The 72089-nt window shown below is 42.1% G+C and overlaps 1 protein-coding gene across 1 annotated transcript; it reads right to left on the reverse strand.

Moving 5' to 3' along the window:
* Positions 1 to 16418: 16418 nt before the first annotated feature.
* Positions 16419 to 58566, reverse strand: Tes (testin LIM domain protein). Its single transcript, XM_051151901.1, has 7 exons — positions 58399 to 58566; positions 35910 to 35995; positions 25852 to 26104; positions 24698 to 25027; positions 22345 to 22560; positions 21720 to 21878; positions 16419 to 17068 (listed from the first exon to the last, which is right to left on the reverse strand). Exons 1-7 carry the CDS (start codon positions 58423 to 58425, stop codon positions 16880 to 16882), a joined length of 1260 nt encoding a protein of 419 aa, XP_051007858.1. The 5' UTR covers positions 58426 to 58566; the 3' UTR covers positions 16419 to 16879.
* Positions 58567 to 72089: the final 13523 nt, after the last annotated feature.

The raw sequence follows: 72089 nt of genomic DNA on the forward strand, positions 1-72089 counted from the left end.
TAGTCCCCAGCCTCTGGGAGGAAGATGGCTCTGTTATATACCCTAGGTAGGTGGGGTTAGTTTTTCTCAGCATAATGCACATACCTCAAGATGTTTTCATTGCTCCATTTTATAGATGGGAAATCAAGGCAAAAAAGGAATGGGACCTTATCCAATATCATTATAAAAGAAATCTTGAAATTTGCAGGCAAATGGATGGAACTAGAAATGATCATCCTGAGTGGGGTAATGCAGACCCAGAAAGACGCGCATGGTGTATACTCACTTATAAGTGGATATTAGCCCAACATGGATGTCCTTTGAGAGACTCCACCCAGTGGGGGATAGGGACAGATATTGGGACATGCTGCTGGACTCTGGGTGAAGAGCTGTGAATTGTATGCAAGAGTTGGGGGATGGAAAGATGGGGGTGATAGGGGGATTGTCAGGAGGTTCACAAGGAGACTATCAAGGCTGCCAGATATGGACCAAGGGAATCCTGCACAAACTGATGCACCAACCAAGGAAATTGCAAGCAGAGGACCAAGACCCCTTGATCAGATGTAGCCAATGGACAGCTCATTCTCCACATGGGGAGGAACTGCCTCTGACAAGAACTCTGGAGCCCTCCATTTGATCACTGCCCCTTAGGGGAGAGGTCCTGTCAGAACAAAGAGGAGGGGGATGCAGGCTATCCAGATGAAACCTGATAAGCTGTGGTCAGACAGAGTGGGAGGAGGACCCCACAGGTCAGAGGTTATGGGCAGGGGAATAGAATAGAAAAGGGAGGGAGGGTGGGAACAGGAAGATAAGAGGGGGGGATTACAATCAGGAGGTAATGTGAAATAATAATAATAATAATAATAATAATAATAATAATAATAATAATAATAAATTTTTAGAAAGAAAAACCTACAGAACAAGAAAAAGAAGCAGTTGTAATCAAACCCAGGAGCACAGCCAGCCAATCATCTTGATATAATTTGATCAGCATCTAAATTCAGCAAAGGCAGCAGAATAATTGCTCTGCTTTAGGCCAATAATTGCTGCAAGAAGTGGAAATAAATTGTGCATGAGATGTTTACATGTTAGTGTGAGTCACAGATTGGTGGTAAGGTTTCCCTGGCATTTTGCAACAAATGAGTCATGCAAGAATATCCACCATTTGGCCTTGGAAAATATGGAAACTGCCTATGTACACAAGATTGAGATAATATTTATTTCTACAAAACACTTTGAGTCTGTTCATTTTTATACCCAGAGGTTTGGAAAGCCGGACATTTGCTTAGCCTAGCTAGTGTAATCTGTTTTGGTGTTAGTGTTCTCCCTTTTCTAATGAAATTAGTTTTAGGTAAAAGGGCAATCCGTATTAAATCAAGTGTTTGCCCTGCCGTGTTGTTTATCTTATTCAAACTTGTATCCAAATTGGCTTCAGGAACACGAGTTCTTGTAGTTCATGAAGGTTAGGAAGGTTGAAAAGATGAGGTTGATTATCTCACCGAATTTTAAATCCCAGCCTAATATGTTATCATTTTTCATGTGATGTTTGGGACTAGTCCAACTTCCCTTCATTGGCATTTATGTCTAGAACACTGAATGGTAGTTACTGAGCCTTACTAGCCATTGCATTGAGAATAAGTTATTTAATATATCGGAATATTTTATATAGATAAATATGTGTCATGTGTCCATTTCCTTTTCAGGAGAGGCTGGCTCATTTTAGAAAAGTATAGCAATGCCATGTGTCCCATGAAGCCTGCTAAGGTTGAGAGCTGGCTGTGCAAAGGAGTTTGAATGTCACCTAATTAAAACCATTAGCAAGTACAGAGAATCTCTGACTCCAATGCCCCTTCTTTCACGAACTCTGGGTCATGCTTTTCCAGCATGCCTCCTTCAGTATGACACAGTATTCTGAAAAAACACATCTTAGACAGAGCTAATTTTCCTCCCTCAGACTTGTGCCTCCAGGCCTGTGCATTTTGATTCTGAATGAACCATGCATCTGAAAGTGGCAAAGTCATCACGTTTTGTACCTGTTGGCTTTGATTCTTAAGATGAATCTTAGAGGTGGAGAAATGGCTCCTCAGTTAAGAACACTTACTCTCTTGCGGAGGATGGGTACCCAGAACCCTTATCAGGTAACTCACAACCACGAGTAACTCCAAGTCTAGGAGGTCTGATGCCTTCTGGCCTCCGTTCATGCATGTGACAGAAAATAAACAAATATATATATATTAAAAATAAGTCCTTACAATGTGACAATGGGGTTGCTCAGGGGGGTTAAGGTTCTTCTAAAAATAAATTTTAAATATGTAGAAAAATTACAAAAGAAACAAACAATTAGATGATTAAAAATTTCCATACAACTTTCACCAAAAATTGTCACTTTTTTTGAGCCACGTTCTCATGCGTAGCCCTGGCTGGCCTGCAACTCTCCATGTAGACCAGGCTGACCCTGAGCACAGAGATCAGCATACCTTTGTATGACGATGCATTATTATGACAATATCTCATATTCTAAGAGACTGGAACTTGTGCTTTTTTCACAGCCAGAGTTAGTAATACCCATTGGGGTCACTTAAGACTTAAGACTTCCTACTGTGTGCTCAGCCTGTCTGCTTAGCCTGATTTTAAGAGAACAATGTACGAACCAGGCTCCTTTGCCTTGGATTTCCCATGCAATCAACTTTTTAAAACCTAAATTAATGCATAGGTGTAGTCTTGAGCGCCTTCTGTACCCCGACCCAGAAAAATACATGCATATCATTTGCTTAACGCAGCAAATATAGAGGTTGAAATCGGTCTTCTAAAATTAATATCCACTATAAACATTAAACACAAATTTAGATAGTGGTTGATAAATAATGGTGTTTGTAGTACTGCTTGTTGTCTGGGTCAGTTGGGATCAGTCGGAGCCAGTGAGTTAACCTCACGTAAACTTTGTTTAGCACTTTCGGTAAAGTGTTCCATTCATTTCCCATGTGATGCTTTCTATACTGTTCAATAAAGACCTTTGTTAGGGACAGACACACATAGACATATAGAGACAGGCAAACACAGAGACAGACACATGGACAGGGACAGACGGATTCTCAAGGGAGCCTTCTTTAGGCAGCCACAGGTTCCCACTCATAACAGACAGAAAGAGAACGGAAGACACAGGTAACACAAAGTCGATAATTCAAATCTGTGGTTTCCCTTAGTTAAGTGAGTCCGAGGAAAAGTTCTTCCCTTAATGTGATACTGATGTGCTACTGATGACCTGGAGTTAATCACCAATGTTTAATCCATGCACCTTTGCCTCCCCAGTTCTGGGATTAAAGGCATGGCCACAAACCCTAGTGTTAAATAAATGGTAACATTTCATTTCTTAACACACCACGTCTGCTTTATTATTGTCCTTCCCTCTTTCTGAACTTTGCCATATGAAATGTGTAGTATATATCTATATTTGTATATATTATATATTCCTATTCTCTTTGAGAGAATTTATAGGCTTTGTGCTTCATTTATTGGTTAACCATTTTGTTGCTGCTTCCCAAGAATAAGAACATCCTCTAAAATTAACACAGTATAATGATCATATTATAATGCCCACACTGACATAGGCCTACCAAACTCGTAGGATCTATTCAAAATATTCCAGTCATCTTCAATGTCTACTATAGCATGTCTTTTGCAGGTGTAGGCTACCATGAAGAATCACTTCCGTTTTTCCATTTCTTTGTCTCCCCGCTTCTTGGACCTTCCTTGGCCTTCATGACATTGACAGTTTTTAAGAGCATAAGCCATTGAAGCTGTTTTCAGAATGTTTTCCAGGTGAGTGTTAGCTCTACACACCATGGCTTCTGGTGTGTATTGGTGTGACGGATTTGCCAATGCACCATATCAGGAGACCCCTCAGCATCAGTTTGTCTGAGTACCAGTAATGTTATTTTTGATGACTTTGGTACTTCCTCACTTATATCCCATTCAACTCTCCACTCTCTATTAATCAACCCCTTAGTGCTGTGAATTTAGAAATTGTATCACATTCAGATTTTCTGTGCCATTTACATGGGCCTTCCCTAGACCTTCACATCCCAGCATAGTCTTCCAACTCTTTCAGTTTTGCCAAATTTGAATTTCCAAAACCCGAACTCTCCTGAGACTCTCCATGACCCTCAGTTCTAATCAGTTGTTTTCAGTACCACGCAAGAAAGACTGCTTCTTAGGACAACTGTTCTCAACCTATGGGTCACAACCGCTTTGGGGCTGAATTATTTTCTAAGACTCCAGAAAGCACAAATGTTTACACTGTGGCTCATAACAGTAGAAAAATTACAGTTAGGAAGTAGCAACAAAAATAGTTTTATGGTTGGGGTTCACCACCGCATAGGAACTGTGTTAAAAGGTCACAGTTTTAGGAAAGGTGAGAGTCACTTGCTTATGGTAACCTGTGTAGGATGATTTCCTTTGGTCAAATAAACTTGGGGATCTATCATTATTACTATCTCTTGTATACTATACATTAGCATATTGGACACAGAAATTGTATGGGTAATGAATTCAAAATTTCTTAAATACGTGTAAAAAGAGACCTTCTTCTTGCCAGTTCATTGTAACTCAAGCAACAAGTGCTTGAAGCCACTGTTCTGCCCAGTGGCCCTTGGAAAGCACCACTGTGCAGCTACAGTGCCGAGGTGGCCTTCCAGTCACGCTCACGCCTTCTCTTTTTCACCTGCTCAAAGGCTGCTTCTCTCCCTGTGGTGCTCCTTCTCTTCCACCAGTACCTGGTTACATGCACGTGCACGTCTCACTACTGAACACACAATGCTTCTGCTTGCATGACTGTGTGACTGTGATGCAGGCATGTCTACAATGCCACCTTCTTCCTGTTTAAGAACCCAGTTCCAATGTTGTTTTCCTCCCAACATCCGTTTTTCTCTTCTCTCCTGTCTTTCTTCTGAGGCCTGATGTGTTGTCTTAATCTATTGGGACAACTGTAACAAAATGTCACAGACTGACAGGCTTGTAAAGGATAAAATCTTAGTTGTCACAGTTCTGACTTGAAACTCCAAAATCAAGATGCCTGAAGTCTCTGGATCTGACAAGGATCTGATTCTTTGTTGAAGGTCAACTTCCCCACTCAGTGACAGGTGACTTCTTAGGCCTCCTTGGTAAGAATGACGAAGGTTTCACCCCCATAATCCATTTAGATCCCATTCCCACCTCTTACTCCACCTGGGTGGGGAGGCAATTTCAACAAGAGAATTGGGAAGAATATGAGCACTCATATGGTATTCCTTGATGAATAATTGCTTACATTCCTGCTTCTTTCTCCATACACTGAGGATCTTGAGCTTATGAGCTTGGTGTACACCTTATAAATAATATCACAGCCCTTGGATCTCTATGAGCACTGATGATTGACAAAATGAATAAACACAGACCTGATGTTTTCTACATGCCTTTAGAGTGCTGTCTAATTGGTCTGTTGACATCACTTATACCTGGTGATGATGTCACATTATTGACTCTTAAGCATCTCTTTAATAAAGTCAACACGATAATTAACCAAAAATAGATATCTCCTTATGCCTCTTGTCATGCGCCTTTTCAAATATTTGTTACAATTAAGGAAAGGAAAAGCACTTGACTTTTTCCCTTTGAATAATAATCCAGATCAGCATCATGCATATTTCAATCTCAAAAATTTAAGATTCACAAATTAAGACTGCATGTTCATATTATTGCTTAGCTATGAGAGAAAATTTGTGGCCTATATATATATCTACATTTCTAAAACATTACAATTCTCTATAGTTGGAGAAAATGTACGAGCAGCATTCTCTCTCTTTTTTTTTTTTAAGATTTATTTATTTATTATGTGTACAATGTTTTGCCTGCCACCAGAAGAGGGCACCAGATCTCATTATAGATGGTTGTAAGCCATCATGTGGTTGCTGGGAATTGAACTCAGGACCTTTGGAAGAGCAGGTGGTGCACTTAACCTCTGAGCCATCTCTCCAGCCCATGAGCAGCATTCTCACGTCTGTCTATAACTTTCACAAAGAGTACTTGTCTTGTAAGAGTCATCTTTCTTACTGTTAAAGCGGTGATTCTTTTGACCTTTATATTTGTTCAGAATAATTGGCTGAAAGCTTTGTTTATGGGACCTGTGTGTTCTTATGGCATGTCTTTCCATTTCAGCTCACCACTGAACTGTTTCTATTACCTCCGTCTGAATGTTGTCTTCTTAAAGGGTCGAGATGGGCTATTCCTAACCAGAAACCTCAGGGCTTTAGCATATGCAGCTCAGTTTCTGTCGCTGTCTTCAGACACTGTTTGAGTAGAGAAATTTTCTACAGGATAGATTTTTTAAAAATATTGCCTTTTCTTCTTTGAAATTAACGGTTGAGCTAAACTTTAGATTTATCTTCTATTTAAATGCATTTCATATAGATCATGGCACAGGAGTAGGGTATAGCATTCAATCTCCTTGCCAACTGTGATTCATAAGGAAACCCCTCTTACTGACTGCCAACAACTGAAGGGCTTGAGATACCAAAGTCTGAGGGATCACAGATTTGAGTGAGCTTGGACCTGGCAAGAACACAGTCTACATGCATTCCAGGTTGGAAAAAAAAGAAAGGAAGGAAGGAGGGGGGTTGGTAAATGCGTAATAAAAGCTACCCTAAATCCAACACTACCCTGTGTGTGTGTGTGTGTGTGTGTGTGTGTTTGTGTGTGTGTGTGTGTGTCTGTCTGTCTGTCTGTTTCCTTCCCATCACCTTTCTTTCATTTTCTCCCTTTCTCTTTCTCTAAAGTGTGAGGCATTGTCACTGTTCTAAAACTCCTTAACCATTGTTAAATGGTGAGCCAGTTAAATTCTCTGGCTGATCCAACACTCCAATCACAGTTGGACTTGGGCTGCTGAACTATGTGGTGGCTTCAATCAGCATTACCATACAAGGCAGCTTTGAATTCCTCATGGTAACCTTTTATTACTGTTTTTAAGTCTCCAAGCACTGCCAAACATCTTGAGCTTTGTGGAATGATTATAAACTTTATAAAGATAAACCTTTGATTCCACTTTGAAATTCTGCTGTGGGATGCCAAAATTATAGTAAAATTGCATATATTTCAAAATCAAAGACCTATATACCCATTTGGATCATTCAATCGTAGAAAAAAAAATGAGTATCGTTGGGCAACTGATAAATGGGCATTGCAGGCTTTGAGAGGAAAGATGAAAATCCAGGCTGGTGGCTGCAGGGCTAGCTTGCAGTTCGGGCTGGCTGCTTGCGGATTCCTTGCATATTTTGAAAGCTGCCCCTTAACAATCTCTAAAGCATTTGTTAGAAACACTTCATAATGCAAGCATGTTTTCCTTGGCTTCTCAGCAGAGAGGTTCTTGCTTTCAGCTCACAATCAGAGGGGTTTTGTTAGGAACAGAAAGAGTTCTGCCTGTAACAAGCGGTGCTGGTGCTGCTGCTGGCCTCCCTGTCAGGAATGAATCTCCACAGAACCAGTCCCTGAGGAGCAGCCATCCCTGTGAAGGACGAGGTTCTTGGAAGATGATCTCAGTGAGAAGGCAAATGAGCACAGCCCATCACTTTTATGTGGTGCGGATGGTAGTCTGCCATGGTGTTTATGCAGGGGAGAAGGTAGGCACGGACGCTTAGCAGGCCAGCGTGGCATGGGGAACAGGATTCAAACTCTGGGGCCTGCTTGCTCCAGGCGTAGCTGTGGTGAAATATCATCTCTGTTTCCTCAGTTAGTCTCTTGTGAAAGGACATGACAAAAGAACTTACCTACCTCCAAGCCTTGTTGTGAGGATTGAGTCATCAGCTGAAAGAACAGTCTAGAGCAGTTGCTCTCAGCATGTGGGTCATGACCTCTTTGGGGGGCGGGATTCAAACAGTGCTTTCACAGAGGTCACGTATCAGATAGCCTGCATGTTAAATATGTACATTGGATTCATAACAGTAGCAGAATGAGAATTATGAAGTAGCAATGAAATAATTTTCCGGTGGTGGTGGTGGGGTGCGGGGGTGGTTACCACAACATGAGGAACTGTATTTGGGGTCATAGTGTTAGGAAGTCTGAGAACCACTGCTTTATAGCTTCTGTCAGAAGCACACTGAGGCAGTTTTAGAAAGGAAAGAAAGACTTAAAGTTAACATAGTTTAGGAAAAGTATCAGTCAAATTTTCTTTCCCTCTTTAAAACACACCAATGTATACGTGTTCACACTTGCACACACTGGCATAGCACATATATAAATATATGCACATAGGCACCTATACGTATGTGTATGCATAAGTACAGGCACACACATGCAGATCCATACACACAAGTACAGTCACATGTATCACCTACACCTATGTACACACATATGGTCAAACACACACATGAGCAAACATGTACACATGCATACACAAGGGTAATTATAATATTATTAACTCAGCCTTTGTCAAATCTGTAATTCTTCTAACAAAGCTTGTAGGGCTATCCAAGAAAATCTTGTGACTGGCCAAGTGATGGTTTCACTTTATAAGAAGCCAGAGTCATCATCAGCCTTCCATGGGAACACTACATCTTATCCTCCAGGGATGCATGCCTGGCAAAGAGGAAGCATCACTGACAGCCTTGGGCTTCCATTTGGATAGGTAGAAGAGTTGCTTAATTTATTTTGAGTGGTGATGATAATTCATACTAACACCCTTCAGCTACCTCAGGAATTAAATTATGTCATTTGTGGAAAAATATGTAGGACTGGACATTATCATATTAAGTAAATATAGGCACAGAAAGATAAGTGTCACTGTTCTTATATGTGAAATAATACACATGCATGTATGTGTGTATGTGTGTGTGTGTGCATATGACGTGGAACACAAAGAATGTAAAAGAGAGAAGGAAAAGGACCTATGGGGAGGAAGAAAAGGACAAAATGGGGGGAAAATGACAAAATAGCCCGTGTTCTTTTTAGCATATGGGAAATCTACACTTAGTAACATGTACATATGGATATACATATATAAGATGAGGGAGCAGAAGGGGGAGGAAGGCAACTAGTGAGAGAAGAGAAGACAGAAGGGAGAAGGTGGCACAAGGCAAAGGGGAGAAAAGTAAAAAAAACAACAAAAAAAGTACGTGTATGAAAATATCACAACAACAACAAATGAAGATGCTACCAAAACTCGACAAGGGTATTTTGTGACATTGGCAAATGCTGAGTGCGGGGACTCTTCGGTGCGTGGACATGGAAACCACATTCAGAATGAAGTCCCAGGTTGTGCAGCAGTGCAGTGCTGTCTGTCAGCTTCCCTCTCCTCTGTCCCCGTGTCACACCCAGGAGCAGATCTTAGTTTGAAAAGAGAGGCGTGTGTATGGGAAACTGTGCTGTATACATTTGCCAGACAGAGCTGCCAGTGCATATTACCTTTCTTAGGAAGAGGATCTGGAAAGTCTAGTCCTTATACTTTATATCACTTACAATAAAAAAGAAAGCAGTTCACGATACAATTTTGATGCACCAATGTAAGGAATAATGTAAACTGCCAACTCTGACTACCACCACACAAACCTCAAGGTCAACCGCTACCACTTTAGCTCGGCTGAGGATCACAACCAATTGCTAATTTGAATACCTGGGTTACAGTATCTCTGTACTCAAGTGGGCCCATGATATTAAAAAAAAAGTCTTGGTGTAGATCAAGATCTTTGCGATCATATAATAGCAGTCCCAAACTAGGTGGATGACAAAGTGCCATGATGAGCTTTCCAAAGGTGCCGAGTTTTACAAAGCCACCGAGACATGACAGAGGTCAGTGTTTAGGAATGTAGATGACAGTGTCCATGCACAGAAGGGTGGAAAGAGGCCGATTACTGCTTGATGATCTAAGTAGTGGCATAGAAACACCATTTCCATCCTGTGCTTTGGCAAAAGAATAAAGAGTAAATCAGTACGAGAGCCTCTAAACTGCGGATGCAGATCACCGGCACCATCTTCTCCCAGGAACTTGTTAGAATGTAAATCCTGGGGCCATACCCAAGATTTACTGAATCAGAAGGTATGAGAAAGGGGGCCCAGTCATTCATAGTTCAGAAGTCCTTTGGGTGCTCTTGAGGTGCAGTCTGATTAGGGAGCCATTGGATTATATCAAGAGAGAGAGTATAGACCGGAAATTCAGAGGACAATTTCCGGTGAGCCTCATGAGAGCTGCTACACCAGAACTGAAGTGCCTATGGTGCTGGAGAGAGCAGCCACAGACAGGTGCAAATAAGCGTTTCAGACAGCAAGCTAGTCTGCATGCTAAGAACGTCTTGGAGTTGGTTGCACTGTACTGTGGGTGGCACCTTAGGATAAAATAGCAATGGCCGTGGCTCAGAAACTGTGATTTGAAATAGATCAAGAAGAAGAAATGAGATGATGGGAAGAGCAAGCCAAGTCCAGTAACCAGTCACCATGGAGATGGCACAAGGTCCCTTATTCTGAAGCCACATATTTGCTGTACATTTAAGTGAATTCTTGCCTAAGAATTGTGTTTCCAAATGATGTCATGTCTTCCCACAAGCCAACACAATCCACTTCAGAAGCATGTGTGCAAGCACACCCTCTAGATGAAGACTGAATCTAAAGAGCCACTGGAGCCATCTCTGTGGATTGCAAGTGCAACAGCCTTCTCACCTCTCTGCCTGGTTCAGAAAGCTAGTTCTGCCTTGGTTGACAACAGATCTAGCCCTCAGGGAATAAATTACTAAAGGCTGAGCCGGTCATAGATGCTCTATTGAAATGGAAGGGTAGGTAAGCCTGCTGGGGAATTCTGGAAACATTTTTTCCTCCTGTCTGGAGTGTAAAACATCCATTTTGCTCTTTTCCCCCTTATCGTTTACTTTGGTGTTGGATAGGGAGTGGTGCTGAAGGGGTGACAAATGCTAAGATGGAAGGCAGCATGGAAGACCGCAGGGTGCCCAGCTCGACACGACTTGCCTCGGCTAGATCTGGTTAGCCAGCAGTCTTGTCTGCAGGTGACTCAGTTGTTTTTAGTTCCAGCTTACGCATTCCTTATTACTCACCTTTCTCTAGGAAGCCACTGGGGCTGAAGTTCAGCACACTCCTCAGCCCTTCACCCCAGGCATCTAGAGTTTTCAGGCTCATTTGGAAACCACACACCCATTCTGCCTTGATGGTCTCCTCATCTGACCCTTTCTCTTTCAGGGCCCTTTTCTCTTTATATTCTGATATCTTACTGCTGTGAACTGCAGCAGCTCACCACCTTATTACCAAAACCTCTTCATTTATGGCTGAAATGAACTCCTAGTTATATCTCAAAGTCTCTGGGTTTTTTTTTTTTCTTTTAATAAAAATGTTATTGTTACAGTACTTTCAAATACTATTTTCTCCCGTGTAGGTAGGTTGGTTGCAGTGCCTGGGAGGTAGGTAGGTGAGGCACCTTCCTCACGTGTTCTCTCTTGTTTGTACTAATTCCTTTAGACTTTTGAGAGTCACAGTTTTTAAAATGTGACACAGCTCCTCAAACCTTACCCCATATTTCTTTTCTAATCATTCAATTCCATTTTGTTTTGAATGTCTAAAAATTAATTATCGTGTTAAATAGACGCTCCAATGACATGCTGCCAGTGAAAGGGCAAACTAATTAGACAAAGCTATTTAAGTATTTAATGTATACATGAGAGAGGAAGAAAGGACACTTCATCAAGCTAGAATAAATGCTGCATTGTGTGATGACACCCCCACATAATCCAGGGACATGGATTCTTTGCATATATGTTTCCATTTTCTATGAAATTCTAAAAAACATTCTCCATTACTTTTTGATAATATTAGTTCCTGGCTCATTCTTTCCTCCTTTGTTGTTGTTGTCCTTGTTGTGTGATGACCTCACAAACTCATGGATTTTCATACAATACTTGTGCCATTTTTTTTTGTCTCCCAAAAATCCAACCCCCATGCTCTGCATCCTATCATTGGAGAGGAGATTCCATGGGATTTTGCCAGGTGTCTGTTTCGACTCCTCAATCAAGATTTCATCTGAATGACACCGTGGTGTCCCAGTTCTCAGTCAAATGGTATGTTTGGAGGACTGAATCCAACGTGCCTACATGCAACAGTGGCTGACACTAGCAACGGTAACTGAGCACAAGGTGCTTCTGTTATTGGGTGAAGGTCAAGACATCCTGGGGAAATGCAGCATTGAAGAAAATCAATAGCAGCCTTTATAAATGTCATTTAAAATGCCATTCAAAACAAGTATAAAGGTTAATGGCATTTTGTTTTGAGTGTTTCAAAACATATTATCAGATTAAATAGGAGCTACAATGACATGCTTCCCGTGAAAGGAAAGAATAATTAGCCACAGTTATTTAAGCATCTAGCAAATATATGGGGAAAAAAAGGTCCTGTTAATCAAATCACAATGCCTGTTGGATTGTGTGCTAAAACCCGTATCTACATAACGCAGGGAAGTGGGCCTTTTTTCATGTATGTAAGCGTTCTGTACAGTCAAGAGTTAAGACTGGGCAGTTACCAGTGGTCAGTAAAGGCAGAGGGTAGCATGTCAGAAATGGCTACCAAGTGATTTTTTTTTTTTTTTATGAAGCCAGGGACAGTCATACATTTCTCTAAGGAATTGCAGACAGACTCGGAAGACAAGTTCAGATATGCCAGGCATTTTGAAACAAGGGCTTAAAGTTATTCTTGGGTAGTGGTGTCTCTTTGGTAACCATAGTGAAGTTGGAAGAACGTAAACACTGTGTGTTACAAATTGCTTAAGGATGACTTGACACTGACTCTCTTGTCTTTGGTGAAATTCATCTGAAACACTTGAGTCAAGTTGGAAATCTATGCTTAAAGACTTCAGTCACTGTAGTTCAAACCAGGGCTTATTAAAGAAGAGACATTCTGTAGTCCCTTGTTTTTTTTTTAAAAAAAAAAAAAAAAGCCCTGCACCTCTCCTGCCCAGGGTTAGCACAGCCGAGCTCCCCCTGGTGGTGTGGGTGCAGGACAGCTGGTAGGCTGACCCACTCAACTACCACCCAGGGCCCAGATGCAGGGCTTGGAGGTGGTCCACCCCAACATCTACCCCATTCATGACCTGCTGGAGCATGTAAAGGAGCCTGTCCTGCATACCCATAGCTGCAAGATCTCCATGGCACAGGGCAACAACAGGTTATACGAGAAGAGTCCCAGTGAGGATCCAGTATTGATACGGTAGCCAGAGGCCTTGAACCAGACCAGTGACTCATGGCAATGAGCATTTGCAAGTAAAGCTGTGTGGGCAAAAGGGTACACTGTGTGACACCATGATAAACTGCAGCCTCCACAGTGAGATTCTTTTGTTTTGTTGTGTTCTGTTTCGGGTTTACTATTACTATCTTTGTTCCGTTTTCTTTTGGGGGTGAGGTTGCAAGGACGGAGGGAAGATACGAAAGGACAAGGAGTAGGGTGAGGGTGCATGGTGTGAAATTCACCATCAATAAAGGTAAAAGATAAACATAACATGTCACAATTATGGAGATCAACAATCCTAGAGCAACTGGAGTTTCTTAAGTGCAACTGAATAAAAAAATCCCATCAATTTCTCAATTCATAATTGTACCAGGGGTATAAAAATATTCTATTTAGAGCTGAACAGGGTACATGCGGCCTCCATGGAGGAGTTCATGATCAACTACTCCTGTGTGAGCCTTCAGGGAGGGCATTAAGCAGTATCCCTTGAATTGTCTTCCAGAAGCTCATGCTGAGTCAGCATTTCCGTCTGCATTTCCTGGACCCCAAGAAGGTTCGCCGTTCTCTTTTGTCACCGAACCCTCTTGAGTTGCCACCCACTGCTGTTCAGGGGACAAGACACGCACAGGCCACTGTCATGTCTTTTAATATCCAAGATGGTGGCTTCTGTGGAGGAAGAGGGTGTCTCTGGTCTTGCCCTAAGCATCAGCGACGCTTCTGTGCTCTCTTCTAGTGAGCATTTTGTACTGTTACCCGCAATGATGTGATTATGAAATTCACACCACTTCAGACATAGAAACTCTAAGTTCTGCTCCTGAGAAATAAACTCGAATGAGTCTCTAATGAGAAAAACATATTAATTCATCAATACCAGGGAATTATAATTTTAAAATGTTTTACATTGTTCACATTTGGGAAAAGAAATGCACAAATCCAGATTTAAAACTTCCATTGGGGGGGAGGGGAGAAAGAGAGAGAGGAGGGGGAGCTTTCTTCATTGCTATTCAATATACGGGAGTCCAGCCCACTGTGGGCAGTGTCACTGCTAGGCTGAGCTGTGTAAGAAAGCTAACTGAACAAGCTGAAGGAACAAGTCAGCAGGGAACATTCCTCCAAAGTCTGTTTCAGGTCCTGCCTCTAGGTTTCTGCCTTGGTTTCCCCTCAATACCCGATTATAACCTACTAGGCAAATGCCACCCAGAAATTGCTTTTGGTGTCAATCTTAGCAACACCAGGGACAAACTAGGACACCAACTAACAACAAAAATGCTCAGTTATCTTGAGAACCTCTTAAGCCGAGGAGCTCATGACTGCGCACTACAAAGACGAACTAAGACTATTCAGGAGAGAGGCAGGCATAGTGGATCTAGGCCACACCCACACTTTGTGTGCTCATGTCCTCAGTGACTGACGTCCTTAGTGTCAGCCTTATTCTGTCAGCCGGCGGCATAGGGGACAGCAGAGGAGGCTACGGTGGGTGAAGGTGGCTCTGTTCCACCTTATGCTCACTTTGCCAATGTCTGGGGAAAGTATTAAACTTTATAGTCAAAATGGACTGGAAAATATCTGTCACCATTTAAGGCAAACCAAGGCAGAGATAAAAATGGTGTTTATGGGCAAAGATACACATTTCACCGGGATATTGTATGTGGAACTGGCGTTCTCACTGTTCTATGTGTTCAGACCATTGGAGGAGGCTTAATGCAGAGGGAATACAGTGTACTTGGTAAGCACTCATGTATCTACTCTGTGTGTGTTGCGTGTGCATGCTTGTAACACACAGAACAACAGTATTCAATAGTAACTGAAAACTGGACAAAGAAAAAAAAAAAAAAACCCTAAAACTCCAAACCATATTGTCCTGAGTATGTGTTAGAAAAATTAAACTACTAAGACAGAAATACTTAAGACTGGGGAGCTAAGCTGTGCTTGCCCAGCATGCAGAAAACTCTGAGTTTGATCAACAGCACAGCACAAAGAGCTGTGTAATCCTAGCATTTGGGGAAAGAGGCAAGAAGACCGAAGTTCAAGGTCATCTTTGGCCACATAGTGATTCTGAGGTCATCCTAAGATACATGAGATCCTATCTCAAAACAAAACAACAAAACCAGTTTCAGATGAAAGAAAAACACACATACAAAGTCTGCTAATAATCTGGAATTGAGAAAAACAAAACCCTAGGAGAGTTTATAAGATCGTATTTATAGCCAGGCATAATGGGGAACACTTGATATCGTAACACTTGGCTGGCGAGTGCAGGGTAACTGAGAGCTTGAGATAGGATAGTCAGGCTACCTAGTGAGACCCTGACTCATCAACAAAAACAAACACAAAAACAACAAAAACAAAACAACTTCCTCACAAGACAAGTAAAAATACAATGCTTGATTCTCTTAAAGTTCACCTAAAATAATGACACCTCTTATAAAAACCTCTGCATGACCTAAGAATTGCCAAAAGGTCCTGATTTAAAGTTTCATGTAAGCACTCTTTCCCTGCAATGAGAAATACAGGCTGTGTGGCCTGTCAGCAGACTTTACTTTTCAGGGTTATTTTTACTCTTGGAGACAGCGCCCCCTGCTGTACTATATTCTTAACTGCAGAAGGATTTTTTTTCCACTCACAAAAGGATGTAGAAAAAGACAATCATTAAAGTGAAAGAGACTTTATTTTGAATACATATTAACTCATTCCATTTAATATTCATAGTGCATAGTTATGTGTGAAAGCATACAAAGGGAAAAAATTAAGAGCACCCAAAGACGGGAGTGCATAGGCAAGAATACAGTCTGTGTGTCTACAGCAAGCTTAGAGGTAGCCCAAGAGAATACCCATCAGGTAAGACTGAAAGTCATGAAAACAAAAAACTGAGTCAAAATAAGGCCGGGAAGTGACATCGGCACAAGCTATACTTCCCAGTGTCCAAAACCTATACATATTCTTTGGATTTCAAAAATAATAAATGAATAGCCTATTTTTATGTTCTGGGTAAAAAAAAAAAAAATCTCTAAGAGCAAAGTGCACATATTGTCCCAACAACATACGTATAAAATGTTCAAGGCCACACATGGAAGTAACTAGATGACAAATGAGAACACTGAGAGGTAAAGCAAATAGAAATGCGATAAGAAAGAGGCCCCTCTGCCTCAACCAGGGGATGTGATTGGAGCCTCCACTGTGCGCCACACTGCCTGACAGAAGGAACTCACTGAACGCCATCATGCCATCATACGGGGCAGTGAGACAAGCTGAGTGCACAGTGTCATATCAGGCAACAGCTAATTTCCTTTACATTTTCCATGTGAATCAAAGCATAGAACTCGACATGTTCATGTCTCCCAGGCCAATGAATACATATATCACAGTATTTGGCACTAGGGTATACAGTTTTAAAGAATAACTAAATTCAAGCTTCCAATTCAAAGATTTAATATGTGGACATTAAAGCTACGATTCTTTACTTTTTGAAAAAAAATGTGCTTAAAGCAGTCATTTAAAATTAATACAGAATTTGTAAGGTTGAAAAAAAAATATTGGACAAAATCTTCTGGTTTGTTATATAGTTTTTTTTTCCCCTTTTATTATTTTTTCGAATTGCCTGTTATCATGAAACGCAGGCCACTTTGGACAGCTGTGGTCAATCCTGCTCCGCGCGCTCCTCTCAGGACACCATCCTCTTACACTCCACGGAACAGAACACCATCCCTTCTATAGGGATGAACTTCTGCCCAATAAGACACTTGCTGCAGCAGGAGCACAGGAAGCACTCTGTGGATGCATGCCAGCTGAAGCCGTTGTACGTCACTCTCTGTACTTCCGGGTCGATGGCGTTGTGGCATCCTTGACACACCTGCTCGGGAATAAAGCATGGAGAAGCGGGTTAGAGGCTGACCATGCCAGCCACACCTGCACCTGAGGGCAGACCGAACCTGAGTCTATAGATGATAAATTTTTAAAGGATATAAAAGAGACACAAATGCCGGGCTTGGTGGCGCACGCCTTTAATCCAAGCAGGTGGGAGGCAGAGGCAGGGGGATCTCTGTGAGTTAGAGGCCAGCCTGGTCTACAGAGCAAGTTCCAGGACAGCCAGAAGTACACAGAGAAACCCTGTCTTGAAAAGCAAGCAAACCAACAAAAGATACACAGTGGCAGTGACATATTGGTGAAACATTTTAGTCAGCAGGGACCCATATACTGAGCATGGTGGGAAATAGCAGGTAAAAGGCAAATGGGTGGAAGTGAGGCTCTTAAGCTGTCCCTGTGGTGGTGTGAATAGGAAGTTCTCACAGCAAGTCCCAAAGCACTGCCTTTGTTTCCAGCTAATTTTGTTAGATTTCACAAAAATAATTAGAATGAAGTTTTATAAGATTGTTTTTTCCCCCTCACTCATTAAGCTCTTAAGTGGTAACATCACACATATAGCATGAACATATGATGCCTTTGACACGGACACATCATACCTGTGGCACAGACATGTGTGATTATTAACATCACTAATTTCTAGAGAGTGATAAATTAAAATTAAAATCATACTCCAAGTAATTAAGAATTCGATTAAAAATACAGACAGTATTTAAGAACAATAAGTGCACACCATAAATATACCTTGTAGTTAATGAGCTTCTGTTCTGTCATAAGATTAGTCATTATTTATCTATCATCTATGCCGTGGCATTTCATACTTTCATTCATTCATTCATTCATTCATTCATTCATTCATCCAATTTCATTTATTCTCTGCACCACTCAGTGTTTTGTTTTGTTTTTCCTATAGAAATGGTACCAGGCTGGACCCAAATTCCTGATCCTTCTCCCTCCACCTCCCTAGTGCTGTGAGAACTTGTGATTTACAGGGTGCTGGGGGTCAAAGCCAGGGCTCCATGCGTACTGTGCAAGTACTGTACTAACTGAACTGAACTGGACTCCCAGCCCACACTCAGCGCCCTATGTATGTTATACTCAAATACACAAATGACGCCAACACACACATACGTCCACATGCAGCAGAATAGTCTTCTTAACTAAACACACATATGAAGACAACAAGAAACACTCCTCTAAATTAGAGCAGAAACCAATTCACTGAAACCTCCAAAGCACCAGGGAGCTCATTTGCATTCTGGATTATATATGATCTCAGTAAATGTTTTAAAAGACCTGGAGAACTAGCAGGTGACACTGACCAACATTAAGCACCACTTGTCTCTTGGTCAGGAATCACCACGATGAGCAGGGACATTTCAATCCTTTAGATGAAAAGCTATCAATATATGTTTGTGAGTCAATGGTAAACTGTCTGGGAAACTAAGTGATGCATGCCACACATAGCCACCTTAACCCTGAGATACACTTTCTGTATACTTTTGAGCTATATAGGTTATTAAAAAGACTATGTACAATCTATGGGTCAAACCTGGCTGGTAAACAGGGAAACGCTTTCTTTGCATAATCCAGATAGGATTCCTGAGCACAACAAATGTCAGGGTTAAAACCATACATGCACCCTGAATCCACGGGTATACTGTGTAAACAGCGGTTTTCCATGGATTTTCTATAGAATAATAGCTCAAGTAGAATGTTCTAGTTTTCTGTACTCCATATTAGTCTTTTAACACTTTCAGATTGTGTGGAGCCATTTCACACAGAATGTTTTATTTCCTTATGATTTGCCTTCTTATTTTTCTCAGTTTTATAGAACTATTTGTGGATCTTTTTATTATTAGTTAAAACATTTTTTTTCATTTTTAGTATAGAGAAGAAGACAAAAACAACGTATTCACTTACATATGAAATTAAGAAATTATTTAGGTTGAAAGCCATCATATGGCTATAGAAATGGCGCATTGAGTTTACGGCTTGTTGTTCCATATAGGTTAGCTTCACGAACACATTTGATGACCCTTCGCCCTGGAATCCTGAATATGACTCCAGGTGTTACCAGCAGATCCCTGCTTATTCAGAAGCTCAAAGCTACATGTGCACTGAGGGCCTTCCAGGGGACTAGACCCTTCATCACAGCGTGCCTGGCAGTGCATCTCTTGTGATCGTGAATCTCACACAGCTAAAAGAACTGCTTCTGTCCATCCCTCCTGCTTCTTCTATCCTAACACAAGATGTGGGGTAGCTAATGCTACTGTAACGGCTGCAGATGTGATGCCCGGGTGGCCAGTGGAAGGCCGGGAGTGCATGGAGACAAACCAGGCATCGGCCCATCTCACTGCTCCTTCTAGGTAACTGTAGCCCAGAAATGCCCTGTTCAGACTGAGGACATTTCTTCAGGCTTGAAAACGTTTTCCCTTTCACTTAAAAAAAAACAAAAAACAAAAAACAAAAAAACAAAACAAAACAAAACAAAAAAACGTTAAAATCTCTACACAAACTAACATGGTAAGTTAGATAATCTCCAAAGATTCATGATCATTTTTTTTCCTGCTCAGGTGAGATAAAGATACCTCGTTTTAATTTTAGGCAAAGCCAATGTTTCCCTTTACTAAGAAAGTAACTCTACTAGAAGAAACAATGGCATGTTATAAAAGTAAGTGATTAGATATCCTTTTTCAAAAATGTTTCTTTTAAAAATACATTTACTTCTGTCAACTGAATCTATGCAATAATGTGTCTGTGAACATGGAGGTGCAATAACAACAGCTGAATAAAGCAGTTTCACTTGTTTAAACCTTGACTACGCAAATAGCTGTGGGGCTCTGTGGTGCTGCTTTAGTGTTTGGAGCAGAGAGAAAACATCCCTGCCCTCAGGGATTTATATTTGGTTCTTAAAAACAAGATGATACATCCTACAAAAGCTGACCATTATGACATCCTTCTTCTGCACACAAAGTTACCACCATGTTAGGTTATATGATGTATTAATGCATGTAACTATTTAATATCATGTTCCTGAGAGAAGGGAGGCCTAGGGTGAATCCCAAATGAGAAATAAGAGGAAAACAAGTCAGTTATTCAAGAATTTTCCAAATGTAGATACTGAAGACAGATGAAAAGGGAGGCTCTACTTTCCAGCTGCTGCACACACACACACGCACGCACGCACGCACGCACGCACGCACGCATGTACACACACAATGCAGGTTAGCCAGAAAGAAAGAGATGGAGTAGGGAATTGGAAAAGTTGTGAAAACTGAGTTTGGAGAAACACATAGGTATTTATATAAGACAAGGAATAGGCAAGAGCGAGCGAAAGGCAAACAACAGACAACTACGCCCAGAGGTCACATGCCTTGGGAAGGTGTCATCTGGGTTAGATAACTGCAACGTGTAACGGGCAAGCGAAGACCGGGTAGGTGCATTAGGCAAAGGCTTAGCACGGCTTTGGGCAGGTGGTCTGCCAGTGTCATGGAAGGTGGTTTTCAGCAAGGTGACTGTTGGAAGCAGGGGCAGATCTGTGATGACAGTAACTAAATTCCCAAACATGAAAGTCTGAAGCTGAGCAGCTGTCAGGATCTGAGAAGGGCTGAGGAGAAACAGTGGGCAGAAAATGTGTGAGGTGGTGAGTCAAGGCTGAAGATGGGCAGACAGCAACATTTGCCTTTTTCTTAAAGCATCATACTTTTAGAACTACACATAGGTATTTTTCCTTACCCACAGGAATCCCCTATGATATAGCTTAGAGGGATCTTGAACTAAAGGAAATAAGAGCTTAGCCTTCTGATATTCCTGGCTTATAAGCCCGACTATATATGGTCATCTTTTCACCATGTATCTACATTACCATCTCTTAGCCAGCATGCAGTAGCCATAGCTCTGTGTAACACAAAGTGGATGCAATTTAAAAAAAAAAAAAAAAACAAAAAACCACTCTCACATTAAGCACCTGAATGGCCCACACAATAAATCCAAATATACAGGCCAATTTTGTTGTACCAGATTAATTCTGTGAGCATTTAATTAAGAAACAGTCACTTAATAATCTCCAGGTAGCAAAACAAGGTCCTAGTGGGTGCATTAGTAGCATGTACAGAAATCATTTTTTAAAGACTTATTTATTTTAGTACCTTATCTGTATTAGTGTTTTACCTGCATACATGTCTGTGTAGCATGTATGTGCCTGGTGCCTGAAGAGGCCAGAACCACCCCCTGGGAGGTCTAGATGATTGTGAAATGCTTAGGCTCGAACCCAGGTCCTCTGGAAAGCGCAACAAGCTCTCTTAACTGCTGAGCCAACTCTAAAGCTCCCCCAAACCATTTTAAGCGGAATCTGATCTGCAGTAATAAGAATAGATCAATTCCCATGAAGGGATTTTTTTTTTATGTTAGGAAATTATTACCAGGCATCATATATAATCTGTACAGCAAACACACAGGTAGAATGGGCCATCCTGAGGTGCCAGTAGTGGGTGGTTTACGACTTTTGACCTGCCTAGGAAGGAATCGCATGCTTTCCTTGTACGGGTTGGCTCTTGCCCTCTCACTTTCAGGTGATGTAGAGGCAGAAACGGAAGTCACTGCACAGGCTGAGGCGACTGGGTCCCTGAGTGGCTTACCACAGCATGGTTCTTCACGTAGCAGGGCTTGCACACAGGCTTGTCACTGACCATCACGTATATCTCTCCTGCCAGGATGTTGTCACAGTCAAAGCAGCAGAAGTGTTTCAGGTGCCAATTCTGGTTCTCTGCTTGGGTATACTCATTACTGAATATCAGCTGGCAAGAGGGGAAAAATGAAACTCATCAGGCACTTAAGCCTCCAAGAGCAGATTCTTTTTTTTTTTTTTTTTTTTTTTTTTGGTTTTTCGAGACAGGGTTTCTCTGTGTAGCCTTGGCCATCCTGGACTCACTTTGTAGACCAGGCTGGCCTCGAACTCACAGCGATCCGCCTGCCTCTGCCTCCCGAGTGCTGGGATTAAAGGCGTGCGCCACCACGCCCGGCTCAAGAGCAGATTCTTAAGCTTAACATTTGAAAATGGTAACATCCGGCTTGAGTTTACCATCAAAAAAAAAAAAAAAAAAAAATCAATCAGCCTTTTGTTTCAGATAGTTCTCATTAGTTTACTCAGGACACCCAGAGCATACAGGGTTGGCACTTGATGGACGCCTGTTGTCTCCTGGATACCAGAGACATGTGGGGCACAGGGGAGAGTCTGTAAGAGGGTGTGCCTGGAGAGCGTACCTCGTCACAGCCAGCACAGCGGGGCTTCTCGCTGTCGCAGTAATGTCTGCCACAGTACAGCTTCCCATTCTTCCAGAAGTAAATCAAGTCAACCAGGAGCTCGCCACAGACGCTGCAGATGAAACAAGCCGGGTGCCAGAATTTATCACAGCTGGCCCTTTCGGCGTAGATGGCTGGGTCCCCTTCCTTCATGGTCTGTTTGCAGCAGTAACAGGACTAAGGGGAAAGAACGCAAAGCACAGTCATCAGAGCACTGGTACCCACGGCCCCTGAGTTAGGGTATGCCAAGCAAGCTGTGTCTACAGAAACCACAACAGGGAACAGACATCGCCATGAAATGGAATCACTCAGCTTCCGTCTGTTGAAATCAACTTCTTCTGCCCTGTGTACAACACAGCACCGACTGGAAGTTATTGATGGGGAAAGGGTTAATAGTAGTTTTCACCTCAGTTTTATATCAGTTCTCTGAAGAAATGATTATGTAAGAGCTGTGAGTAAATGTTTTGAGTATTATACCTATTAACTGACCGTGCCAATTGGACCTAGGAGAAAAACATTACAGTCAGCTCTGGCCCGGTGCTTTACTTGTCTGAACTATGATCCTCCTTTATCTTCCAGCCACGACAAAACAAAACGAAAACACCAACAAAAACTCTTTGCAGAGACCTTTAAAAGACCCTTGCCAACACAACTCCCTAGATTCAAGGCTATGGTCTCACAAGCAAGCTAGATTACCCAACCATATATTAGTCCAATTAATGTTAGATAAGTTCTCTGATTGGATTTGAGGCCTGCTCCATACGAGGGAATTTATACTTGTTACTATAAACCCGGCCAAAACCCATGGCTGCGGAGGTCTTGGGCCTGCTGGGGAACTTACTACTGTTGCTCAGCTGTGTTGCTATAGTAACAAACCGTGATGAGTGCAGAGACTCAGAAAGCTCAGGGAGCTGAGGACAAACGACAGTTGAGTGCTCAGATCTAGAGAGAACATGTACACTCCTTGGGGATGTCTTGGAAGAGAGAGGACAAAGACTGCAGGAACTGGAGGACAGGGAGAGAATGGCTGTGCAATGTTGCCTGCTGGGTGTGATTTCAGCATGCCAAGACGGTCTCACAGAAGCAGAGGCTGGCTGCACTGGGCCTGCACGTGACTGGGCCAGTCAACAGTCAATCGCACGCATCGGGGAGGGGCTCACAGGGCCATGTCCCTCCTTGCTTAACTATTGGTGACTGATGGATTCTGCGGGAGGAACAGGCATTGTCTTCATCTGTGTACTCATTGGTGAGCCAGCAAGGCTCCAATACATAGGTCCAGTCCCTTGGCCAGACGGTCTCTGTTGAACTCAGTAGATGGCAAAAGAATAGAGGAAATGTGAGGAAGGGACATGGGGGCTTAACAGGAATGGCGGGAAGATACAAGAGGGATGGGAGTAACCGCTATGTCCAAGGTACGTGTGTGAAATTGTGGAAGCACATACTGAGTCAAACTTGAGAAAGGAAAGGAAAACAGCTCGTTAATGTGGGGGTTAACAGAGCGTTTAACAGGAGTTGATAGGTGCTATGGTCTACATCTATCACAATAAGGTACAAAGCCTAAATGTGTTCTTTGCTAAAGTGAGATAAAGATGATTTTTAGTGATGTCCTCACTACTCAGTGTTACATTGATATATTAGCCAATGCTAGCCAATATAACTAAACTAGAGAAACATTTAATAGATATAAAAGGTAACCAATCAATACAAGGATTATGCTTAGAAGCAGATGCTGGGGCCGGAGAGATGGCTCAGCAGTTAGGAGTACCTGGCTTCTCTTCCAGAGGACCTGGGTTTGATTCCCAGCACTCACATGGTAGCTCACAAGTGTCTACACTGCAAGTCCCAGAGGATCCAACAACATCCTCTGACCCCCATGGGCACTGCATGCATGTGGTATACAGACATACATGCAGGCAAAAAACATCCATACGTATAAAAAAAAATAATTAAACAAAATGTTCTAAAGAGCCTTTTAAAGAAACAGATTGGTAGTTTATTCAAGTAAGAAGCTAACTACTGTGAACATGCAAAACTCAAAACTGCTCTTCAAAATAATCAGAAAGTTTGACTTTGGATAGACACCTCAAACATCCAAATGTAATTCTCAAGGTAAGTCTAAACTGGATTTTTACTCATTTTGTTTCTCTTATCATAATCCTTTTAGAAACAGAGGAATGACCCCCCAACGCGCACGCGCGCGCGCGCACACACACACACACACACACACACACACACACTTGCACACATGCACACACACCCTAAGAAAGAAAAGGATCCACAAAACACAACGCAAGTCAACAGTATGACTACTCACATACTGGGTCTTCTTGGGCTCAGCGGAATTGTCCGTAGGACCCACTGTTGCCGGGATGTTTCTGTCCCCAGCAGGGCTGTGCCCCTTGTCGCCCTGAGCGTTCAGCTCGGAGGGAAGCTTCACATCGCCCACTCCCAGGGCCTCGCTCTTGTACTTCTTCACGAACTGCTCCATCTCCTTCACCTCTTTGGGGGACAACTCATGGCACTTAGACGGGTCCTGGTCATGCGCAGGGAGCTGCTTCGCCAGCTGCTTCTTCCGGTACTGCGCGCCCTCCGAGCCCGCCACTGGCTGCTTCTCCTTCGGCAGCATCTGCATGTATTGCCTGGCCTAGGGTGCAGGGAGACCAGCGCTAAGTGGGATTGTTCAATCTTTGCTAACGTTGGCCAGAAACAAGTTTACTTAAGGAGAAGGGAGTTTCATCCTTTGACTATAAACATCTAGTCACACATAGAAAACAGGTTTCAATGAGTATAATGGACACATTTTTCTCCATGACATTAACTCCATCTAGTTTTTACGAACATTAGGATTATTACTGTTTACTTGTGCTCAATCAGCAGATGGATCGCTATATGAAACATTTGGGTAGATCGTTATGAGTGCAGGGTGGACCCGTGGCGTGTTCATAACATACAAGCATCATTTGCAAGATTTATTGTAATGCCCTAACCGACCCTACAATTCTTTATCTAGTTGTCATAATAATAGAAGGAGCTTGATGCAAAATCACATTTTTTGCCTTTTATAGTAAGAAAAACATAATGGAACTTTTTTGCTCAGTTCTAAATAAATACAAAAAATCTAATATTTATTCTTTCTCATCTTAAGAAAAAAATTAAAAGTATCCTAGAACATTTTATAGATTGATATAAAACACCTAATTGGTTTTTTCCCTGATTTTCACATAATTACTACAATTGTTAGAACATTTCCTAAAAAAATAAGGTATATTAGATGGTCAAAAAAAGTCTATGAGACATGTAGAATTGTGTTTAAAATAATAGTAATCGGAATCCAAAGCCAATGGGAACGCAAGAGAAACAACAGATGTCTGGTAGTTGACCATGTCACAGAAGGAACTGCCTTAAATAAACAATCCAGTAACACGAAGAAAAGAAAAGCCTCCTCCATCCTCCCTCCCCAGGACTTACCAGCGCCTGGTTCTGGACCGGGGGAGCCCACTCATAGGTAACGGTGTTGATGGATACATTCTTCTTGGCAGCAACTGGATTCGTCAGTATCATAACATTGCGCTTATACATGGGAATTCCATCTGACTTCAGCTTGGCAATCAGGGTGGTGTACTTGGTGTCTTCAAAGAGTCTCCCCACTTTCCGATCCTCCTCGTTGCTCAAGAGGACGTCGTGCTCTTCTTGCCCACATTTGCAGTTACGACATATTTTTCTACAGTTTGGGAAGAAGCAGAAAATGACCAACTGCACCTAGCCAGTGATAACTACGCATGTGCAGCCCTTCATGTTTCTTTCAAAGCGGAGGGATGAGTATTTGTAAACTAAGCAAGAAAGACACATGAAGACACACCCTTGCTTCGTGTGACTTGGAGAACTCAGGTTATAACTAAGACTGTACATGTTCAAGGGGCCCGGTGTGAGGATAACCACGTGGTGTTCATCTCTCACTCCTTCCTCTTTTGCCAAAATAAATAATTCAAGCTACCTAAACTACCCCAGCAGGAGATTTCACATGTCATTCATCACCTGTTAATATTTTATTGTGTGTCTCCATGTTGTTTTTAAGTATGTGGGAGAGTCACAGACTTTCCCTCATAAAACACCATATGCCAGATACCTGTTGGTCTCCACTTTCCTTTCCCGTTCCAGCTTCACTCTCCTTCACTCTCTCATCCTCTTTCCTTTTCCATTTTCATAATTCCTTCCTTTTTTTTTCCTCTTTCCCTTTCCTTTTCTAATGCTTACCCACCAACTGTCAGGCATCCCATTATGTATAAAAGACAAGTGCCCTTGTATCAGGGTCAGGAGAGCCAGGGCTACATAGTGACCCCCGACTCCAAAGTAACACAAATGAATTAACGGTCCTCTGGCCCCGTGGTGTTTTGTTCGAGTTTAAGAATACAACCCTTTCCCACCAATCTCTCTAGCATCATACAGTCAGTCAGTCATGCAACCTGTAAGTGTGTCCCTGTGTCCGGCAGCATGCTTGAGACCTGGACCCAATGAAAACCGCTGGCCCAGCTTTTAATCTTCTAATATCTACTTCCCGGTGAGAAAACTACATAGACACGCATAGACATTTGAATGGCATTTGTGTTAGGAATGAAAAACAGGCTACCACGACAGTAGAATTTTTTACTTCAACCCGGTAAGGAAAGGATTCCAAAAGAAAGCGATATTTAAGTTTAGAGCTGAAAAAATGCATGGAGCATAACTGTGGGGGTGTGCAAGTACGTATACTTGTGGCCAAGGAAAGGCTTGCAACACTGGAATAGAAAGAGGAGTACTCGCAGTGGCCTTAAATTTGGAACGAGATATTCGCATACAAGAGAACGCTGGTAGGGAGTGTGAAGTTGATGAGGATGAGAGCGAGACAGGCATGAGACACCAGAAGCTGTGGGACTGGCAGCGCATCCTGCAGAATTTGACCTTCATTATGACAGCAATTGTAAGGCATCGAATCGTAGGTAATTAGTAACATGAACCTACTGTTTCAAGTATCAGACAACCTACCATGCAGAGACTGGCTTAGGGATAGAACATATGTGAAGGCTATATACCATGTAAGTCTTTCAGATACATGCACTTCATTTAAAATTGTGCATGGAGTTAGTAGTGGTGTGTTTTTTTTTTTTTTAATATTTGCAGCACTGTGGCTACTTCATAACGTAGTTCACATGCTTGGTGGTCTGTGCTGTGATCCAGGTAAGATATACCTCAGCTGGAGCTAGGGCATTAGACAGTAGAGGCAAAAAGAAGAGATCTCAGGTCTTCTTAGAGGCAAATCTAACTAAGCTTGTGGTTGCCTTAGGAGCAGTGACAAAACTCTCAAAAGGACAACACAAATTTTGGTAATGAACAAGATGATAAAAGGATTGTTTAATTTATCAAGATTAAAGATGCAAAAGAGAAAGAGATTTGAGGTAACGGATGGGGAAGGTTGAAAAGTTAAATGTTTTCAAAACTAAACTACTGTGGCGTTTGGATTGCCTGTGATGTGGGATAAAGATACAAGTATTCTGCAAGACGCAACCGTCTTGTGTTAACTCTCCTGGTCAAACGAGAAAACTCTCAAATCTTGAGATTCAGGGAGCAGTACACATGTGAATGGATTGTGCCAACACCTCTTGTCTCCTGGGGAAAGTGTAGCTGGAAAGGCTGAGGACCCAGAAAGGTGTCTTCAAGGACCTCATTGGGAAAGGCAACAGAGGAGGAAGAGGGACGGGGCTCAGCAGTATTGGAGATTTAAGCTGGAGTGGAAACATAGGGCAATGGAGTTGAGCATTTCAAAAGGCATTCTGTAACTTTAGATTGCTCCGGGGTCGCTATAGATGCAAATTTGCATTAGAAACTGTTAAGTGTGTGTGCTAAATTACACAGATCGCTAACAAAAGAACTCTAGAGCATATATGCTCACAGCAGAAAGTCAAAAGGTCAATTACTAGGTGAAGTATTTTATCCAGGAGATCATTAAAAAGGGGTCAAAGAACTCTAAATCACAAGGAATAAAATTAAGAGTGATAGGGGAAACTAATGATGTGAATGGCCATTTTCAGTCTTTTTGTTTGTTTGTTTTTCTTTTTCTTTTCTTTTCGAGTCAAGGTCTCTCTGTGTTAGCCTTGGCTGTCCTGGACTCGCTTTGTAGACCAGGCTGGCCTCGAACTCACATCGATCCACTTGCTTCTACCTCCCGAGTGCTGGGATTAAAGGCATGCACCGCCACGCCTGGCAAATGTGTACCCCAGGCTGGCCTCAAACTCGTGGTCCTCCTGCCTCCACCTCCATCAGCAAATCCTACCTGCGCATGTCACCACAACCGATACCACTTTCATTACTAGAAATAGTCAACATCTCTCATGATCACAACTGGTTTTTGAATCTCATCATAAGAATCAGACAGCTCCCATAACAGCTTTTCTGGGTAGAAGAAAACCAAAACACTCAACTTCAATCCAATAAACACTTAGCATACATTTACCTTCAGTATATTAATTGTAAATTTTTGGGGCAAGAACCTAACCCTGCTATCTCCAATTATTCATATTTGTGAATTCACATTCATATCAGTGAGGAAAAAAAATATCAGTGAAACACTAGATCCTGTCTTGAAAAACAAACAAACAAACAGAAAACCAAAAAAAAAAAAAAAAAAAAAAAAAAAAAAAAGGAGAGAGAGAGACAGAGACAGAGAAAAACAAAGCAAGCAAACAAGCATTCTGTAGTCATGCTCAGATGCTATGACTGGTCACATAGAGGCACAAATCATTAGCATGAAGATTTTAACAGGTTTTCTGATTTAAATTTAACATTTTTTTTTTTGCCAGAACTAGGAAAGACAAGATACTAAAAGTTAAATGGATATCTTTGCCAAATAACAAATTCTTAACTAATTATATTTTTTGTTCCCCCAGTTTTCTTATAATTCTTTCTAATACATAAACTGGAAAGACTAGGTGTAGACTAAAGAGAAGAATAAAACAAGAGAGGGAGAAAGAGGGATGAGAAAGGGAGGAGAGGGGTAGAGGCAGGAGAAAGAGGGGGCAGACACCAGGGAAGAACAAAAACATGGCTTTTCCTGGACACATGTTGGTCAGGAAACTTTATTTGGCAAAGGTCTGTGGAGAATTAATGTATTTTATTATAGCTATAAAAGATCCGTTCTTACATCCGTTTATCTCATATCCCATCTAGTGGAAAGGATCAGTTTGCCCTTCTACAGTGTGGTCTTTATTTGCCTGTAGTTAGCCAAAACAATGGAATTATCTACAAAACCATCACACGGTGGTTACATCACGATTAAAAGTACGCTGGAGAGAAACTGAGGTCGGGGAGAAATTCAGTTCTCAAAACAGGTAAACAGATCTTTATGAGGCTGTGGACTATGGTATGCATTCTACCAACCAACAATGTGACTGGTTATAAAAACAGATATAAGACTCCAACTTTGGATCTGTTGGCCTAGGTTTACATTAGTAAATATGTGTACCATTAAATAAGGAGTTTGGGGTTTTTTTTTTAAATGAGCAATAAAAGACATGATAAGGGCAATGAAACTCGCTGATGGTTAAACATGAGTTTTGGCAAACTTTAAGTACAGTTATATTCACTGTGAAAGTACTAAGTGAAAAGGCACATGACCAATGAATGACACAAGACCAACCTCTATATTAGTATTATTCCATGATCTGGTCGTCCTTTGGAGAATTCATTTTTGGATGAAGTTCCTTTCTCCTACCAACCCCTTTACCCACCTACAATACCCTTACCAGACAAATCATATCAGGTTAAATAAAGAGCATGCCAACAACTATGGTAAACACAGAGAAGTGTTGCACTCTTCCTGATGCTCACTTTCCTAAGTAGAGAAAATCTACTGTTGATTTATGAACAGTTTTCAACGGAGACTGTTGCCTGGTTCATTGTGCATTCCCACTGCCACAGGGATCACTTTGGGACTAAACACTTGGTAAAACGTGACCTACAAAGGGCAGAACGTACACTTTCTCACCTGGACTCCCATCGCTGCAGCAGCAGCAGTGAGCCCATCTGCCCAGCTACCGGCCACTGCAGCCCTCTGCCTACATACAGTGAGGAGCCAGCACAGCCCACCACACCAGCAAGATGCCTGTAACACCAGGGAAGGTGCCAGGACCTGGGCATTGTGGGAACCTATGCTGTACGAGTTAAAAATTGATCTTAGATCATTTCATAATAATTCTTACAGTCTTAGCCTACAGTGTCAGGGACAGGGGGAGAAATGGCTAACTGGATTCAGAATTAAGCTAGGTTAAAATGATCTTTTTTACTTAAAAAATAAAAAGAGAGTAGTCTTTGAAGCTCTAAAGTGTGTGTGATGGGGGGACTGTTGTTTGAAATAAAAGGTTGTTTTTAAAACTAGCACCTAATACACACACATATACACACAGAGAGAGAGAGAGAGAGACAGACAGACAGACAGACAGAGACAGAGAGACAGAGAGAGAAACAAACCTAGACTCTAGACTTAATGTTCTATATGACAACTTCTTGAGCTAAATCCAAGGAAGCAAAAATGGAATTTCTAAAGCTTTAACAGAGATAAATACAGAAATGTATAGTTTGAAGTGGAAAAAGAAACTCCAATTTATTTTCCTGAAAAAAGAAACGATTTTTGTATCATGAGTCATAAAAGTAATTATTTTTCCATTGCAAGTAGCGAAACCTGGAGAGCTCTGACACGCTGCCAGCTGTCCCGTTGATCTAAGCAAGGCCGTGAAACTGCTACAAATCGTAATTTAAAAGGCTGGAAGCTGCCCTTTTGTAACAGGGATGGACATATATGGACAGGAGCATGGGCCTCTATTGCAGATTCAACACAAGGGTTACTCCATTTATGGTTGGGAGCCTTCCATTTTCTGCCAGGTTTAAATCCACTAGAAATTCTGCAACCTGCACTACAACTAAAGTAACGTCATCTTTTGTAAAATGTAACTGTTTTAACACAGGCAAGACAAAACTATAATTGTTACTTCTATGATGAGAGACCTATGGTCATAATAACCCTACCACATATTCAGTGTGAAAAATAATTGGCTATAAATGACTTAAAAGTCTTGGGATTGTGCCAGACATTTCCTAAATACTTTTTCTGCATATTGCTGGAAGAGCGTCCCGTAGCTAGTGCTTGTTGTGTGGATGCTTTTCTAACCTCTAGTTTTCCACTAGTCTTGGAATGTCTAGCACACTGAAGAAGGGACACACTCACAGACAAAGGATGCCATTGTTCACAAGGATGTCTGTGCCACCAAAAACCCCACTTCACAGCAGGCGGCTGATGAAGCTCAAAGCTGCCTGGGTGTCAAAGTGAAGATGTGTTCCAGATTCTAACACGGCATGAAGAAAGACAGTGAGGAAGACTTTGCCAAGCTTGGGGTTCAAGTTCACCTCTGCATCCATAAGCCGTGAGATTGTTAAGGAATTTATTTACTTCCCTAGGCCTGCTTCCTCACATAAAACGACGGATGTGAACAAAGTTAGGAAGAACCAGGAACAAAAAATGCTGTGAGAAGCAGACTCTAAGGTCGCCGCCCTTAAGACTTTGACCTGACATTATTCCCACAAACGCTTTTTTTATTTGGAAAATGGGGGAGGGGTGTCCAGGTGGATGTACTCTAATCACTCAAGCCCTTGAAAAGGAAAGGAAGCAGAAGTCAGAGAGACCGAAGACACAGGAAGGGTTTAGCTGTGGAAGGGTTCTAAAGAGGGAAGGGGTTGTATGTTCAAGTATGTGTGTGGCTTCCAAAGATGACAGAGACCTCATCTAAAAGGGAGCGAGGAGACAGGGACCTCAGCTGCCCAACAACAACAAGAATCAGATTCTACAAACAGAAGAAACAAGCAATTAAATTAAAAAACACAACTCTTTAATGTTGGCTTTGGAGATACCAAGAAGAGAATGGGCTACACTAACCCTGCCCCCTCCCCAGCGTCCATTAAGCATGGAGGCTCAGTTAATTCATAGGCGGCCTTTTTCCCCACTCAGTTTGTAGCAAGTGGTTACACAGAAACAGAAAAGCACTGCATGCGTGGCATATGGAAATAGCTCATAAATTATATTTAGTAAAAACTCATTAACACAAACAAGGAGGTATAGCATTTTTCAAGTTTTGCTACTTGAACGGGGTTTGGTGAGCAGAGTGGAAGTTTCCTCCTACATTTCTATAAGTACAAAGATTTATTTTTAGTTCTCTATAAACTTTTGTGACAGTTTCTCAACTTCCATTCACCTGTCTGGGTCCACGCTCCACCACAGCGCTCTGGACTGTGCCAAAAGGCTACCCCCATATCAAGTGGACTCCTGTGTCCTCGGCAATGAGGCAATGGAAGGCACTAGCCAGAGGCTTAGGGGGGAAGCCTGAATGCTCACTAGTCAGAGGAGATATGAGCTCTAACTTGCAAGGCACATGAAGATGCGGCCACAGATCACATTGGATCCCCTCCACTTTACATGCTGGACTCCTACTAACTAATGGGAGTATAAAGTCGACACTTCCAGAAGGTAATTACAGCTCAATGAGGTCATGTGGAAAAGGTCCTAATGTGACAGGACTGGATATAATACATGGATGACCCCACACACATGTGTGTGTGTGCGTGCATATGCACACATACAGTAGCCACCAGAGTGCATAGTGAGAAAGCAACTGCTTACAACTTGGAAAGTGGGCCCTCGGCAGAACGTTACAGCATTCCCAGTGGCTGGGAAATATGTTTCCATTTAATCCTCTAAATCTATGGTGTTTTATTATAGCAGCTACTGCTGACTAATACAGTGGGCAACAGTAGAGCATGATCTAAGGGTTTCTGTTTCTAGTGCTGGGGTTAGTATGTCTCCAAGCGTGGACATATGTGGTAATAATTAAGTCAGACAATCTGAGGGGATAACATGGAACAAGGAGTTGGGAATACATGGTCCTTAGAAAGAGAGAGAGAAAGGCTGGGTGATCCAGATGCTGCCAGATGCTGACGTCAGCCAACCAACCCCAGAAAATGTCATGAAAGGAAAAGGTGAAGTGTTCACAGAAGGTACAGAGCAGCACTTATGAAACCATTTCAACATACCATTCTATGGCTACCAGGATGTATGGACTGGATCCTAAATGTCGAGGGCCACTGAAGATGGGGGCGATTAGGTGGCTGGGGACCCCATGGCTCTGATTTGTTTGCTCTCGGGACCACTGGTCTAGAATATGTTTCTATGACTATACCAAAAAGGGGCTAGAGAGATGACTCGGTGGTTAAGAGTAGTTGCTGCTCTTCCAGAGCGTGAAGACTCAGTTCCAACATCCACATGCATGCTAACAATTGTCTGTAACCGCAGTTCCCAAGGACCCTACACTCTCTTCTGACTTATAAGTACATAGTTTAAGATACATTTTAAACAATGTTGAAAACTAGTCGCATCCTGCCTCTGGTCTTCCAGGCAAGGAGGTTGGGGAACGATGAAGAATCCTACTGGCGAAATCTGTCTGGACCTCCACCAGGAGGATGTGTGCATTACTACGAAATATCATCTGGAGGGACCACACATACACCAGCTAGGTTGGGGGCCAAGCTCTAGTATGTATGACTCTTGGACCCTAAGACTACGGCCAGTTTATCATGCCATAAAGGTCTATTCTTGCCTGGCCAACCTTTCAACAATTGAAAATATCAGATTATAGCACAGAAGCCTGCAGGAGAGAAATGATGCACACCAACAAGTTTCTCTAAACTAACCTGGTTTACAGAAAAAAAGCAACCTCTCTTAGGAATGAGTTTTTAAAACCTCATAAGCAGTTTAGGAAATTGCCTAGCTGAAAGAATTATTTTAAGCTTAAAAACACTGTGCCCAGCAGGGGGCGATGTGTCCCTCTGCAAAGTCATCTGATAGTCACAAAGTAAAGTGGCCATGGCAGTAAGAGGTGAAATGGTCACCCTAGCATCTTTGTGGTCCTTATCCATGGACTCAATAAACAGAGAATATAAAGCAAACATTTGTCGTTCTTTCCCAAACAATACAACATACCAACTAGTCATGGAATTTACCACAAATTAGATACTGTAAAAAATCTGGAGGAGGGGGAGGAGGGGGAGGAGGGGAAGGAGGGGGAGGGAATAGCAAGCAAGCAAACACGAGTTTTATGGTAAGAGCTGAGCATCTGTGTTTCTGGTCCTTCAGTAGTACAGGTAGTTAACTGCATTCTAACCCTGAGAAATTATTCTCTGTTGGTGATATTATCTTTGTATTACCCTACAGGCAACAACAGCTATTTAAGTCTAGAATTTACACACTCCATGGAAAATCCTAAGCTCTTTGAAAAATAAAAACAAAAACAAGAGTAAGGAACTGAGCCACGACTTCTGGAAATAGTGATCTCTTGCTCTTAAGGACATTTTGTCTGTTACCTAGAGATTATTAAACATGCAAGCTTTTAATGGAGGCAAATATGCCAGTTTTTATTATTTCTCTCTTTAGCTTACACTGTATATACCCATAATGGCTGTTGGAACTTTTTTATTCTAGTTCCTGTGGTAATCTGACGTATCCACGTAGTAGCTAAATGAAGTTCAGTGTGGTCTGGGGCCACAGGTCAATGGACAAAGGTTTGCTTTGCATACATGGGCCTCTGAGCCTAATCCTCAGTATTTGAAAAAAAAAAAAAAAGTTTATTGCCACAGGGCAACAATTATCCTCTAACTTCCAGCAGGTGTGTGGAAAAACTTTTTTCCATTTTTTCAATTTACAGGATACAAATGAGATCCGTCCAAAGAAACATTTTTTTTTAATTCATTACCAAGAGTCTTTCAGAAAGATGCACTTCATTCAAAAAAATCATTTTATTTCTTTTAAAAGTTTCAAGTTCCTCAAAGTTTCTCAGTAATCAATTTACTCCTGAGATTTTGTTTTGTTTTGCTCTTCAAAACAGAGTTTCTCTATGTCGCCCGGCTGTCCTGAAACGCACTGTGTAGACCAGGCTGGCCTCGATCTCATGGATCCACCACCTGCCTCTGCCTCTCAAGGGTGAGATTAAAGGCGTGCACTTCCATTGCCCCATGAGAAAAATTTTAAGAACTAAACTTAGTGTTGCTTCCTGGCAACTAGGATATGAATGTGCAACTGAGCACGCACACTTGATTGGCTGCAAAGGCAGGTGCAAGCCATGAGGAGTTCTTACTAGCAAGTTAACTAACAGTCCAGGAGGGTTACTGTAAACTCCTCTGCCAGTCAGAAAGGCAGCTTCAGTATTTGGGGGTGGGGGTCACAGGAAATCTGGAAGGTAACAAGTAAGTCAATCAACTCACAATACCGTTATTAGCAAAACTCACTCGTGATATGGACAGAGAACAGTTTCACTTTTCATCACCTTCTTAGAAAAGAGAGAAGCCTGTCAGCTACGAAGCTGGGCCCAAGAACGTGTCAGAGAGTGCGAGTACATTGTCCAAGGGCCACTGCCTGAGAGGAGAAAGACAAATGACACTACGGCTTCAGAGCTCACCTCCAGAAGTGCAGTTCAAATCCTTCACAGTTCTCTTTGCATTTTAGACAGGGGGCTCCAAATCCTTGTTCATGACCTAATCCCATCTGGTAAGGAGGAGAAAGGGGAATCTATTAGCACGAATTTTTAAAAATGTAAAAAATTCAATAAATCACACGTTTAATTCCACTTAACACTCTTGTTGACATAACTCTCAAACAAAGCCTTTATGAGCTTCACGCTGTTTAGCCAAGGGTGACAGCAGGTATGCAAATGAAGCTGCGAGCACATACACTGCATACTTTGTATTCTCATTGCTTTTATCATGAAAGGAAAAGCAAAGTACAACTATAGAGAAGACTACAAATACTGAAAGTCAAAAAAGTCATGAGTTTATGTGTTTTCCCATTCTGTGTCCTGAATACCTCAGGTACAGGGAGAGCTCAGAGGGCACAGACAGGAGGAAAGCAAACACATGAATGAAAATGATTAGGAATTGCAATTACAATATTATTTTACATTATGAAAGTACAATCACAGTAGCTACTAATATTTATTGAATACAACAGTATTCTATCGTACTTAGTATTAACAAAACCTCACAAAACACTTATGAAGCAGGCACTATTGCTCTCTGTTCTTTAAAGATGATTTCATTGAAACCGAAAAAGTTTTCAGAATTTGCACAGGATCAAATGTCAATACATTCTGGAACTTACCTAGAAACCTCCTCCCTATAGTCCCTAAAGGTGTTATGAAGGTGGCCAAGGGAGGAAAAGCAATCAATAGCCTTAGCCAGCTGTAAATCTCGATTTTAAGGTGAGCAGCCCAGAGAGCTATCCTGGTGGAACAGTGGTCCTTCTATTTAAGAGGCGTCTTAGTGAGGCTTTTATTGCTGTGAAGAGACAATCATTTGGATCACAGCAACTGTTCTTTTTTTGTTTGTTTGTGTTTGTTTGTTTTCAAGACAGGGTTTCTCTGTGTAGCCGGGGCTGTGCTCGACTCACTTTGTAGACCAGGCTGGCCTCGAACTCAGTGATCTGCCTGCTTCTGCCTTCCGAGTGCTGGGATTACAGGCATGCGCCACCATACCTGGCTCTCACGGCAACTCTTATAAAGGAAAACATTTAACTGGTTTATAGTTTCAGTGGTTTAATCATTATTGTTATGACAGGAAACATGGCAGAGTGCAGATAGGCATGGTGCTGGAGAAGGAGCTGAGAGCTCCACATCTTTTTTTTTAAAATTTTTTATTATTAATTAATTCTTGTTACATCTCAATGGTTATCCCATCCCTTGTGTCCTCCCGTTCTTCCCTCCCTCCCCTTTTCCCCTTATTCCCCTCCCCTATGACTGTTCCTGAGGGGGATTTCCTCCCTCTGTATATGCTCATAGGGTATCAAGTCTCTTCTCCGTAACCTGCTGTCCTTCCTCTGAGTGCCACCAGGTCTGACCATTGGCTAGATCTGGGTAAGGGTTTAAAGTTTACCACCTGTATTGTCCTTGGCTGGTGCCTTAGTTTGAGCGGGACCCCTGGGCCCAAATCTGCCTATCATAATGTTCTACTTGTAGGTTTCTAGGACCCTCTGGATCCTTCTACTTTGCTATTCTCCCATGCTTCTCTCATTTAGAGTCCCAATAGAATGTCCTCCCCTCTGTCCCAGTTTCCTGGTAAGTGAAGGCTTTCGTGGGACATGCCCCTTGGGCTAGTATGCAGATATAAGTGAGTATATACGATTTAAGTCTTTCTGCTTCTGGGTTAACTCACTCATTATGATCGAGCTCAACATCTTGATCTGCAGATGGCAAAACCAGGATGTGTGCCACACTGGGTGTAGCTTGAGCATAGGGGATCTCAAAGCCCTCGCCCCCCACAATGACACACTTCTCCAACCAGCTCACACTCTAACAAGGCCACACATCCTAGCAGTGCCACTCCCTGTGGGCCAAGCGCTGAAGCACATGGGTCTCTGGGGGCCATACCTATTCAAACCACCATAAGGGGTAATCAACGGATGTGTACTTGGACTCAAGACCCGCCCAGTGACTAGAGATTTATACCTGGTACTGTAAACGAAACAACTATCTATAGCTAAGAGCTCGTGGACACTAAAGGAGAGCCTACTACTGCTACTATCCTAAGCCAGTATAAAATCTAACTGTAGTCTAAATACTTAATCTTATACCCATAGATAAGGGTATCACCCCCTCTCCCATCAAAGAAGTGTCTTTTTGCAGTACATGGAAGCAATTATAAGAATCCACAACTAGTCAAAATGCAAAAGACAACTGACAATGGCATATGAAAGCCCAAGGAGACATCTACAACAGGACTTAGGGAACACGTGGGGTTGGCATTGTGAGAGGCAGAGGAGAAGGTGCCTGCTGGTAGATAGCCTCTCTTGATGTGACAGGCAGGCTGCCCCCATTAACTCACACACTTTCATCTTTCCTGAGTGCTGAGACTGAGTGAAGGCACCAAAAATGCCTCTGGCAGAGGAATTAAGTGAAAAGGGTAGAAAGAGGTTACACCAGTATATACTGTGTCCTGTGACCTAAGGGAAGAAATACTAATTAAAAACAAAACACAAATAAAGACGCCTAGCTTTCAGAATCATTCCTAGCAACCAAAACCACGAGACAGATTTCCAGGCTGGCAGTGAACTTATTTACCTATGACAGAAATTAATTTACATCTCCACGTTTTGGCTACAGAACTTAAACCTCACTAACACCCAGCTGAAGAGCTCTCTCTAGGGCCACATCGTTGGGTGAAATGTCTAGTCTAGCCCTCCTCTTCAGCCTCAGCTATGATAAACAAACACAATGCCACTCTAGGCCAAAAATCCATGAGTCCCGCTCCCATTCCTTGTTCAGTAGACGTACTGCTTCCAGACTGAGTTATAACCCGGAATGCAGTTCGAAAACCCGCTACAATAACATTGTCCAGAGAGGACAAAGCTCTGCAAGTGGGAGGCAAATTTCTCCTGGTCTGTTCCTCACTGAGGCCTCTGGCAACGTCAGTCTCTCTCTCTAAAGTTAAGCATGCCCCAGATGAAGGAAACGGTACCCATCCCACTTTGTAGAGACAGAACCACCCACCCCTGAGCTGTTGAAGGTCCATTCCATGCCTTTTAAGGGACAGTGCCAGAGGACCTGGGGTTCCCCAACTGTTCTGAATTTCAGTTCAAGAGCTCTATTTGTTCTAATAGCTCCAGCGATGTCTCTCCCCAGTTTACTTCAGATTCAGATTCCTTGAAACCTAAGGCCCAGAATCCACACCACACTTCTTCCCTTGTCTTTGCCCTCAGCACAGACCACCCCAACAGGGCAGAGTCCTCTTTTTCACAAAAGAGATGATTCTTATGTTTGGCCCCTCAGGTTTTACAGGCTACTTTCTACCCAGTTCTCTGCGCTTCAGTGAGGAGTAATAGGAAAGGTGTTCCCTAATGATACTCCAGATGCATGCAGAGCCATACAGGATGGGGCGGAAGGGGAAGAGGGGGGCTTAGATGTCCGTTCTCGCCAGCTAAGGCAAACTGGGTGTTTAGACAATGAAATCCAGACCCTTGAACACACGATCACTAGATTTGTGTGCTTTTATGTAACAACGATGTAAGAAAATGATGAGAACTGTAGAGTTACACATATCAAAGAATGGTGAAAATGAAGACGGACCATTGAAGAAGAGTCCAGAAAAACTGTGAGCTGCTCCCCAGGGCCACCAGCCACACTCAGTGCTTTGTGAATCACTCCTCTGCCCTGGGTTTCATCTAAATAAAAAAAGAATTTGAGAAAGGCAGTGTATTATCAGCTTACACAAGCCACAATCATTTGGTCCTCAGCCTGTAAAGTCTACACAGGACACAAGCAACCCCAGATGAGGGACACACCTCAGCTCTGTGGTGCATTGGTACTTCACCGGCATTGTGTGATCACATTCCCTGTGGAATCAACACTCGGTGCCCTTAAAAACACGTGGTTTTCATAAGCACACACATTCTAGAGCTGTCTGCTTCACGTAATTTTAGCAACACATTCTGGCCAGTGTCAATAGAAGGATATGACAGATTAATTTTTTTCTTCTTTATTGACCAAGAAAACAGGGCCTCTGGGTTGACTATATTTGGAGAAATCATAGCTGGGCTTGGAGAACACCTATCAAGTTCCTTTGAAAGAAGAAAAGTCCCTCTGTAATAGTTACCTTGAAATACTCATCACAAACAAGGCTTTTTAAATAACCATAACCAGAGGCTCCAGAAACTCAGCTTACGGTGCCACGACCTGAGCCTCTGAGCCCCTGCTTCCTTCTGTTTATTCAAATGGAAATGACATCAACTTCTCCATAACCATGTCAAGAAACCATATCTGTTGGCAACATTTCAGGTGATCCTGTTGCTCCAGAGCAGAGGGATTGCACGTCATAGAGGTGAAAGAGAAAAAGAGGGAGAGAGGGAGTGGTATAAAACATCTGGTATTTCAAACACGGTCTGGGTTGATGTGGAGACGATTTGGATCTGGAAGACATTATACCGTGTTCAGGGTGAGCTCATGTGAGCCGTGCTGCCTTATAACCACATCTCCCTGTGGAGCGAGACTCGCTTGTGGTGACTGAATAAGCAAGTGTTGCTCAGGCTGTTAACCACCCTGGAACGAAGCCTCTCGGGGTAGGTAAAAGATATGAAATGGACTCTAGTCTCCTCTGTATGGTGCATATAGTTACTCCCTTATTGGATACATAGGTATATATACATGCACAGTGTATACACAGAGACATACATATATGTATACATATTTATGTTGTAGTCATGGACAAATGAGTAACATTTCTAAAATGCCTCTCAGCGATTGGCTCTCCTAGACACCTAGTGGTTTCTGTACAGCCCCTTTCAGTATATTCTGACTCACCCTTGACACAAGGTCTTAAACTGTTGGAATTGTGCTGATCATTGCTTATTTCTCAATCTCTACCAACACACATATGCTCCCAAAGGGCAAAGGGCAAAGGAAGGGGTCAAATACTGACCTTAAACAGGAAGAAAGAAACACCCTCTAACTTGTATATGCCTTGCCAACTTTCTCAAGTGAGAAAACAAAAAACACTAATTGTTATTACAACCCATGATTGGTTATCCTTAATAAGACCTCTAGGTTTGCCTTTCGTTTTTTTGTTTGTTTGTTTGTTGGGTTTTTTTAAATTAATTTATTCTTGTTACATCTCAATGGTTATCCCATCCCTTGTATCCTCCCATTCTTCCCTCCCTCCCGCTTTCCCCCTACTCCCCTCCCCTATGACTGTGAGGGACATCCTCCCCCTGTATATGCTCATAGGGTATCAAGTCTCTTCTTGGTAGCCTGCTATCCTTCCTCTGAGTGCCACCAGGGTTTTTTTTTGTTTTTTGTTTTTTGTTTTTTTAAGAAGATCAAAACTTCTTTCTTTTACCCATTTCAAAATATATGAAAGACGAAGGAGAAGGCTGTGCCTATTTGCCTTGCAACCTCCCTGAGGGCCCGAAGTCTTCTCAATTTGTTAGTGGTGTACTTATTGCGAGCCAAGCCCTAAACACCCCAGGTTGCTTGCTCATCAGCATCCAGTGTCTGTGTTCAGCCTCCCCTCCTGGCAATGCAGGACCACACTGGAGCTGATAGCGCCCTCTGTAGATCACCTGGCTGTTTCACAGATTAATTCACCCCACTGTAGGTTACAATGCTCCACGTGTGAGATGCTTTTTTCTCCCTCATATAGCAAGAGATGAATTTATTTTTATAGAAAGAAAATATATCAGACAATGAAAGCTCCAGAATATGTGAGATCTACTCCTTTTTTTTTTTTTTAACAATTTCAGTTTTTAAATTTAATTTATTCTTCTCTCATATATTAAATCCTGACTGCAGTTTCCACTTCCAGGTGCTTACCCTCCCACCCCATCCACACTTCCATGATTTTCCTTCAAGAAAGGGCAGGCCTCCCTTGGACATTAACCAAAATGGCATATCGAGTTGCCATAGGGCAGGATGAAGTGACCCAGCAGGAGGAAAAGGGTCCCAAGAGGCGGCAAAAGAGTGAGGGGCACTACTCCTTCCCACTGTTAGGAGTCCTACCAGAAGATAAAAGTACACAACCATAATATGCATGCAGAGGACCTAGGACACACCTATGTAAGCTCCCTGGTTGTGAGTTCAGTTTCTGTGAGCCCTGAGATGCTTTTAATGACATAGTGAATTCCTCTTTTCTCCAGTGTCAGAGCAGTTACTTTAAAACCTGCCACTGCTTGATTCCTCCCCTTCCTCCTGCTGCAGCTGCATTCCCCAGGAGTGCTGTCCCTTACCTGGGTCTCTACTCCTTTGCCCCATCTGTCCAAGTCTCTCTCCACCCAGTCTACAGGCCCAACCCTAATGTCTTTCACGTTTATAAGGTTTCTTTATTTTTTGTTGTTTTGCTTTGTTTTTATTTTTATTTTTGTTAACATTAAAGAGAGTGCAACATACAGGCAGTTGTACAGCTGTTTTTTCTTCTGTTTTGGGGCTTTTAATATTTAAATTTTTTTCCTTTTAACTTTTATGACTTTATTTCTTTTTTAAATTAAATATGTTTTATTTTTTACATATATATTTATACTACTACATGTATATATACAATAAACTACCTATAGCAAGAAGAACCATGATACAATCAGGAATTATATAAATGTTACATTCTTAGTGTTTTGGTTATTTGTATTTGGCAGCCTTGAGGAAAACATCTTTCCTATCTTGGTGCATTCAAAATTCTGAACATGAATCAATATCTATCATATCTCGTCATTATCAACTTAAAACATCTATCTAGACCTAAACACATCTTAACCCCTAAACAACTAAGCTTAACTGTGAAACTAAACTATCTGGTCTTCAACCCCATAATGGACTTGAGAAGCTTTCTTTATTACCTGGTTCCCTCTCACCCCCGGTTCCCACAGTTCTTAGTAGAAATCTCATTATTTAGTGCTTAACTGCACTGCTACTATTTTTTTAAATATTTATTTATTTATTATATATACAGTGTTCTGCTTTATGTACACCTGCAGGCCAGAAGAGGGCACTGGATCTCTTTGTGCATGGTTGTAAGCCACCATGTGGTTGCTGGGGATTGAACTCAGGACCTCTGGAAGAGCAGTCAGTGCTCTTAACCGCTGAGCCATCTCTCCAGCCCTGCAGTGCGACAATTGACACATCAATTTACCATTGACTGTGAGCTGCTGACCGTGAGCTTCAAGTTCTCCCAATGCCAGAAGAATTTACTTATTTAACTGCTTCAGTGGAATGATCTTTAACATAGATAGTATCTTGCCCCTGTAAACTCCCCCTATTTCCACAAGAATGGCTCCGGAAGAGATTGTGGTGGTAACAGAAGTATCTCAGACTTCTTGAGTCTCACACTGCCAGGCTTGGTTCTAAGTGTTTCCCATGAACCAACTTGTTTGGGGTCCCTATTTCCATCAAGGTGACAAAGTGGCTTGCGATGAAGGAGGAATTCTATAAATATATAGTACGAGTGGTGACTGCTACTTGCTAGCTTGCTTGCTTGCTTTGTTTCGTATCAAATCTCTTCCCTCAGATGCCACAGTAAACAGAACTTTGCTCCTTCCTTCAAAATAATGTTTCTCTCAATATGTTGGTTGTTCACTCCATCAGGACCAGGAAACCTTCCCAAAGTCAGAACAGAGAATGACTTTATTTATTTATTTATTTATTTTTAATTCTCAAACGCCCATTCTCTTTCTCAACACATATATGAGTATACACAATTGTACATACAGGTACATACACAATATACTATATAAAATACCAGGGTTGATTGGTAGGAAATTTCCAGACACATATTTATAAGAAAATTTCTACAGTTCTATATAACACACCAGGGTTTTCTTTTAAGAACACAAAGGAAAAGCAGGAAAGGCTTTGTATGAGGATCCATATACTCTTTCTTACAGAAACCACGTGTGATCATGAATAAAGAGACAGACGCAGGACCTTGGTCATATGAGGATGTCACTACATGACCAGTTAGGGAGTGCTGATGGCTAATCATTCTTATATTTATAGTGTTAATCCAGCATTCAAAAGCCAATTTAGCCACAGAATAGTACTAGGGACAAAGTGACTTAGAAGGTTTCATAAATTTCATGTAAAGAGTTGATAGTGGAAAAAAATGTAGTCTCTTTAGTTTAAGCAGGTTCCTGAGAAACACTTTCAGTGACTACTGTAAAATTACACTTTGCCACAGTCTCTAATAGATCACCTCTGTGAGGAAGCTTCTCTAGGAAGCGGCCTGGCCCTGAATCTGTTTCTTTGGGGAAACCTATGCAAGCTATAAAGACGGCGCCGTTAGTAGGCTATGGTTGTTGCTGAAAGTACTTCTTACTCAAGATTGGTTCCACGGAAGGAGTCTGCGGTGACATGTGTACTTAAGCAATGCACCCTGAAAACCCCATGTCTTAACTATAAAGGGGATTTTCAGAACCTGAGTCCAAAAGGTATCTGTGGAGTGCCTTAAAAGAATGTGGATTGCAGCGAATGCTCCTAACTTGGTCTTGTGTCAGTCACTACCTCCACAGCTGGCTCCAAAGAGGGGCCACTCAGACAGAAGTACACTTCATGAAGACACTGTACCCCAGAGTTTGAACAGTGCCCTCCTTCTTGGCATGGGTCAGGTCTGTAGCATAATTTCCTCAGGAGTACTCCATTATGATGCATCAGTGAGAGCAGGAGAAGGGGTCTGCGGAGTGACTGAATGGCCCTGACTCCCCACCTAACTAACTAGGGTGTATCAGGAACAAGGAAAGTTGTTGGGGCATGGTCTGATGTATTCTGATGCTAATTACTGCTTGCTGCCTCTGTGACACCTTTTAATTAATAAAAAGTCATCCCACCTGAGCAGGGCAGAGGACACAGAGGTGTGGTTAAGGTTCCAGAGGGGGGGGGGGGGAACCTGGGAAGAAGAAGAAAGATGGCCACGAGGGGGAAGGAGAAAGAACCGAGGAGTAGAAGGTCGCCATGGATTAGATGGAGGAGAGGCACATGGCCGGCATGGATGGAGAATCTGGCCCAGAAGAACATTAGCAAGTATTTGGGATTATGAACGGGAGGTAGCTTGATAGAAGTTATTGGAAGCAGATGGCATGGGATTGAGGCAGGGATCCCACACCTGCCCCACTATGGGAAGTAGTTTAGAGAATTAATGTCTGCCCTGCCCCAGGTTAACTAAGGCTATTTTAAAATATAATAAGTGTCAATGTCTTAATTGATTGATAGCCGGGCATACTGATCATACTAATAATACTGATGATAATACTGGTAATTTAAAAAACAATAGAAAGGACAGGCATGTTTTCACCAGACAGAAAAATGAAAGGCTTGCAATTATGGCTGAAGAGTCTAGGGGCTCCCAAGGAATCAGGGAATTCCTAGATAAAATGAAAGAAAGGCCCAAAGGAGATGGCACATGGAGTAGGGGGTTAGACTGGCATGCGGAATAAAAATCAGCTCCCACAGAATAGTCAGGAACCTCAGACACCAGGGCAGGCAAGAACTAATAAAGGCCTCCTACTGCTGGGCCCTGGTGTTTGCTAACCTACTTAATACCCAGACTTCCCACACCCTGACTCCTGATCTGGAAAACAAAAGAGAGCAAAGCTGAATTTATATGGTGTGCCTTAACTAGTTTACAGCTGCTGTCTAACTATGGGTAGACTAGAGAAGTAGTTTGAGACTAGGGCTAGGGCTCTGTGGTGCTGTGGGAGCCAAGCTCTGAGTTTCTCCCTCCTACGGGAGGAAAAAGAATGAAAGAGGAGGTTTCGGGCCAGCATACACTGTGTTCTTTATTTACAGACCTCCTATTGCGCTTCCCCACTGAAGACGACAGACACACAACCAGCATTTACATTTGCTAAACGGTTCAAAAAATTAGGCCATTTCAAAGCATGCACATATTTTCTACTTATATGCTACAATCAAATTTCACTTGCGTGCTAATTCAATCTCCCATTATCTTGGTGGACCACACTAAGAAACTAAAGTTAAACGACACGTGGGGGCCATTCCCAAGTCACCAATGACGTTGCAGAAGCTACGGTCCACTCACTCAGACTCCTTCCTATGCACAGAATAGTGCGGACTGTAAAGGTCATTCAGAATGAAGGAGGCCTCCACCATGACTCCTCCCATACCTCTCACTACAGGAGGGATATAGACTCCACCCAGCCATAGACAGCTGCCATGATTTGTGCCTAAACTCCTCAAAATCCACCCAGTTGTTTATTCTGACCTTTCTGACCATGATATTCTGTTCATGCTTGGACCCTGGAGTGGGCTGGGCTCAACCGGGCAGGGCTTCTGTTCACTTCAGGACAAGTGGTTCAGGGGAGCTCCTGCTGAGGTTGAGGTCTCTCATCTCTTCTGTGCTCTCTCACTTTCCTCCAGATTGGCCTGGGCTACTTCCCAAAATAGGAGCAGCATTCCAAGGAAGCCGGGGGAGGCAAGCAAAAAGTCTGTGGAAGCCCAAGCCTGGAACTGACACTAGTGTGTCCAATACATCATATTGGGCCAACGAAGTAACATAACAGTTCAGTCTGAACGGGAGGAAGACAAATTGCATTCTTAATGGGAAGGACTGCAAAGATGGGATTCTTGCAAACCGCCAAAGAAACTGATGATTCTATTAGACAGACATACCAATGCCCTATCCCGACACTTGACACTGTTGAGTCAGGGGCTCATTTTGAGAACCTAGGACAGTGCTGAAAAGAAAAATAATTAAATCCAGTAATGTAACATATCCTGTTCACTGAGCTGTTGAGAAGTATTTCTCTGTGCTCAGCAAAGCACGAGCCAGCGATAATTTGCTGAAGAATGTCATCACAAAATTCTTGATGATCCCATCAGCTGCTTATTAAATGATGTGATGATCTCTGCATGGCTTTCGTCCCTCTGCATTGCAATTTTTGATGGTGGTGATGATGTTTGTTAACATATTACAGAGAGCCATCAGCATTTCACAGATTATCAAAACCAAAGGGGGCGGGGGGAGCCTGCCCAAATTAACAAGCAAGTATCAAAGCTGAGATTTAAACGTGGATGTGGGAACACCAAGCTCTGCATTGCCTCCTTTAAATCCCCCATGTTACAGAAGAGTATGAGCCGGGTATGGCGGCACACGCTTTTAATCTTAGCACTTGGGAGGCAGAGGCAGGTGGATACTCTGTGAGTTCGAGGCCAGCCTGGTCTACAAAGAGTGTTCCAGGATAGCCAGGGCCACACAGAGAAACCCTGTCTCAAAAAACAAAACCAACCAAACAAAAAAACCCAAAAAACAAAAGAGGATGGCAGTGGTCAATGGCCTCTAATTGAATTCATCTGTTCCACAGAAGTCACAAGAAATAACAATTCTACTGCCTTGTCTACTTAACAAGGTGGAGTTGGGGTAAATATGTCTTGTCTCACTTTCCCTTACATTGGGCCTATTTCTCTTTGGACAGCTCCGCATCCTATTTAGCACTGACATATTCTAGCACTTGCACAATGGCTTGACCATTTCTGTAACATACTTTGAATGTGGTGTAGTACTTAAAAGGTCAGCCTTGGTGGCCTACCTTAAACCTCAGTCACTTTGGCATTTTCCACAGAAATACGTTCTACATTTTGTCACACAACATGGAAGGACTACGGCCTGGATGAGAGGAATTTGGAAATACCTATGTCTCAAAACTAGCAGAAGAGTGGCCAGATTTAAAACAGGACCTCTGAAAATCAAGTTAGGCACACTCAAAGTTCATTGTTCCTTCATAGCCTTTTAGACGGCCGAAGACTACTTGATTTGAAAGAGCAGTGGTCTGTACTTGCATAGGATATTATCACAGTGCAGATTCTCAACACATCAAACGTTTTCAGAAAGGAATCATCAAGTCCATATTTACCGGTCCCACTACCCCACACTTCAGAATGCCATTCCAATACCAAACTAAAATTGTGTCATTGCCATCACCTCATGGGTCATGGCCATCACACCATAGTTGCTTGCCTGGACTTCTCTCTTGATTTGGGGCTTGGGTGTGCATCTTTAAGCATAGGAGGTCTTAACGGATGTGCACCTTTAAGCATAGGAGGTCTTAAAGGTGTTCCTGGTTGCCCTCTACTATTTCAACCCTTGGCTTCAAATACTGGCTGATCCAAAATGAGGAAGACCAGAAAGTACCAAATCTCTTTAAAGACATTTATCCATAAGTTAAAGGTCGTTAGACAAAGTTCGCTGAAAAGAAAGATCTAATTTTGGGTAAGGTTTTAGTTATAAGCATTTCCTGATGCTTCTCCGCATTATGAGTAAGGCTTTTGAGCCCAGGAAGCTCAGTAGCTTGATGGCTACTTGGCCAATAGCTGCCAGGCTATTTCCAGAGGCATGGAAATGCAGATACATATACAAACACACACCACCCTCATGGCTTCTCGGGAAGACTAATCTGATGACCTACAAAAATCAAACCTACCAAGGTGAAGATACATGTTGTTCCAACTACATGTACTATTGCAACTGTCATGGATGCCTCTCCGACTGCACCTTTGCTTCAGGAGACTTTGACTCTGTCATGAAAGCTTCAGAAGACCTGGGGGCCTTCGGAAGCCTGGGGCATCTCCCAGAAGTCTTCCCTCTGATGGTGAGGAGCAACTAGCCCACCCATGACAGCATGTGTGCAGGATCTGCTCACACCTCTTCCTTCCCCCTCCATGAACAATCCAAGAGAACCTTGTACATTACCCACTGATGCTGCAGCCCAGACCTCGATAAAACTTCAAGAGTATGTGGTGGCTCACCTGTCTTTACCTCATCTTTACTACAGTAGAATGCACTACATTGGCAACTGGACAAGCTTTTGGCCCCAGGCATACGCAGGAACAATTTGAGAGTGTCTCAAGAGTTACTGACCAGCAGAGAGCAAAGACTGCAAAGAACTAAGCCTAAGAATTGCTACAGAGAGCTATGGCTGTGAAGACGAAAAGTTGTGAAGAGCCAAACTCTAGAGGAAGGAGGTACAGGTCCTAGCCACTGTGAAATTTCTAGAAAGCCACCAAAAGTTACTACATTGACTGCTGAGGAGCCATTCGGCTTCTTACTAGCTTACTGGCTGTTTGGTTCTTGGCATTGTTTGGGCTCCTGGCAGAGCTCTCACACTAAAGAATAAAGTTGCAGATCCTAACAGCCCAGGATCACAATTGCTGACCCTAAGTCTCACTTTGCCTATTGATCTTTGCAGAACAAATAAACCCTTAGTTGACTGGAGGTACAAAGAAGACAAAAGCTAGGAGGTAGGGTGACGCCAAGCCAGCTAAGTCAAGCCCAGTCAAGACCAGTGTGGAGCGTCCTCCTTTTAGCAGCAGATGGAAAGACCTCATCAAATATGAATCAAAAGAGCAAAGGGACAGAGACCCACAGCAATGGGCTAGGCTGCTGCAGCTCAGCCTCATATTACCCCAATAAAACCTGACTGTGGGAAAATTACAAATTGCAGCAGCTTCATACGCCTGCTTCACTTTAGAAGGGTCAGACAGAAGCTGTTAACAATGTGGACTCCAAGCAAGGTTGCACTTACTGACTTTCCACTGCCCAGCACCTTTCCTTCATGCTGTTTAGTCTGCCTGTGAAATGCGTTCTTTGCCTAATGAAATTGGCAAATTGGGTTTATCCTATAGGAATTGTTGCCTCAAAAGACTACTCCCCGTCTATCCAATTACAGTTAATTACTTTGGCCCAGGGACTCAATAACGGCTGCTTGCAGTCCTGTTATTACAGTGCTCTTCAACAGTGATAGCTGGCAAACAACGCATGACTCACCAGGCCATCCCGAGGCACACAAAGGAGTGAGTGTGAGCAACAGGAGCCATTAAGCATTTATTTATTTATTTATTTATTTTTGGTTTTTCGAGACAGGGTTTCTCTGTGTAGCCTTGGCCATCCTGGACTCACTTTGTAGACCAGGCTGGTCTCGAACTCACAGCGATCCACCTGCCTCTGCCTCCCGAGTGCTGGGATAAAGGCGTGCGCCACCACGCCCAGCTCAGGAGTCATTAAGCATTTAAACTTTTTAAAGCATTAACAACTTTTTAAAAACCATCTCAATATTTTTTTTTTTTATTCTAGCAACTCATTTTTGTTGTTTTTTGGGAAATCAGGCCATGATAGATTTGTCTTTTAAAAGTTATTCCTTAAAAAGAAACAGTATTATTATATTCAGCCTAGCCTAGGCAGCAGTATAAATTTACAGATATGTCTTGCTTCCCTCTCATTCCAGACCCCACTCTTTTTTTTTTTTTTTTTTCTTACCAATGCTTACAGCCTAGTATATAATCTCAACAAGTGATACGGGTAAAAATCCAGCTTAAGAGTCGCCCATCCTAAATGTAATCCACCTAAAACATTCTCTATGTATAACAAAGCATAACTTTTGCTGAGTCCCAGTTATTTTTACTGGAGGCCAGAGCCTCATAAAAAGAAAAAAAAAAAAAGCCCATCATGACTCATTCTCTCAGGCTGTCGTGATGATGTGTCCATATAAAACCAAAAGTCTACCTTAACATCTGCATGGCCATTTCGCAGTGAAACATAATATCGCTTTATCATCAGACAAAGCAAAGAAAGTTCCTGTGGCTTTGACTTATTACTGACTCCCCAGCGAAGCATTCGAGGCTTCCAGCCCAGTTTTCTGTGCTCAGCTCGCCACTGTTCAGATAAGAAGCTATGCAATAAAAACTCCCGGAAACTCCTTTGTACAGTTTTTTAAGGTAGTTAGAATGATAAACAGCTGACTCACTCTTGGTTTGAGGATGAGTCAGTGCTTCAGAGACACTGCACACAGTGCATTCAGCCGGGCAGTCACCGGACAGTCACCATGGGCTAGCTTCAACCCAAACACCCTGCACCCTTAAAACTTGCCCAAACCCAGTCAAACCTCATCCTCAGCCGACTCGGGTGGGCTCAGAGAAACTGGAGATGTTAAACTATCCCTTTCACACTGGGGAGCAAATAAAAGCAGTGAGAGCTAGAACATTATGATCTCATGTACCTTTTCATCTCTCTAGGCAATTATTTAAACAGGAAGTTAGGTGGGCGGGCCACTCTGAAACTACTACAAATTAGACTGTAGCAGTTTTACCTGCGAGCAGAAGGCTGTAGTTGGGCTGTAGAAAACTTAATCTTTATATTCCAGTCTCTAACACAGGGCTTGAGAGTGTATTTACTCAACAACAATGACATTGCGTTTCTTTAAAATCTTGCAAATGCTGTTTTGCAACCTGTTTTTAATGTGATTAGTTTTGTTCCTCTATTTTTATGTTTCCTGGGGTTTCCTTAGTTGGAATTCCTATAGCTTGCCTGAATATGTCACCATCTTATAGAAATGAAGTAGGTCTTCAGTATCAGTGACCTAATAGACTTTAAAACAAACAACAACACAATATTAGTTACCATGGCAGTCGTTGCTAAACAAAACCTTCTGAGCACAGCAAACAGGAATCCAAGACTAACTCTTTCAGGGCATTTGTCTTCAAGAAGTCTAACTGCGGTTACTTCAGAAGTGCAAAGTGTTTCATTTTAGTATGGTTTCTTCCATTTCAATATTCATAACTGCTTTATTGTTTTCTCCCCCAATGTCCATTGTTTAAGATAAAGGAAAGAAGAATTTGCAAAATTAATAATGACAATAATAATTAATAATGATAATAATTAATTAAATAATAATGATGCCCAAGACTCACCACCTACATTTCAGGACACTGCTAACCTCTAAAGGCTTCACAGGAGCTTATAATCCTAGCTTTGCTGATTCTCATCTGTTATTTAATTTTATTTATTTACTTCTGCTCTATTACTCTTTCATGAGTGTAAAATCTGTGTCTTTTTTGTTCAGTACAGTAGTACCACAGCCTGCACCAGCCCCGATACATATTTTTTAAAGCAGTTTTTAAGAGACAAGTCTTATTTGAGAGACATGATGATTAAAACAGTAAGCGATCTTTTGTTTTTTATTCCTCCATATACCAAGGAAAGTAACACATCACATGTAAGCTCATTTGTCCCATGCAACTAGTTTCCTTGTGGACTTTACTGATGTATAAAACAGTTACACACTAAACCACTTCCTGTGTACATGTGCATATGTATTCACATGCACACTTGTGGTCTGTGTGATTTTTAACTGTCATGAAACTCTGTATTTGGTAGACTGTTGACTTAACCTTTCATAGACATAGTTACGGGATTTAGAACTTAAAAAAAAAAAACCTCTTTCACCTACTGAGGCTTTTTGAACACAGAAATAGACATCCAAGGTGACCAACATAACAACAGCAACAAAATAGTACGTTCAGATCTACTATATATAACCTGACGTGAAAGGTATGCTGATAAAAACAAGGGAGAAAGTCTAGATGCACAGGTAATCCTTCCAGACACAAACATGCCCTGCATGTTTACTGACTTTTCCTAATTTCTAAGCACAATGTGTAGTTTGGTTTGTATGAGGAACTTGTATTCAAATCACCATGTCACCAAGCACTATTCCAATTCCCAGAGAAAGAACACAGAGAGTGGCCCCAAGAAAGCCCTTCTAAGTCACCCTTCCCCACACGGTGATGGCCCCTAATACTAATTCTATTCTGGGTAGTTCCATAACATTCCAGAGACAGCTCATCATTTTGGTGTTTTTTAATGCTGCTCAACAGAAGTTTTTGTAAGCAGGAGAGAAATGAACTTACTTAGCTTCCTCAGTGTAAGGGATGCCCCGGTGTTTTCCTTTGTTAGCAAACTCTGCTGTTAGCTGTCGGGTCTACTATGCCAGTGAAACGTAAAGCATCTGCCATTGGAAAATACATTTCCTACCCACGACGTGTGGCAATTTCTGCCAAATAGGAAGTGCAGAAGGCAGAGAATTTCCACAGCTCACCAGGACCTCTCAGATCTAGATGCTACGGCTGGCATCCTAAAGCAGAGCGCCCAGCCCAGGTTCACTGGTGCTCAGAACCACACTGAAAGCAGACAAGAGCTCCCAACACAAGCTGATGAGTTGGAAGAATCCTAGAAGCTATCATGAAGACTGCAACGACAGTTTCTTTGCCTGTAAAAGTCTTCTAGAAATACCTTCTCATGAGGCTTTTACTTCTGGAGACTTCTACCTGGCAACTTACGCTGCATAGGTGTGCATCAAGTACAGACTCGGCATACAACCTGAAAACCAGCAGCATACGATGGTAAATTTACTGGTAGAGAAATCACTTCTTCAAACAGGATTTCTTTAAATAAAACAAGCAAAAGTGTTCCAATATATCGTACTTTATTTATTTGTCTGATTCAACATTGTGAGTACATGTGGAGATATAAAACTCAAAAGGCGGGTGGCATGCTGAAAGAAAGACAAACTCCAGGACGGTAGCTCAGGTTCACTCCATGGTTCTTCGGATTAAGTAATCTGAACTGGGGTTTCTTCAGTTCTCATCCTCAGAATGAGACTATGGCCCTCATTAGGCTGTTTTGAATAACAATCAAAATGTCAACTATTATAAAATATAACTATATTTCAAGCTTAAAGTCTAGGGAAAAAGATGAAGCTACCAATATATCAGCCATCTACAGATCAATATCTTAATAGTTAAAGGAACATGCTTCGAGGAGTTAGAATCATTGAGTTTTCTTTTATGTAGGAAAATGAGGGGTTTTCCCAGAAGAGCGTGCATTAGTTGCGGTACCACGGACCTTGAAGAATGCATAAGCTTCAGTATTGAGATTGGAATATGAACACTGCACAATGCTATTCGGTAGTAAGGAGTACACAGTTGTGTTCACTGTCCTTGACAGAGTCAAACATCACCTGGGAGATGGGCCTCTGGGCACGCCAGTCGGTGATCATCTGGCTTTGGTCAATTAAGGTGGGAAGGGAGCACCATCTCCCCTAAGCTTGTGCCCCGGACTGTATAAATGGAAACAAGGCGCTGAACAGCAGTGTGTATTCGTGGCTCTCTGTTCCCCCAGCATGGATCTGCTATGACCAACTCCATCACGCTCCAAACCTCTGGGCTTCCCCATCATGAAGCTATGTACCCTTGAGCTACTAGCCAGAATAAATCCTTTCCCCTAAATTATTTTGTCAGGGTTTTTTTCGCTTTTGGTACTTTTGTTTGTTTGTTTTATGTTTTGTTTTGTTTTTCACAACAACAGGAAAAGAAACAGGGGCTTAGCTAAGAGCCACTTTCCTTTCTTGTGTAGTTTCTGAGTCACAGCATCTACCTCCAAAGGTAAGCCCTCCCTTTACTCCAATTTGTGTCACTGGCTCTTAAAGAAAATCTGTTTCCAGCACTTTGTGAACAAAAACTCGTAGGAGCAAAGCTGTGCCTGCAGAGTGACTGGCTGGTGAGGACTTCAGTACTATGGAGAGACTAGGAGGCCCAGAGCATTGAAGACTCGGAAGCTAATTACCTTATCTTGGGCTAGTCCTGGCCCTCTGGAATAGCCATTCCCAGCCATTAGTTTGAACTGACAGAAACCTTTGGAATGTATTGGCTTAGCAGACCACTCACTAGCTCCCAGCAACTCAAAAGCTAAGCAAGTTATCAGATCGCATGTTTCATCTCATCCTACAGAAAACCTCCTGCCATCTTGGTGCGAGTGCATCTATGACATATTTTAAACTTGACTTGAGTAATGACTTTCTTGGTTCTTTAAAATCACAAAACATCATGAAATTGCTTCCATGTTGAAATGTGGAATGCAAGGTAAATTAATCTGTGTTCCTGAGCCACGGTCACTCAAAATGGCACTACTACTTTTACCTTTCTCTCCTTTAAGATGAAAGTTATAGTTCTGTGTCAACAGTTACACACACACACACACACACACACACACACACACACACACACGGGCGAGAGCGCGCGCGCGCATCATGCAGAGAAGCTAATTAGATTTGAGGACCCTGATTTCCTCATACTTAACTGATAGGCTACCTATGAGAAAAGGCACACTCTCATTTCTTAGGAATAATCTCTGTGGTGCTGAAGCTTTTCCAGCGCCAGCCACTTGATTTGCTATCCATTTTTGGATACCAATTAAAGCTTTTTAAGCAAATCTGAATGCAGGGAAGGAGTTTTTTTGTTAGTGGTTTTCCATATTTAAGATGCATCTTTAAAAAAAAAAAGGTGCATCTTATTCTTCTTAAAAAAACAAAGAATTTCAAGAAAAGTATGTAAGATGTTAAGATCAATTTTTTAAAAATGAGGTTTAAAAACTGTAGTAAAATTAAGGCCCTGCAGCAATTCTAGGCAGTATAATGGAAATCGCTGGAGTGTTTCTCTCTGGTATATTTTGAAGAACAAAATGTGATTTTCTCAGAGAGAGTAGTGCTGAGGGGAAACAGCTGGTGGTAGGCCATAATTTACCATTCACCACAAAAATGAGGCCATTTCTACCTCTCAGAGCTGTTGTTTACTTGTGCAATCAGACACAGATTTTTACTTACACAAAATAAAAAGGATCCAAGATGCGGGACAGGGTCCAGCTGAGCACTTCCAAGGATACGGTACAAACATAAAAGTCAAATTCTTCTCTAAAATATTGTTGAAACAAAACTCTGTGTAGACAAAGCAGCTGGTACATCCTAGCAACAGCCCACTCACTTCAAACAAAACAAAATACAGCAAAACAGCAATTAGGAAACCCAATGTGGCTGTGATAATGATGTGTACCTGCTAAAGAACCCTAGCACAAGTTCATGGAGAAAGCTCTCCTTTTGTAAACCTCTTACAATGGTTAAAAAAAAAAAAAAAAAAAAAAAAAAACCACCTAGGCCACTGGAAGGTAAAGACTGCCCTACTTCGTTCTTCTGACAAGAAATGTTCATGAAAAATAAATATTTTCCCTTTGCCTGGGGAAAATGCCTTCTGAAATCAACAATAAAATGCAAGGAGTTTGGAAGGGGAAATTCCACACATCTTAAGCTACAAGTCAAATTGGCTTTTGTTTAAATTCCTCTGTATTTCCACTTCCAAACTGCCTTTGTTTTCTAAGCACACTCACATTATGGCTTTTCTTGTGCACCTCAGATCTGAGGACCAGCAGGATGAGAAGGTGACGGGAGAAGCTTTGGTGGCGAGTCAGAGTCTTGGAATATTTAAGTGTGTTGGAGAGTTAGAAAGCAACTTCTAAGTAAAACAATTCCTAAATACACGTTTATTTTGAGATTATGGTCTAAAGGGTAAAATGTACTCCCAGAATCTTCGAACTGTTTTGTACTGGGGAACCTTTTATCCAGTCCACTAAAACAATAGCCTAGGGATGAGCCGGGCGTGGTGGCGCACACCTTTAATCCCGGCACTTGGTAGGCAGAGGCAGGTGGATCGCTGTGAGTTTGAGGCCAGCCTGGTCTACAAAGTGAGTCCAGGATGGCCAAGGCTACACAGCCTAGGGAGGCAAATCAAGGGCATGATTGGTAGTCATATGGGACACTGTTGGGGTGTCATTTACTGATAGAGGGCCCTTCTGAGAACCAGCAGGAATGAGGGCATCATAAAATAAGGATTTATTGTGATTGCGTTTTCTTTAAAATTCTGAAATCCTTTTTATTGAGGTGAGATGGAAAGGAGTAGGCTTACAGAGATGGTTAAGGCACTGGGTTGAAAAGATGTCCTTTTAAAGTAAAGGGGGAATGGAGGAGAAGAGCTATGCTATATTTCAAAAGACTTATTTATTATACTCCAGACTTCAGGAAACTGCTTATAAATATCTGCATTTCTTTTATTCCTTGCAAGCACATTAGTTCTTAACTTTGGACTTTCCCTCTAAGAACTATTGTCTCAAAGAGTTTGTTTTGTTTTGTTTAGAGTACATTAAAAAAAAAATAGTTTTTAGGCTCACAGCAAAACTGAGCAGAAGTGCAAGGCTCCACAATGGCCTGTCTTCACATGTCCAGCCTGCCCCCTCACTATCCGTGCACATACTGTGCTGACACACTATTTCCAGTGTTCAGATTCCACATTAGGGTTCACTTTCGGTATCTATAGGGTCTGATAAAAAATATAAGTGAGATATGTTTGCCAAGATAGCATCCCACCCAACAGTGTCATTACCTTAACCACCCTAGGATGTGCCTACTCAGCCCTCCCTCCCTTCAAGGAGTTCCCACTTTCACTAAGCAGTTTTCAAGTCATAGTTCTAAGCAGACAGCCTCTCATTTGAGACAAGTGCCTGAAGTAGTTCTTACATTAAAACTCAATGAGTTCAGTGTGTGTTTATCAACAGAAGACTACACAGCACATCAGATGTTTTCTAAGGTGCAAGCACAGTTAACCAGAAAGTATGTTAAAAGAATATCAAACAGGAAGAGACTATATTTCCTCTTCTTGACTTCCCTTCTGGGAGTTGATTTTAATCAGAAGGGACTAAGAAACTATTTCCTAGGTTCAAACTTTAATTCGTCAACAGCTTCCTAACCTCATTACCTTACATTTGCATGAATTTTAAAAATTCAATTATGGCACAAGATAGAAATTCCCTTTTAGAAGATGAACAGGCAACTGTAAGGCAGCAGAAGAAAATTTTCTCAACTTTTCTTTCTTATGCTGCACAACTTCCTTCCCTATTTGGTAAAAATGACCACTAAGTTAAATTTACTTCAAAATAAACAGGCGCAATTCCCAGGAACAAGACCTTTAAGGTCGAATGTTACAATAGAATGTGACGTCAGCGTTCTTTTGAGTCATAGTCTAGTCCCCACCCCTTTCTCCCAGGCGACCTGAGATATCCTCATAATCTCGGAGCTCCTCAGGTAGGGCCTGGACACCAGACATCATGAGGGCGTTCCCCAGGCGAGGCCACTGAGACCTGCAATGACCGCTGGCTTGCTGGCTGCCAAGCTATTTTCTTTGAGAACGAACTCCTCGAGCAGGAGACAGTGTTTTGGCACTCAAGCCATAAGTCACACACACACACACACACACACACACACACACACACACACACACACACACACACACACACACCACACTCCTCCAAACACACACACACACACACACACACACCACACTCCTCCAAAAGTCATCACTCCAGAAGTTATCAGCAGGCGCGGGTGTGAAGGGAAGTGCCATTAGTCAGCAGCCACTTTGGAGGGCCTGGGGCAACCAAGCTGCTAGGGAGGAGGTCATGGCTGTCAACGCCACACCACTGAATCACACAAGCTCTCCAGAGCCCACACAGGAAGCGGTGATAGTCACCACCTCGCCCAGACCTCACCCTGGGTTTGGGGGAAGGTGTAGCTGAAAGGTTTTCAGTAAAGTTTCAGGCGCGGTGACAGCGAGTCTCAGGGTCCCGCCCAGTAGCGACGGTCACCAAGGGATTCGGGGAATCTGCGGAGTCCTCCTCTAGCCTCACCTACTGGGCTCTGGGCCGGGAAGCCGAGGCAGTTCGGCGCTCAGGTGAGGCTCCCGCGCCAGCGCGACTCACCTTCTTCATTTTGGTTTCGAGGTCCATGCTGGGCGTCAGAGGGGCTCGGTCCCGCGTCCGCGATCTCCGCTGCGGGGACTCCGGGGGCGCCGCCGCAGTCACTCACCCTGCGCCCTCGAACTTCCGCAGCCCGGTTCGGCTGCCGCTGGGACCTGGAACAAAGAGGTCCTGGCAGCCAATGGCAGCGGGGCAGCGCCGGGGCAGCCGCCAATCAGCGCGCGCCGCACGCACCTCCGCGGCCGGAGCACGCCGCTGGCAAGGTGAGGGGCGTGGCCGCGAAGGGGCGGGGCCTCGTGGAATTCCCAGTGCACCCGGGCTCAGTTTCTTTGCCGGTTGGGGAGGCTTTCCTCCTGCTGAAGAACAGGCCTAGACCTCATATTTCGGTGGATTGTACTTGTATGTCGAGGGGACTTTCCATTCAGGTCAAGAGTAGTGATCCTCCCAATACCCACTTCTTGGCTGATTTTTTCGGGCAAGAGGAGCCAGGGAGCTCCTTGGGCATCACAGGGATGAGTTTTGGGCTCTGATTTCACTATTGAACTGTGGAGACAGCCGTTTTTCAAATGCTTTTCTCCAGTGTCTCATGGGAAAACACTGCCGAGGAATCCTCTCTCACATCCTTAATGCCAACGAAGATTGCTACAGTGTTTTGTGAGAGCACTCAACACTAAACCTTAAGGCTCACAGAACTAAAGGAAGTTGTTTGTACCTACAAAATGGCATAAGGTGAAGGGGCTTTTACTTGTGGTCAAGGTCTAGTTTCAAACCCCAGTCTCATAGAAGCCCAGGCCACCAGAGCCCAATATCTCCTCATTCAATAGCTGTTGCAATGTAGACCCTCAGCTTGGAGGGTCAGGGGATGGGGGACCCTAGGGATTAATTTACTTCATGCATCTTGCAGGGATCTGAAGTCTCCGAAGTGCTGGTACCTCTCGAACATGTTGGGAACAGAGCTAGCGCTTGAGTACGCGGAACTGAGGAAAAGAAGAGTGTTCTTTAAAATAATAATAATGTGTGTGTGTGTGTGTGTGTGTGTGTGTGTGTGTGTGTGTTGTGTACATGTAAGTGCAGGTTCACTTAGAGTCCAGAAGAATAGAATATTCTGCGGGTGAAGTCCCAGGCAGTTGTGAGCCTCCTGACTTGGATGTTGAGAACTGAGAAATCTGGTAACTAAAACACTTCAAAGGTCACTTTAACCGACACCTCTACACTTTGTTTTTTTGGTAACTTGTTAATACTGCTTAACAGAGCACTGATTTGGCATAAGTATGTTTTCAGTATCCAATCAATGGAGTGATCAAAATAGCTTGTGATAATTTTTGCTTTTTGTTCAGCTGAAGTAAAGCATTCCAAAGCATTTCCTCAACCCACTCCATAGATGTGGGCCTACCTGCAGAGTCGGCCCTGTGTAAGTGCTAATGCACTCTGATAACAGTTCTGCTTTTTCCAAAAGCTTAACAGTTAGATGTCTAGTAAATCAGTTTAAAATAAGCCAGTAAGCAAATGTTATGACATGAACCTGGGGCCTTTTCTCTCTCTCTCTCTCTCTCTCTCTCTCTCTCTCTCTCTCTCTCTGTGTGTGTGTGTGTGTGTGTGTGTGTGTGTGAGAGAGAGAGAGAGAGAGAGAGAGAGAGAAACAGCAGAGATGACACCAAGAAAAAATGATATGCAAGTGTTAGGTTTTCCCCCCATCAAATTTTGTCTCTCCTCATCCTTGCAAGCCTTTCAGATATCACTTTGTATGGGTAGTATTAGCAAGGATGAGCATTGGAATTCAGTGGTTTCTAACAGGAATTTCCATGCTGCCAGTTATAGATTATTGTAAATCACTTGTAGAAATAAATGGGGTAGATCACTGTTAGGAGAACTGGGCCGAAGTCTCTTATCAGTTTATTAAGTGTTAAACAGTAGAGATGTCAGGGGACTAGAACTGGCATGGTTTGATGGCTGGATAGAGTTGATGGCAGAGGAATGGACAGTCACAAGGATTTCTAGCAGGATCATCTCTGGAAGATTCAGGAAAAACTAGTAGACGGAGGGTTTTATGTAGCTTTTCATTTGTCACTGCAGGGATGGACAGGTAAAAGATATGTTTTGAATTACTGAGCTTGAAAATGGGATGTGGAAGCAAAGCACCAAAATACACTGTTTAGCAATAAGGCAATGCTGGAATGGTGACTTAGGCGACTTAGAATCCTACCTGGGTTAGTTAAAACCACAGGTGAAGACTATAGCAGCTTAGAGGACAGTAAAATAGACGCTATGGAATACAACCATTAAGGCAGACTGAATGGGGCCAGGACAGAAAGGAGTAGAAAAGCTAGTCAAAGGGTAAGAGAGCTAAGAAAGGAAGATCAGGGAGGTTTGGCTGACTGAAATTAGAGAGAGGGAGCGAGTGTTAAATGCACTTAACAAAAGTCACTGATAACTGTGGGAGGTGTTGTTGGTGAATTGAGGGGCAAATACTACTTAACAAGCCTAGCTCCCTCTGTGCCTACTGAAGTACTGTGGTTAATGTTTGACTTGGCCCCAACACAAAACTCTTGGAAAATCAGCCAAACACATGACCTTCTCTGGCAGAGGAGAGATCAGTCTAATAAAGACGTCAATGTACTGGGTCTTGAAGGTCTTTATTCTTAGAAAAATAAGCAAATAAACTAATTTTACACACACACACACACACACACACACACACACACACACTAAAAAGTTCCTTATGTAGGGCAATATGTATTACAATAAAAATACATATTTTTGCCTTTAAACATAGGCATTGGGCTAGCTAGTTACAATCTCTGACTAAGGAAGTGAAAGACCCATTCCTGTACCTCTGTGCTGTCATGGACACTGAGCATTGTAAACATGCCTCAGGTGTTTCATCTGTTCTTAAGTTGTGTATAGATTAGATAGACTTGTTTTCAGATAGACTTGTAGGAATAATGAAGCTGTGTAGAAAAAAGGAACATAGGCGAGGTCACAGGAGAAGGTGGTATGGGCGTTTGCCAGTGCCTCCCAGAAAAGTATGCCTTGGCTGAAGATTAATAAGTGTTGTTTAACAATATTTTTATTAATTCTTTGATACTTTCATATACTGTTTTTTGAAAATATTCAAATATTCATACTCCCTTCCCCAGCCCCTCCCATTGGTTCCATGCTCTCCATAGAGTCCAATTTGTATTTTCCAGCTTGTCTTGTGAGTGGGATCCTGGAATGTGGTAAACCTACCAGGGGGTCACATCCTTAAAGAAAATTGAATTTTCCTCTTCCAGAAGCTATCAAATTGCAATAGCTTCTCAGCTAGTGCTGGGATTTGTGCCAACCTACCACTGCCCTGTGCTGGGATTCTGTCTAGTGGAGCTTGTGTTGTAATTAAACCCTTTAGGATTGCAAGTAACAGAAACCCAGGTGAGCTAGTTTGACAAATGCATAACAAATGGCATTTTATTATCAGGATGCAAGTTTCTTGCAAAATTCAACAGCTAAAATGTCTCTGGTAGTAGATGCAACGCAGTACATAACCTCAGAAATCAGCAGCACAGCTCCTCTCTGGGGATGTATGAACTTTGACCTTGCTGCTTTCTGTACCTCAACGTTGGTTCTTAACTTCTACAACTGTCTTCTGTTCCTTCTGACATCTCAGAAGGTAGTCTCAGCTCTCAAGTTGATGTCTGATGTCTTCTCAATTTTACACCTTCCTTCTGTACAAAGCAGAAGAGGATGACAAAGTGAGCTTGAGCTAGGCCATGATTCTAGTTATCAGTGGAAAGGTCTGAGGCTGAAGGTACAGAAAATATGTACACAGGCTTACATGCACAAAAATATATACATATAGGGCTGGAGAGATGGAATGTGATTCAGAGCGCTGGCTGCTGTTCAAGAGGCCTAAATTTGGTCACAACAGCTGTCACAACTACCCCATAAGGGCACATATAAGAACATGCAGATTAAACACACCAAAATATACAAAGGTATTATTGGAAAGTTTTCTGTATTACATGAGGTGAGATTTCAAGATAATGATGACTACAATTTTTTTTCTCCAGTTGCTAATGTGGACTCCGTAAACTTCCTCAGAGAAATTAATCATTTCTTAACACTTGTCACAAGAATGCTTGTGTGAGCCTGGTATGGCTATTATGACTCATTAGCAGTTTGGCTAACATTACAGACTATCCTATAGGAGACATATTTCAAAAGGAAGCAGGCACCAATCTATCTATGTGGAATGCTTTTTAAATTTCACGAACACAAGTGCTTAACTAGTGAGAAATGGGTGAGCTACATAACATAGATTTAGCACAGCTATGAAACTATGATACCCAGGGATTATTATAACAGTTACACCATAGGAACAAAGAGATCATGGGATTGTAAATCCAGTATTCTCATAACAATGAAAGAAACACCATGCACAGAGAAGGGTCACAAAAGAACTGTGGAAATGCCAGCAGTGGTTTGTCTTTGGTTGGGGACTTCGTAGTGATTCCTCCTTCGTTTAAAAAAGCGTACTCCGTGATGTTTATGATAATCTCCTTAATGGAAAAATCTTGTCTTAATAACACATGATCTAAAGCATTTGAGGAAGACAGGCCAGTAGCAGTGGAATTTTTAACCTACTTGAAAACGTACATTAGCAAACCCAGGATAAAAACAGATCAATTAGTTGGCAAACGTCCAGGGCAATCTATAGTAAAAGCAGGTAAGAAATTATTTCATGAGCAACAAAACTTCAGAGATGAGGCCAATGAACCAAGAGGCACAGAGTGTACATGAGCAGTTCTGCTATGGAGAAGGGAGAAGACGGTGGAGTAGTGGCTGCTGCACGGGGTAACTGGAATGCTCTCTGGTTACTTACTAGAAAGAATTTCAAGCCAGTTTTGTTGTTTGTTTTCTATTCAGGCCAGTTTTGTTGCTTGTTTTCTAGGCAGCTGGAATTTGAAGAGGATGAAGGCATCTAGCTCAATCTCAAAACTGATGCCCAGGACCCAGGACTCACTTCCTTATCTATTTATTTGTTTGCTTTTTTTTCTGAATAAAGATTCACATAATAGAAAGCCGGGCATGGTGTTGCACGCCTTTAACCCCAGCACTTGGGAGGCAGAGGCAGGTGGATCTCTGTGAGTTCGAGGCCAGCCTGATCTACAAAAGCGAGTCCAGAACAGCCAAGGCTACACAGAAAAACCCTATCTCCAAAAACAAAAACAAAAAAAAAACAAACAAACAAAAAAAGAAGATCCATAACAGGAAGCTACTTCCTGAGAGGTCCACAGTGAACATCAGAGAAGTGACAAGGAAGAAAACATCCAGTTTGGTGGCTGATAACTGTATGTGGCTGTTTATATTTTAATTAAAATCCTTAAAGAATGTAAATAAATTTACATTTTGTCCTCTTGGTAATGCTAGCCATAATTCATGTGCTCAGGTAGGAGGGCAATCCTCCAAACATCTGTATTGCTCAAGGCTTTATAAAAACCAAAACTAGATTCTATGAAGTTGGAAAAGATCTTCTAAACCTTTCCTGGTTTAAAAAGAAAAGGAATAATGCATGAAAATGAGCTACAGTAAATTCTGAAGGCAAATCTATACTAATTCACCATATTAAAAAAAAAGAATAGAATGGGAAAATATTCCTTATAGATAATGAGGGAATATCAAAAAACTGTGCCTATGAAACAGAGCAAGATGGTGAGCTGTTATTTTAAAAAGAGTTTTTGCATTTACTTACATATTTAGCTTGTAGGGTGGGGTGGATATAGGTGCACAGCATAAACATGGAGTCAGAGGATGACCTGTTATCTCTTAATCTCATAAATGCCTGGGATTGTCAGCCAAGTGCCTTTTCCTCCTGAGCCATCTTACCAGCCAGTGGTCTATTGTAAATAAGATCAAAGAAGTGAAAAGCTTGGTGTATGTTAAGGATTATATGAATTATAATTATAAAACTCAGGCATAAAGTGATAGGACTCAGGGAAGAACTAAAGATGAATAATACTATGTAAGTGGAGAGTGATGTGACAAGATTACAGGAATTTCAAAAACCTTTAAGAACTGTAGAGAGTCAGCTGAACTCAGAGGACTCTGACGTGAAGCAAGTGTTGCACCACTGAGTACATCTCAGCCCCTTTCTCTTACTGTGAGACAGGATCTTGCTCTGGAGGCCTGCAGTCAACTCACTGTAGCCCAGACAGACCTTGAGTTTTTTATTCTCTGGCCCTTGCCTCCCAAAAGTTACAGACCTGTGCCACCAATCCCAGGCCAATATATATGTATATATATATACACACACACATACATACACACATATATATATATATATATATGTATGTATTTATATATGTGATACACACACACATGAAAATAACATGATGAAAAAAGACAAGCTGCAGAGTGGTGGGAATAGTCAGCATCCCAGGAGAGCAAAACCAAACCAAAAGAATGCATGCCCTACACTGCTAATCAAGAAAAAATTTAGTATAATAATTTAATAACAACAACAATAATAATAATAATAAAGAAAATTTTAGTGAGTAGTAATAATAATAATTGATATGTAAAACTAGATGTTGAATTAGTATAATAAATAACTTAAAATATGAACTCAGAAAAGTCAGCACAAAGATACCCAAGGCGATGTATCTTTGAACAGATTAAAAAATAAGTCCTTTGAGTGTCTGGATAGTTTGAAAAAGCATTTGATTTATAGGAGAATGGAAACTATGATCAGTCTGCTCTACAGCAATTCTCAAGACCTAAAAAAAAAAAGAGTAAGATAATGAACTCGGCATGGCTATGAAGTTTCAGGCATGAAGGAGACAGACCTGGGCAGTGGCTCAGCAATCAGAGGTGAGTGACCTGAGATCAATCACCCATGTAAAGGTGAAAAGAAATCAACTCTCTACAAGGACACACACACACACACACACACACACACACACACACACACACACACACACGCACACACACACACACACACCAGGGACAAGGGAGGAAGAAAGAAAAACATTTATTATTATACACGAACTTGGAAAAAATAGTATGAGCTTTCTGGAGGAGTTTGTACAGAATGAGCTTCAACCAACCAAGTTGTTGGGGGAGATGTTGACATAAAGAGAAAAGCATAAAACGTACTGATTTCCAAGACTGACTGACAAGAATCGAAGAGTACACTTAACCCCTTATGAACTGACAATATAGATGCTCTACACAAGAGGGAATATACAACATATAGAATTTTAACAGAATTTTAGTATCCATTTGGTTGATAGTGTTAGCATGGATCTGTTATTAAATGTGCAACATAAAAAAGTAGATATGATATACTTTAATTGGATCATGTAGTGCAATTTTAAGAAACGGGATTATGTCGATGTATGGGTTTGAAAAGAAAAGGTAAATCTATATTCTAAAACTAATAGTAACTTATCGGAATTTACTAGCTGTATTCTCTTACAAATAGGAAATAGGTTTAGAAATAATAACCTACTAGTAATAAATAGCCCCAGTGTACTGTGAATTTGAAATATAATTTTTCAGCAAAAAAACCTAGAACTTCTTGGGGAAAAAAGTGACTGACCCCTGCAGAAAATATCCAGGATAAGCTGAGGACATTTCACAGAAGAGAGATCTGTGCAAACCTTCTGGGGTCATTTCCGTAGAAGCCAGCAGTGGAGGCTGGAGAGGAGGCTCAGCAGTTGAGAATGCTTGCTCAAGAATCCTAAGGACCAGAGTTCAGATCCTAACCCTCAGCTAACAAGCCAGGAGTTACCACAAATCTTCCATAGCTCGAAGTTCAAGGAGAGTGCGGACAGGAGGAGTCCAGGGGCTTGTGACTTCTAGCCAAGCTGAAAATGGGAGCGCAACGTTCAGGGATGAAACCCTGCCTCAATGAAATAGGCAAAGAATGAAAGGGTCAACACCAGAGTCCCTTTCCTAACTTCTGTGTCCAGGCACAATGCACAAAAAACAATGTGAGAAGCCAGCGAGAAGTGCCTTCCCTAGGCCAAAAGTCTTCAATTTAACATTTAATAATGATATTAAAGGGGATTGAAAATCATCAAATATTTTCAATCCATGAATCCATAATAATATGTCATTATATAATAATATTATTCATAGATAGACAATGGGAGGGAAAACAAAAATCATTTAAAGAAACAAGTAAAGACAGGTAACTCAAGATTTATCCAGTCTTTCTATAAAACTAAATATTAAAAAGTGTGTGTGAAGTATCTGAGCCAATACTGAAGGGACAGAATATTATCAGCCCATAACATGCAACAAGTAAAATGCATCATCCCTGACTGCTACCATCACAAGAGATAGATATGTGATGTGCCAAACAGCCCCCCAAGGGCTCCTGGAAGTATAACACCTACATTTTATTCTACTCTTCCTTTACAGCTTCCACTTGGTAGTAAATAACTTAGACCCAAGAAAATATTGTCCTGAGTAGCAAAGGTCACACCAGCAAAATCTTGGCTGGGGAAAACTGCCAATTTACAAAGAAAAAAGTTGGAGCGGGAACCTCTGGATTAAGACACTTAAGACAATGCCTGTTTTATTTTCCCTTCTGAGTGAGACTCAGACATCCTCCCCCAGCCCTCACTGTTCTTAGCTTCTTTGGGTTTGTGGATTATAGCATGGTTATCCTGTACTTTATGGCTAATATCCACTTATAAGTTAATATATACCTTGTTTGTCTTCCTGGGTCTGGGTTAGCTCATTCAGGATGATCTTTTCTAGTTCCATCCATTTGCCTGCAAACTTCAAGATTTCCTTGTTTTTAATACCTGAGTAGTATTCCATTGTGTAAACATACTATAGTTTTTTTTATCCATTCTTCGGTTGAGGGACATCTGGGTTGTTTCCATATTCTGGCTATTATGAATAAAGCTGCTGTGAACAGTTGACCAAGTGTCTTTGTGGTGTGGTGGAGCACCTTTCAGGTATATGCCCAGGAGTGGCATATCTGGGTTTTGAGGTAGAACTATTGCCAATTTTCTGAGAAGCCACCAATTGATTTCCAAAGTGGGGTGGATGGAGGGAGGCAACCAGGTGGGGGAGGGGTGGGGAGGAGAACAGGAGCAATCAAGTGTGGGGAGGTTGACAGTAGAGAGAACTGGAATTAGTGGGGCGGTATCTCTAGGACAAGCTAGAAATCTAGGACTATAGAAACTCCCAGGGGTCAATGAGGGTGACCCTAGCTAAGTCAACAATAGGGTATATAGAACATGAAATGGCCACGTCCTGTAATCAGGCTAAACTTCCAATGGAGGGATGGAGATACCACCCCACACAAAACCTTTAACCCTTATTTATTTATTTATTTATTTATTTATTTATTTATTTATTTTGCCTATAAGAGGTACAGGGTTAAAAAGGGAACAGAAAAAGTAAGGGAATAACCAAGCAATGACTGGTCCAACTTGAGTTCCATGCCATGAGAGACAGCCCATCGCTGACACTATTAATAATATTTTGAGCCGGGCGTGGTGGCACACGCCTTTAATCCCAGCACTCGGGAGCAGAGGCAGGCGGATCACTGTGAGTTCGAGGCCAGCCTTGTCTACAAAGTGAGTCCAGGATGGCCAAGGCTACACAGAGAAACCCTGTCTTGAAAAACCAAAAAAAAAAAAATAAATAATAATAATAATAATAATAATAATAATAATATTTTGAAATACTTACAGACAGGAAACTAGCATAACTGTCAGCTGAGCGGCTTCGCCCAGCAGCTGATGAAAACAGATGCAGAGACACACAGCCAAACATTAGACAGAGCTTAGAAAATCTTGTGGGAGAAGGGAAGGAAGAATTGAAATCTGGAGAAGTCAAAGGCACCACAAAAACCCTACAGAACCAACTAACCTGGGCCTATGAGGACTGACAGAGACTGAGCCTCCAACCAGAGAGCATGAGTGGGAAGAACCTAGGACCCCTGGTGTCTGTAATAGAGGTACGGCTTATACCTCATGTGGGACCTCTAACAGCAGGGGCAGGGGCTATCTCTGACTCTATTGGCTGCTTTTCCTCTAATTAGATAGCTTGTTTAGCCTCAATAGAAGAAGATGCACCCAGTCCTACTGCAACTTGATATGCCAGCGTGGGTTGATATCCATGAAAGGTCTCCCCTTCTCTGAGAAGAAAGGGAGGCAGGCATAGGAGGATGGAAGGGGGGTATGCAGGGGTTGGGAGGAGAGGAGGGAGGAAGTTCTGGTCCAAATGTAAAGTAAATAAAGTAATGAATGAATGAAAAAATGAAATAAAATACCTTTTTAAAAAATAGAGAAAAATTAAAAATTAAAAAAAAAAGAAAGAGAAATTTAAGAGCTGGAAAGATAGTGCAGAGGTTAAGAGCACTGGCTTTTCTTCTAGAGGTCCTGGGTTCAATTCCCTGCACCCACCCACATGACAGCTCACAATTGTCTGTAACTCCATTCAAATTAAAATAAATTTTAAAAAAAGAAACTTAAGACAACATCTCACTTATCTATGATGGACAATGCTAAGAGTAGGTTATACTGTGTAGAAACACACATATGAGCTGTGGAACTCTAAAAGAAACCACATGTCTTCCATTACCATAAAAAAACGAGGGTAATGGTTGTTTATGGGGACAAGAGTTGGTGCTGAGTGAGATGGAGCACGAAGATTTAGTGCCTGCCAAACTTCTCAGAAAAGGAGGTCTGGAGTGGCTAGGAGGAACCTTTGAAACAGAAGAGGATAACAGGTACCAATTATGTCAACCCCCTGATGGTTGCTGCAGTACCCTTTATTCCGTGCACACATTTCCAAGTTGTCTCGTCTCTACCTCTCAAAAATGTATCAATCTTACAACCAAATAAAACTCCTGCATCTAACTCTAAATCCAAGCTGTCTGGGTAACACAGCTTCATTTGATTCATGTGTCAGTCACTCATTCTTTTTCTGTTTAATGTCGCACACCTAGGATCCTACCAATTAGGAGGCAGATACATGGGGAACCCTGACTTCAAGGCCAGCTTTATCTACAGAGTGAGTTCCAGAATAGTCCCCATTATACAGAGAATCACTATCTCAAACCAAAACGAAGTAAAAACAGAAAAAACGAAATAAAACAAAACAAAAGCAAAAGAAAGAACAAAAACAAACAAACAAAAACCCATTTCATTTATTTTTATTGTATGCATGAGGTCTGTTTACTTAGGGAGTGGATAATAAGTGTGAGTGTGCCACTGTGTGCTTGTAAAGGTCAAAGGTCAATTTACAGGAACATGTCCTGTCATGGAGGTTGAACTCAAATCGTCAGTTTTGGTGGCAAGCCGCTTTACATATTGCGCCATCGCGCCAGTGCGCAATAATTTATTAAATGACTACATTTATAGCCAGCACTAAAATACTACAGAATGGATTGTGGTAGTTTATACTATCAGAACAAATGACTACAAATCAGGCAGCTGAAGACAACAGAGATATATTTTCTCACAGTTCTGTGGGCCAATTGGCAAAGCAAGTATCACAGCGGTGAAAGACCTTCCTCTCCCTCAGTCTCCCCGGTTTTGAATATCTGCTGGCAATCCCCGCCCTCCTCTGGCATCTCTCCACCTTGTCCCTCCCCCATCACATGGTCATCCTCTCTTTGTGTATGCTTATGGTCAAATATCTTTCCTCTCTTTATAAAAGACACGACTCGTTGGCCTTAGGGCCCACCCACGTCTGTATGACCTCATCTTCACTAAGTATATCCAAGAACACTGTTTCCAGATAAGGTCACTTTCTGAAGTTCTGGGTGGCTATGAACTCTGGAGGTTGCTGTTTGACCTTCTGCAAAGGAACTGGCTGCTGTGTGGTAGGATAATGAGCAGACCAGACAAAATAAAGCTCAATAGAAAACACAGAAATGATTGGTTCTATTTCACTTTGTTGTACAGTGAAATTACACCCTGGAAGGACAGGAACATCAGAGCTAACTTGAGCTCCAGTACAGCTGACTTCTTGGTCGCACATGACTGAGTTCCCAAAGAAAATATCTCATTAAGTAAAGTGGAATTCATGATATACTTACAGTCTCTCCCATCTTGTCTCTCTGTCCTGTTTTATCACTTGAGATAATCACAATGATCTACCCATGGTTAAGGGGAGGAGACAAAGTCCCCACCTCATTCAATTTGATGAAGGTCAAACTAAAAAGAGTGTGAGAAATGGGAGAAATGTGTTTGACTGTTGGGGTTGATCTGGAGCTATTATGTGTTCAAATGTTAGTTGCTTGCTCCCCAAACTCCTTACAAACAAAATCCTCAGAGATCCTCAATGGTATGTGTAAACCTTGCCTCCCAAATTGTCCCTGATTGGCAAATAAAGTGACCACTCCTGGGCTGGGCAGGAGAGAGGTAGGTAGAGTCTAGGTGTGAAGGCAGGAATTGGTAGGGAGGGAGAGGGAGGGAGAGGAAGGGTGCGAGAGAGGGGGAGGGAGAGAGGGGGAGAGGGAGGGAGAGGGGGAGAGGGAAGGAACAGGTTCTGTGGGTTAGAGTGAACCAAGAGCACATGGCCAAAAGCAGCTTACTCTGAGGACTGGCCTGATGAAGGAGGAACAGTATGTGCAAGTATTTTATGGGGTTTTGGGATGAGAAATAGACAAGATATCTTAGAGGGTTAATATCTGCTCAGACCCGGGTGTACTAAGCCTTATTAAAAATCTAACAATTTTTTTGTGTCTTTTATTTATAAAATGGCAGGTTAAGGTATAACTACTGCCGTAATAGTCATACGAATCAATATTAAATACTAATTCTACAACATTTGGCCATATCAACAGTAAGCACAGAAGCTCACATTATTCCCGGATGTGAAATACAGTGATCTTTATGTTCTAAGTTCCTGAAATTCCCACATCTCAAATTCTAATATGTAACATCTAAGTCAAGTCTGGGTGTAGATGATCTTCTTCAAGTATGACAAACTGACTATGGTTCTTGGAAGGTAACTCTTCTTGACCTGAAAGGCTCTGGATTAAAAGAGAAATTCATATGTTCTTCACACACACACACACACACACACACACACACACACACACACACACACACACAAATTCTAGTGAGACAATTCTAGAATCTGCTGGTAAAAGTGGGTGTAGCAGTCACCTCTCTGAAGCAGTTCTGAAATCCAGCTAGCAACTTTTTTTTTTTAAGTAATTTTTTATTTAATGTACATTGGTATTTTGCCTGCATTTGTGAGTTGGATCTCTGAAATGGAGTTAAGACAGTTGTGAGCTGCCATGTGGGCACTGGGGCTTGAACTCGGGTCCTCTGCAATAACAACCAGGGCTGTTAACTGCTGAGCCATCTCTCCAGCCCCCCTCCCTCCCCCAGCCTCCCCCCCCCTTTTTTTTTTTTTAAGTTTTGGGTTTTCTTTAGAGACAGGATTTCTCTGTGTAACCTTGGCTGTCCTGGACTAGCTTGTAGACCAGCCTAGCCTCGCTCCCACAACAATCCACCTGCCTCTGCCTCTGCCTCCTCTGTAGCGCTGGCATTAAAGGTGCGCTTCACCACACCTGGCTCCTGCTTTCTTAATTAGCACCTCTTTCTGCTCTTTAGATAGTGTCCTTCAATCTGTTGGGCATTTTTTTTTGAAAAAAATTTATATAATATATAAATGTATACAATATATAAATCTGATTGATCATGGATTGCTCTCCCACAATTCTTCTCAACCCC

This window comes from Acomys russatus, chromosome 10 (genome assembly GCF_903995435.1).
Source record: "Acomys russatus chromosome 10, mAcoRus1.1, whole genome shotgun sequence".
NCBI classification, from domain to species: domain Eukaryota; kingdom Metazoa; phylum Chordata; class Mammalia; order Rodentia; family Muridae; genus Acomys; species Acomys russatus.

Excerpts from the sequence above, each read along its gene's own strand:
- Tes (XM_051151901.1), bottom strand. The coding sequence starts at position 58,425 with ATGGACCTCGAAACCAAAATGAAGAAG. Across the intron at positions 35,996-58,398 it reads TCGAAACCAAAATGAAGAAG|ATGGGATTAGGTCATGAACA; the intron begins GTGAGTCGCGCT and ends CCTCCTTACCAG. Across the intron at positions 25,028-25,851 it reads CGGTCCAGAACCAGGCGCTG|GCCAGGCAATACATGCAGAT; the intron begins GTAAGTCCTGGG and ends CCTGCACCCTAG.